The 72,089-nt window shown below is 36.1% G+C and overlaps 5 protein-coding genes across 5 annotated transcripts in view; 2 read left to right on the top strand and 3 right to left on the bottom strand.

Annotated features, from left to right (window-relative positions):
* LOC140144818 (beta-1,4-galactosyltransferase 6-like) overlaps nt 1-5,806 on the top strand; it is a 9,008-nt gene extending 3,202 nt beyond the window's left edge. The window contains exons 4-7 of the mRNA XM_072166624.1: nt 1,238-1,354; nt 1,808-1,995; nt 2,867-3,091; nt 3,803-5,806. Of these exons, the coding sequence (XP_072022725.1) occupies nt 1,238-1,354; nt 1,808-1,995; nt 2,867-3,091; nt 3,803-3,950 (678 nt within the window). The 3' untranslated portion in view covers nt 3,951-5,806. The remainder of the gene's footprint in view (nt 1-1,237; nt 1,355-1,807; nt 1,996-2,866; nt 3,092-3,802) is intronic.
* Nucleotides 5,807-7,200: 1,394 nt separating this feature from the next.
* On the top strand, nt 7,201-10,648 carry LOC140144822 (uncharacterized). Its single transcript, XM_072166629.1, has 2 exons — nt 7,201-8,902; nt 10,165-10,648. The coding sequence occupies exons 1-2, from the start codon at nt 7,217-7,219 to the stop codon at nt 10,477-10,479; spliced, it is 2,001 nt and encodes a 666-aa protein (XP_072022730.1). The 5' UTR covers nt 7,201-7,216; the 3' UTR covers nt 10,480-10,648.
* An 11,980-nt stretch (nt 10,649-22,628) lies between these two features.
* On the bottom strand, nt 22,629-23,839 carry LOC140144821 (growth hormone secretagogue receptor type 1-like). The gene is given in 2 exon segments (XM_072166628.1): nt 22,629-23,420; nt 23,423-23,839. Coding segments are annotated over 2 exon segments (1,209 nt in total).
* Nucleotides 23,840-26,877: 3,038 nt separating this feature from the next.
* LOC140144820 (growth hormone secretagogue receptor type 1-like) lies at nt 26,878-28,089 on the bottom strand. Its single transcript, XM_072166627.1, has one exon. The coding sequence runs from the start codon at nt 28,087-28,089 to the stop codon at nt 26,878-26,880; it is 1,212 nt and encodes a 403-aa protein (XP_072022728.1).
* A 7,973-nt stretch (nt 28,090-36,062) lies between these two features.
* Nucleotides 36,063-36,962, bottom strand: LOC140144819 (lactosylceramide 1,3-N-acetyl-beta-D-glucosaminyltransferase-like). The gene has a single exon (XM_072166625.1). The coding sequence runs from the start codon at nt 36,960-36,962 to the stop codon at nt 36,063-36,065; it is 900 nt and encodes a 299-aa protein (XP_072022726.1).
* Between the last annotated feature and the right edge of the window lie 35,127 nt (nt 36,963-72,089).

The raw sequence follows: 72,089 nt of genomic DNA, 5'->3' as shown, positions 1-72,089 counted from the left end.
GCTTTGAGTTGCTGAATTTTCAGTGCAGTAGTTGTATTCCTTGCCCCTATAATATACATATGTTACTTGTCACCAATGCGCTGTAATTTTTGAGAAAAATGCAAAAATAGGCACACAATTGGCCAGGGGTGTAGTACCCCTTAAGAGAATCTGTCAAAAGGTGATTCAAAGCTACCTGTAACACTCGCTGAACCGTGTAATATCGTGTGGTATAACACAGCTAAGAATCAATAAGATTGCAGGAACTCTCCCAAGTGTATTAGAATTGAAGACAAAGAAAAAGGAAAATAAGGCCAGTCCCAACGAACCGCAGGCAGTAAACATGGTAAAAGTTGCATTATTCAAATCGAAAGCCTGTGCTTATATCTTATTTTAATAATTTTGTAACAGACAAATTTATTGTTTAGAACAAATGCATATCATTAAACCATGAAACTATAACTAAGGGTCCATGTTTAAACATGTTAAAGTCATGTTTTAACACAATTATCATGATTATTATTCTAAATTCATGATTTAGCATAGATCTTATCTTCTGTTTTATGTTTTAATAAATACTTTAAACAAGATTACTTAATATTGAAAATAAGATGGAATCACTGAACTGCTCTGAGTGCTAGCCATGCGCTTCAATGGAAAAAGTTTTGAAATATTTTCTCAAAATATCAAGAGCTCTCTTAAGAACTACTGAATCAATACTAGACTTATTTGTACTCATTTTAATGCATTTTTCATGCTGATTCCAAATATGGTCATGAAAATTTACATTTCTGAAATTTTTGAATTAAAAAAAATCGTCGTCTGCAGTCGACACCCGCGTGAAGAGAGTTAACACACAGTAGGCATGTACATTTCTAAGAACGACGGCGTATTAATGCACACCCCATCTTCAAAATATTTTGATCTATTTTTATAATGACACGAATGTCACAACTAAATGTAAGCATTAGAGAATATATAAATTGATTATGTTGCCACGAATATCACCAGCAGTCATTTCTTGGCTTTAACCGTGCTAAGAAATGCTATTGTTTTTTGGGCATCACGTAAAGAAGGAATCCAACTGAGTAATCAGAAATTGTGAAAAAGTGCCAGATTTTAAGAGAATCACACAAAAAACGTTTTATTATGCACGTACAATGAAAACCTAAGGAATTTAGAGAATAGTCCTTATGTGTTCTTTGAGTTCTTGTTTAATAATAATAATCGCCACAGTTTTGCACTGATTATTCCACAGGTGGCCATCGTGTTTCCATACAGAGACCGTGCATTTCATCTACCAATCATTATCCGAGAGTTGACAACCATGTTACAACATCAGAAGCTCGAGTTTGGATTTTATGTTGCCGAACAGGTAAGTAATAATAATTATTAATACGTACAAACGTACTTGTGGATTTCTTAATATACACGGCGTGCACGTTAGCACCTTTAGCACAAAACCAACCCAAATCCAATTATAACAGGAATAGTCTTTAAAAACATGAAAAAAGACAAAGTTTTGCATTTAGGTTTTAAGCAACCTACAGAAAGCATTTTTTTACTGAACTTTATTCATGGTGTGCAGAATTCCCTACAGGTCCCTTCGTCCTTCACAATTTGTTCATTTGGACGAAAGATTGACAAAACATTATTACTTCCGTGCGTCTATCAAAGTGCCGTGAGGTCTAAATGGCACACTGGTAAAATTTATAAATGCTGGTATTTCTATGAAATTCTGCACATAATACAAGATCGCATAATCTACGTATATTCAATATATGCATTTTTATTGTTCTTTGTCCTTTTGGTGTTTTTTTTGTCACAGGCAAACGATCTTAACTTCAACCGAGCTATGCTAATGAACGTAGGTTTTCTGGAGGCACTGAATTTCTCCAAATGGGACTGTTTTATTTTTCATGACGTGGATCATGTCCCTCTCAGTGATTACAACTACTATGGCTGTAGCGGTATGCCTAGGCATTTCTTGAGCGGTGCGGATCGCTGGAATTATACGTAAGCTTTAATTATCTTAGGCACGTTGTCGTTGCTGACAAACCCATTATTTTCTTTCCCCTCCTGCTCTATCTCCCCCCCCCCTGCTTCACCCCCACTCCCGTCTCCATATTCTTCCCTCCCGGGCTCCCTTCCCTCTCCCCTCCATCTATTCTTGCTCTCTCAAACTTTACCCCCTCCTATAATACCCCACTTCCACTCCTGGACACTCTCACCTTTTGCCCCACCTCAGTGGTGTTGTCAGGATTTTTCTTTAAGGAGGGCATGGGGAGGCAACCCTCAAATGGAAATCGTTATTGACAAAAATTGTCAAAAAAGGTCTAAAACGTAAAATATCACTACTACCAGTATCCCACAAGGGAGGGTCAAGCAAGAGGAGAGAATGTCCCATGGAAGAGTTGTCCCTCTCCTTTCCTACCACCAATGCACCTCCCTCCCTGTCCACTTCCAATGCCCTCCCCTCTCCCGCCTCTCTACCACCATTGCTACGAGATATAACATATGACATGTTGTATTTAGAAACCTGTTATACTTTTACAAGAAGTATCCTATTCTGCTTGCTCCAGTAAAAACAAGCGAATTTTGCGTGAATATTATCCCCTTGCAGTTGAAGTTTTCACAAAACGCAATTTCACAAACTGTTTTTTAATGTCATGATCACACACAAAAGTATACACATAGCTTGACCTTTGAAAAAAAGAATTAACCTAATTCAATCACAAAAACATTGTTGGCATAATACCGAGGTGAGAGAATGAACAAAAATGTAATCTACAAATATTTATCACAAATATAATTACAAAATTGTGATCAGATTTTCCTTCATCAACTATTATCTTTTTTTTTTGTATGTGTGTTTTTTATGTTTTAGTATTTTGTATTCAACTTTATTTGGTGGTATGACAGGATTAACACGGAGTCAAGTATTCCAGATAAATGGTTTTCCTAATGTTTACTGGGGCTGGGGCGGTGAAGACGATGAGATTCGTAAGCGCGTTAAAGAAGCTAAACTAGACATCACACGGGCTAAAGGACCAACAGGATACTATAATTGTATTAAACATCATCATCATAGTGCTCCGCACATGCCAGAACGGTAAGATATTATTGCTGCCTTAATAGCTCATAGCCATGAGATGAATTATATATTATACACTTTTAATGACTCACTACTGACATCATACAGTTATTGTTAACTACATGTATGCACACAACACAAGGGCACTCACAATAGGCAATTGAACCCTACTGGTAGCGCTGTGTTGCAGATATACGAGATGAACTAGTTAGCGTCATATATGAAAAAGTATTAAAGCTATGATTCTAGTCATAGTCTTTAAAATTTATCATTAGCATAGTCCTTATAATAACGGTGGACCGCCTGATAAGTAAATGACAGCAAACCAGTGAAAAATACCCCAAAACTCAGTCAGTGGAGCTCGCTGTTGACGACGTGCGCTGATTCATCAGTATAATATGGTGTGATATTGTAATACGGTGTGATTCAATATTGATTATTAGTTTCTTTCCTACTTTAATTTCTTTATTTCTATCGTGTTTTCTTTCGTTATTTTCTTTCTTTCTTTCTTGTTTTCTTTCTTATTTTCATTCTTTGTTTGTTTGTTTCTTTTTTCTTTCCTTCCTTCTTTCTTGTTTTTTCTTCATTTTTCTTTCTTTCTTACTTTCTTTCTTTTGCTTCCTTCTTTCTTTTTTCTTTCTATCTTTATTTCATTTCTTTGTATTATTGATTAATTGATTTATTCATTTATCTATAATTAATCAATTAATTTATTTGTTTTTGTTATAGGGTTCACCTGTTGAAACATTTTAAAAAACGACTCCATATTGACGGTTTGAATAATCTTCAGTACCGGAAACCAACAATTACACTCAGCGTTCTCTACACAAACATTTCAGTTGATATTCAAAAACTCAAAGTTGACGTTCGTCCGTAAAAAAAGAAAAGAAATCCAGTTAAAAATAAAAAAACAACACGTGTTAAACCAGACACCACAACAAGACATAATTTCGATTGGAGCAAGAGCGACAAGAATAGCTAAAAATAGTTATACGACCGAAGTACGATTTAAAGTTATTGTTCAGAACTTAAATTTCAGGCTATGATAGAATATGGTCCATATCTTAGTTTATTCGTAAGGCGAAATGTGAACATTGCATGATGTAGGAAAATCCCCGTAGATGTAATGAGGTTTTTAAAAGTAACTGAGAGAATTAATTATGAAGCAATAGTGTTCTCGTTGCAGATTGTATTAAGAGAGTGGTGGTTTAGGCTCTCTAAATTGTTGGCAGTCTAAAAAAGGTGCATGTGAACTATTCATTTTGTATAACCAATAATGTGCCATTAATACAGCAACAACGAAGGAGATTTTGAGTACGCTAAAGTGCTCCCCTTCCTCACGGGATTGATATTCTTCTATCGACTTGCTGGGATCTGGTTTATGAAACAACACATATGACACGTTTGTAAAGGTTGTCATATGACAATACTGTGGATCAGTGTAGAAAAAGCCTGTCTCCTTGAGAAATTGAGTGATTGGTGAAAGCAGCACCATTTTTCAAATTGCCTGTGCGAGGGTTTTATACACAGAGGATGCAAAGTTCAAATATACAGTAAACTTCGCTGTACAGTGATTTTTGCAGGACATTTTTGGATCAAGATATACGAGGGTCATTCAAAAATATTACCCAGGAAACACAAAAATGTGTTAAAAACGTTTTAAAGAAGTTATATGTTGGGGTTTGGTTTAGGTAAAAACGTTTTAATAACATTAAAATATAAAGGGCAAGAAAACGTTTTAAAATGGTGAGGCATTCACACATGGAAGCAATAAATGATGGTAGAAAACACTTTTTTTTTTACATATCACCACCCCTACGGACACTCTTATCTTTAGGGGGACCAAATATGTGTAAGTGTGTAAATCTCTATGATTACAAAATGTCCGAGGCTCAGGTCCCCATAAGGCATACACTGTGACGACTTGCTCCAAAGGATGTGGGCTTCACACGGTATACCCAATAAGTCATTTTTTAAAAGCACATTAAAGCCATATTATAACATTTGCTGAGGAGAACGCCCTCATTTTTTTTAAATTCTGGTTTTACACGATTGTAATGTACTTTAGTCAATAAAGATACTCTGCAAAAATCAAGACTTTAGGTGCTGTAGTTTTGTCAAAATCCGAGATTTTGAATAAAACGATGGAACCGGCGTTTTATTATTACGATGGAAATAATAGTCGAACACGTATGCACACTACGTATACGGCGTGCGGGATACACATACACACACACACCCAGAGGATCGTACCGTATTGCAACCGCGGGAGTAACATGCATGGGCGCTAGTAGTAAATTCCAATTGCTATGCTTTACCTCACTTGTTCGGCTCAACATTAAGTATCTGACAGTAAAAGGTAACATTTTATGGAAAATAAATACTAATCTATTTTTACAGAAATGTTATAATATGGCTTTAAGCAACATTTAGAATGTAGCACCCCCTCCCCAGAAAGATAACAATAATAATAATCCTTGCTACGGGCCTAACCACGACCAAAACCTTTGGTCTTCAGCTGGGTGACCTACAATCAAGTGCAAAATTGCTGGGACACGTGCACAGTTCATGACACTCCCAGCTCCCCTTATTCAATGTTGTATAGCAATTACCAAACGCCTCAATTTTGAAATGTGTAATATGTTTGCTCCAAGGGGGTGGGGGGGGGTTGGTTCGAAATGTGTTGGAATCTATACAATTAAAATATCATGGTGAACTTCACATCCAATGGACTATTTTACTTAAAGCCATATTATAACATTTGCTGAGAAGAACGCCCTCAAAAAAAATTTAATTCTGGTTTTTGCACGATTGTAATGTACTTAATCAATAAATATACTCTGCAAAAATCAAGACTTAAGGTGCTGTTGTTTTGTCAAAATCCGAGATTTTGAATAAAACGATGGAACCGGCGTTTTATTATTACGATTTCTACACGGCGTGCGGGATATACACACACACCCCACCCGAGGATCGTACCGTATTACAACCGCAGGAGTAACATGCATGGGCGCTAGTAGTAAATTCCAATTTTCTATGCTTTACCTCACTTGTCCGGCTCAAAATTAAAAGGGGACATATCTGACAGTAAAAGCTAACATTTATGGAAAATAAATACTAATCTATTTTTACAGAAATGTTATAATATGGCTTTAAGCACGTGCGCGAATATGAACAAGTGTCCCATGAAATTGTACACTTGATTGCAGGGGTGTCTGAGATCAGTCGGCGATGCGTTTCCGTGATGACCCGATGGTCCAAAAAGAGCTTTACCCAATTTGAAAGCTTAATTTTTCGGAGTTTAGAGCAGCTATTCCCAATATTGTTACAAATTTAAATATCTTTCTTAGAATATGTTGTGAAAAATGACAGAAAACAAAAATGGCAGTAGTTTTACATCAATGGATCGAAAATCACACGTAGTTCAATGGGATGAATCGAATTATCAACAGCATTGCGTTAGGCATGCATATAGTTGGTAAACACCCTCGGCTTGTCATTCAAAAGTGATACGATTTTAATCTTCACTATATTCTTATTCACTCCGTCATTGACAAAGAATTATGAAATTAACAAAATAATCACAATTCATTTGCTTTGTCTCAAAATGTTTGATTAAGAGGATATTCAAAATATAACCAAGGAAAACGATTTGCCAAATTTGTACTTCACAATTGCAGCTATCTTTATTAAGAAATTATAATTCTAACCATTAACAATATTATGTATCGAGCAATATTTAATTTCATGATATTTTACATTGATCGATATTATCTTAAACATAGAATAAAAACATTTCTGTGTCTAAGGCAATTAAATGCACAATAGTACGCTTAGTGAGATTGCAATCAATAACGCTCATATTATAGGTGTTATAGAATAGTAGGATCGATATAACAGCTATTCGTTTGTTATATATAAAATTTGCTATTAATTGTACATACTTTGTCTACAATATTGACAAAATCACAGCTGATGGTAGCACCACCATGCTTCAGTCAAAATAGTATTAAATGAATGTATTTGATTTAGAAAAAACAATCTCTACTTGGCTCGTCAATTAATATAATTGAGTGTGCAGCTTTCTGTGTTGACGTTCGATTTCATTTATTCAGGACTGTATCTTCGTCCCTTAATGTCAACATGTTGAGAAGAAAACGATTTGCCAAAATTGTACTTATCATGATTGCAGCTATCGCCATATTAAGAATTTTCGAATTTTACATCGGGTTAATTTTGACGACAACTACATTTGGCATCAAAACTCAGCGCACGATTTCAGATCCACTGTCAAAGCGTAATAAGAGTTTCCATAGCGTGAATAAGGGTCTTTTCTCACAGACTTTAGATGAAGTAATACCGTTACCGCTGTGTACAAAAAGCACGATGGTTTTGGTGTCAGTAATTGCTTCATCACCAGAATCATTTGAATCCAGAATGGCTGTTCGTAATGCTCTAAACACTGAAGGAACTGGGCATGTGACTTCGAACGTCTGCTTAGTTTTTGTATTTGGACTACCCACTACGGAAGGTGAAAATGTCAAGACGATACAGGACATGGTACAACTTGAAAGCCAAAGATATCGGGATATCATTCAAGGAAACTTTCTTGACACTACTTTGAATTCAACTTTAAAATTCCTGATGGGTGTCACATGGTTACACTCTAAGAGCTCCCATGCAAAGTCTATTTTCTTCGGCGATGACAAACTTTTTGTGTCTTACAATCGGCTCCTTGGACTGCTTCTCGAAGAGAAACCTAAAAGCGCTGAAATGCTACAAGGGAAGCTTATCACCGTATCTTCTAACATTTCATATGGCCCACTCTGTTCGTCAGAAGCTGGGTTTGTTCTTACGAGGAAAGCAACCGAACGTATTTTCCAGGCTTCCTGGAATATGACTTTAATACCTTTCCCAGATATCTTCATTGCTATTATCGCGAAGCGTTACAATTGGACAATGATACACAGATATGGCTTTATGGGGAATGAACTTAAGGCAGACTTTTGTAGTGTACCAAATGTAATCACCTTTCGACCTAAATCAATTTTTAAAAATGCTTCGGCAATTCAATCTTGCGCCAAACATCATCCGAGTACACAGAAACTTCTTTTGAATGAGAAATACTTTCGGCAAGTCACTACACTTGTACATGATCATCCAGGCGCTTGTTACAACAGAGCTGGCCAGCCTAGGGATCTTTACTTTATAGCGCTGATACATTCAGGTACACAAAACTTTGACAGACGAGTTGCTATTCGAAACACATGGGGATCACAAAAAATAATTATGGGTGAAAAAATCAAACTTTTGTTTGTATTAGGACTAACAAAAGATATGAAAAGCCAACATAAGATAGATATTGAGAATGCAAACTATACTGATATAATTCAGGGTAGCTTTAATTTTTTTAGCGATTCTTTCAGAAATTTAACTTCAAAATTAATCACTGGCTGGAAGTGGGTTTCCGAGAACTGTCGTCATGCAAAATATTACTATAAGGGCGACGATGACGTATTTGTATTCTTCTATGAATTGATGAAACTTATAAGTGTTTTGAATGCTAAGGATAAAATGATCCAGAAGTCATGCCTAGGACAAATAACTTACGAACAACGGATAGAAAGAAATAACAAAGATAGACGTTTTAAGCGGTATTATGTGTCTGAAACAGATTTAAAAGGAAAAGTGTATCCTCCGTATCCTTCAGGAGGCAGCTATGTCCTGACGACAGACATAATTCCAGATTTATATCAGCAAGCATTGAACACTACTCTCATAGCTGTGGATGATGGATATCATAAATGGGGTAAGATAGATACGTGTTTTCTACACACTTAAAACTACGGGGTCAAAAAATGACCCAAACGGGGTCATTTTTGACCCCAGCATAGTTATCAACTAAACACCATACCACTAACGGGGTCATTTTGACCCCATTGGTCGGGGTCATTGCAATGACTACGTATTTGGGTCAAATAGTAACCCCATTGGGGTCAAAATATTACCCCATTTCGGGGTCAAATGAAATGACCCCTTCAAAAGGGTTGCCTTATTGGGTTACTTAATTACCTCATTTCGGGGTCAAATGAAATGACCCATTTGAAAGGGTTGTTTTATAGGGTTACTCAATAACCACATTTAGGGGTTGTTTGGATTTTTTAGTAGGCCTATGGTCATGCTGGTCCCACCAGGACATAAGTGTGTTTCTGCACAGAGAAAGCATTACATAAACAGCAAACTGCAAAATGCATCTGTGTATCACACTCACACACAGTCAGTCATCGCCTATGACAGTTCACGTAGGCCTATTATAAGCTTACATGATATAAGCTTATAACAACTGCAGCCAAGACACCAGCCACGACAGCATGAAATTAGAATGAATCTGCGTGCATAGACAAGGGTCTATGCATCCTTGCAGTCTCACTTTTCAACTAACTTTTCATATTCCATCATGCAGACAAGCACACACGACAATCCGCTGAGCTGCACAATCAGAACAAATATGGCGCTGATGTGACCACGTGAGCCGATGCACACCGTGTGTGCAAATAGTGCCGAAATGCAAGTCATTATAAAGTTGACAAATTGGGTAACTTCGGTCAAAAAATTAGTTTTATTTATTAATCAACAAACATTAATTGCAGCTCATGTTTAAACTCATTTATGAATTGAGATTTTCAAAGTGGAAGATTGAAACTGATATCAATGCGCGACGGTATCGGCAAAATGACCACTAAGTTTTTGACCACGTTCGTCGTGGCTAAAATGACCTCGTGAATGTGGTCAAATTAAAACAGTACAACCCCTTGAAGGGTCAAAACAACCCCAAACGTGGTCAATTAAAAATGACCACGGAAAATATAACCCCGTAGTTTTTAGTGTGTACGTGTTGGAGGCGTTTTGACAATGCATGGATTAAAAAAATTTCGTCATGTATTTGAGATGTGGAATATTTATATAAATGACACTGCATCATGTTAGGATTGATAACATAATTATAGAGTTCTACTAGGAATTTTAGTATTATTTTGGTCAAAGTTGGTTTGAGGAGTAGACGTTATTAGGGGCTGTGCAATAATTATGAGCCCCCACCGTATCCTTCAGGAGGCAGCTATGTCCTGACCACAGACATAATTCCAGATTTATATCAGCAAACATTGAACACTACTCTCATAGCTGTGGATGATGGATATCAAGGTATCGTAGGGAAAAAACTAGGCATGACATTGCTACATAATAAAGGTTTTAAACTTGATAGGGGCTTTAAACTTCGAAAATGGGGTAAGATAGATACGTGTTTTCTACGTGTTGGAGACGTTTTGACAATGCATGGATTTCAAAATTTGCGTCATGTATTTGAGATGTGGAATATTTATATAAATGACACTGCATCATGTTAGGATTGATAACATAATTATAGAGCTAATGCTCTTCTTCTTGCTCTTGAATGCAAAGTACACTGATATAATTCAGGGTAGTTTTATCGAATCTTTCCGAAATTTAACATCAAAATTAATAACTGGCTGGAGTGGGTTTCCGAGAACTGTCGTCATGCAAAATATTACTATAAGGTCGACGATGAGGTATTTGTTCTCTTCCATGAATTGATGAAAGTTATAAGTGTTTTGAACTCTTACTGATAAAATGATCCAGAAGTCATGCCTGGGACAAATGAGTTTTAAACAACCGATAGTAAGAAATATAAATAAACGCTATGTGCGGTATTTTGTGTCTGAAACAGATTTAAAAGGGAAAAGTGTATCCTCCGTATTCTTTAGGAGGCAGCTATGTCCTGACCACAGACATAATTCCAGATTTATATCAGCAAGCATTGAACACTACACTTATAGCTGTGGGTGATGGATATTAAGGTATCGTAGGGGAAAAACTAGGCGTGACATTGCTACATAATAAAGGTTTTAAACTTGATATGGGCTTTAAATTTCGAAAATGGGGTAAGATAGATACGTGTTCTCTACGTGTTGGAGGCGTTTTGACAATGCATGGATTTCAAAATTTGCGTCATGTATTTGAGATGTGGAATATTTATGTAAATGACACTGCATCATGTTAGGATTGATAACATAATTATAGAGCTAATGCTCCTGTTCAATTTGTACTAGGAATTTTAGTATTATTTTGCACCCCTCGCTCTGCCAAAAAAAAGGTTTATTCATAAATTGTAATCACAGTATTAAAAAACCGAATTGCAACAATTTTACATAGTCAACAACATCAAAATACTAAATACAAGAAATTACGACAAATATCAAAATGAGCATTGACCAGCACATATGCCCCATACATGCATACAAACACCCAAGCACCCCCACACACATCTCACCCGCACATCACCCCACGCATCCACCGCACATCTGACACGCATACACCCCCACAAACACCCCCGCTCACTCACACAAGATGCACACCCTACATTCTAATCTACTTTTAGAATTTAATTCTAGGTTTTGTGGGTGGGGCGGGGGTGTGTATTTTTAGTATTGGTTTTTTAGTTATTTTGTGGTTTGGTTTTAAATAAATAAATAGTGCTGTATTTTTCTAGAATCAGGAGATGTGGATATTTCAATGGAAATCCATGCTATATGAGAGACGAATCCAATTTCACGTATTCCTTCACCTCAATTGCATACATCCCACTTGAAATTTGAAATAATGCAGGCTTTGCGGAGATTTTAAACGTAGTCAAAAGAATGATGGAAGGTTTCAACGCAATACAATATAAGATTTTTAAGCGGCTTTTATCAACCCAACCAAGGACCGATCAAACTATGTAGGGGTATAAAGGCAGTAAGGCGGCGAAAAAAAGAACACCCTGTTCTACGGGCCCGACCGACCCAGATTTTTAAACAAATTGAGAAAAAAACAAATTTCCTGTACAAATGAATGCCGACCCAAATTTTGGTAATTTCAGGAACAAATTTTTGTTTTGTATTTTCTCAAATTGCAAATTATTTGCAGATTTTTTTATTTTTTGGGTCATTTCCAAAAAAAAAAAAGGAAAAAAAAGCCGACCAACCGACCCTACTTGAAAGGTCCGTCCGCCCGTAGAACAGGTTTTCATTTTTTCGTCGCCTAAGCAACGGACTGCAGCGTCTATACATCTATTGGTTCCGGTTTTAGCGCTGACATTTTGGAAAGCTGCTAATCAATATTCATAAGATTGTACAATCAGCATCCTGTTTACAAAATTGTTGTCTGTTTGTTTGAAATGTGACCAAAGTACTGCAATTTTTTGTGATCAATCTTCTGTCACACTGAACATTTGACATGCTCACCAAGTTTTGTGATCTTTCCATGAAATTCTGAGCATCTTTCGCCAAATTTCAGTGCCATGTGTAGCAACTGGAAAGACCAGGGAATTCATGTCGTTTAATTATGGTTTGGTGTCGTTTCAAATAAAAGGAATAAAGCTCAAGTTACCATTTCGGTTATTATTGTTGGATTATTGGAACAGAATTATTCTATTCATGATATAGCTTTGCATATTCAACTCTTCAGAATTGTTTTTTTTCAAAAGGGTTATCTATTTCTTATGATTGACTCCATTGGACAAAAATTAAGAATCTTAACACATGTTTTTAGTGACTTTTTTAATCAATACTGAATATAAACATTTAGATATCAATGCTTTATACCTTAAATTACATGTACGACAAGAATAAGTAGTTATGAAGGTGAATTTTATGTACATGTATGTGGAAAGACATAGAGGCCAACTTGATGTGTGGGAATAAGTAAAATACACACTAGAGGGGGACAAAACAGCAAATGTTGGCATTAGAAGTAAAAGTTCGATAGCCAAAATTTACCAGTTCACCATTACCCAATTTTACATGTATGTGCATTAGTCATATAATCCAATAATATAAATTGTGAATTGTGCATATGGAATGGATTTTTATTTTTGTTTTGTTTGTTTGGACATTGGCTATGGTTTGTTGGGTAATGTTATCCCAATCAACAAATGTTACAAAGCGTATTACTTACTTAGAAAGCTCTTTCTTAAATATTTTACATAGTCGTGTTAACACAAAGTAAAAGCTTTAGTCTAGGGTCCATTGTTTACACACCAATGTAAATTATAACACCATAATACGTCGGCTGTATTCCGTAGTGCCGTATAATGGGGCACCGCGAATAAACAACTTTTCGAGAAAATCAGGTTTAAAAAATGCCAATTTAAAATCGAGTTGTGTAAATCAGACATTCATTATATTTTGTAAATGATGTGAAATTTCTGTAGTAAACTAAATAGATTTTATTTTATATATTTTTCAAAAGAAATAAAGACACAATATTACTGGCAAAATGAAAACAATAAATATAAAACTATACGTCACTATGGAAAACACGCAAAACGCAATACCCTAACCAGAGAAGATGAGAAAAGTCTCATCTTCTCTGCCCTAACCTAACGTTAACCGTACGCCACCTCGATCGCCGTGTAATCCCTGTGGATCCCTTCATTCCACAGTGGCGTATAGGTCCGATACGTCACTATGGAATGTAGCAAGGTGTACACCACTATGACATTCGATGTTTTTCATTTATGCCGATATTTCCTAATTATAAAATCTGTATCAAAAGTGGCGTAAGGTCGATACGCCACTATGGAAAACAAAAAATTTCACTTTGTAAACATACGCCACATTTAATTAATTAATTACTAATTATTTAGCTAATGTTGACTGATGAGACTTAGAGAAAAAAAGAACACATTGAAGATGGCACTCGCTAGAGTTCCGAAAGCTCAACCCTCTGAAAAGGACTTCTCTAGGGAAAGATTAAATCTTACTCATGTTTACCGACTTAGAGTACCAAGTAACTTCAAATCAAAAATGAACATTATTAAAATCATATGTGCCAATTTAAAAAAATGACCTAACATCACTATACGCCACTATGGAATACAGCCGACGAATCCTGCTTTTGATAACATATCACAGGCGAGTCAATCAATGTTAAGGCTGAAATTCAGTGCGAAATAGGAGTAACAAAGATGACAATATTACAATTTTTACTCCAATGACAAGACATACAAGACATACTATTCCTATGGCAAAACCACTTTACATGTGCAACAACTTTGAAGTCTTCGATGTCAGATGGAAACAAGAACTGTCTTTAAAAAGACAACGCCGCATATAAAGATCATAATTAATAAATAATTGAATAAATTAATGTATACTATTATAAAATGATCCATTTATTGCTGCAATATATTTAACAAGTAATAAAGTATATCCCCGACCAGTGGCGTAGCCCCGCTCATAATTGCCGTTGGTTCATTGTATGCCGTTTGTAAACGTCAGGCCTTGGTTAAAAAATAGACAAGTATTTATGCTGTTTGTGCAGGGTGAAGAAACAAAGTATGGAGATCAAAATATTTCCAACTTTGGATGTGACTCTTCCATTTTTGCCTGTTTACGTTGTGATATTGAAGTACTTTTTTCCTTTTTATGTCGCGACATTTCAAAAAATGCTCTGCCACCCCACTCACCCACCCACTATTTAGATTCTAAATATTTCCATCGGTACATTTACAAGTTGCCCCCCCCCCCTGCAAAAACTTGGCTATGCCACTGTTCCTGGCGTACTCATTGGGCAGTTCTAGCCAGATATTGTTGCTTAGTGTTACCATCTCCTGTTTTACTCACGCCTCGTTTGCTGAGACGGCGAATAATCGAACAAAACGTACAATACAGACCAGGTACAGTTTGAGATCAAGAACCATGATAAATGGTGCAAACTGATAGATACTGGAAATGTCAAGATATTCACACGACACTAGAGTGCAAAGGTTTTCAATTATCGGTAAGCGATATTATTATTTTTCAGGCCAAAGACCGTACATTAGTTCAAGGTTTCCCACGCCGTAACATCGAAACATCCTATGGCGTCATACTGTCAATCACATGACGTCATCAGTGAGTGTGTGGGGTGTGGGGTGTGTGTTAGAAATATTATATTAGCACGCTTCTACTGAACAGATAGAGTACATTCACATTCAGCCATGATTGCGGCGAACTACGTCACATGCAGGGCCTCTATACATGCACCTGTTTACTTTCTACATTTATAGATACTTTTTATATTTATAGATACTTTCTACATATTAGGTTGGACTCTATTAAATTAAGCCTCTTATATCATGTATGTATTTCAATAGTCCTTAAGCTTACAAGCATACTCTTATAACATATTTACTTCTTTATCCAGAAATATTATCCTGGTAGACTTAATCCCCCGAACTTCGTGTTGTACAGTCTGGAACCCTCGCATATGTATCAGGTATACCTGAACACTCATGAGCATCTTCTTTTTGCATTTGGATAAAAGATTTCAATCTTAACACGAGTAGGGAAGATGCTGTGAGACAATAACACATATTTTAAGTGGACTCATTTATATAGAACATATACACACCTTGACAAACGATTCACTGATTGGTCTCGATCATTTACTACCATTAAATCAGTCACGTCATTTATCTGATGCGTAAGAGACATAGATGCATTAACAATTGCAACAAACTAAATATCGACACAATAGAAAGAAATGCATTTTTAAGTGGGGCTCGCAACAACATCAATTATACAAACGTCCATGTTGCAAATTTCATTTCAGAGTGATTGTTATTAAAACCAACCATCATTTCCAAGATCATTATATGAATTACTCACTAGCTTTATCCAACATTTTATTCACGGATATTTGTAAGTTGATAGACCGGTTGAAAATTGTGAAACACGTGAAGCACTTAAGTCCAAGGTCTATGGTGCTAATTCATACAATGTACGACAATTAAAGATTTCATCAATCAGACATATGATATCGTAACCTTCATGGTAAATTTTTTTGACATTGTCTCATTATATTACGATAGTTACCTATAAGCAAGCATACATTTAGTGTTTATTTAAATCCCCGGAAAGTGCCACTTAGAACTTGCCAATAATCATCGTACATTGTTGCTGCTAAATAACCAAAATATTCTTAAATAATCGCAGATATTTTACAGCTGAACTAACTGGAAATAAAGCATTCATTGTCAACTCCTTCGGTTTGTGCCGTTTGTCCATAATTATGTAATCATTGTTCCAAGGCTGAGGATGAGTCTGAGGTATGGTAATGAATACATTCGTTCTTCTGTGACAACTTAGTAATAAACACCAGATTATTTAAAAGCGTATTCTGATAGGCGCGCCACAACAGAATGGCGATGCATCTTGCTTTCTTTTTCTTGCTGCTACTGACACTCACAGGAATAGAAAAGCTTTAATAGTGCGAAAAAGTTTGAATGTTGGAGTGGTTTAAGGCGTGCATCTCATATTGTCAACATACAAGGAATGATTTTTGAATGTGTATTACTAAGCCCGAGTTTTGCTATGTTCAATACCCCTGTCATCAAAAAGGTGCAAGCAATACAACACCAAACATATATTTTCATTTCCTACAATTGAAGACCTGAGCGCAAGAAGACCGTAAGTCCACTTGGCCCCTCAACAGGTATACACTAAAGTTACGTATAGTTTTTAGGGTTTTATAATGTTTAATACATGTTCCAGGGTGAAAACATCATCAAAGATTTGTTTTGGCCCCTGAACATGTATAAAACATTACCAAACTATACGAAACTATACGCAACTTTAGTGTATACATGTTGAGGGGCCAATTGGACTTACGGTCTTCTTGCGCTCAGGTTTTCAATTGATCATTTGCCGAGTTGTGTGGTTTAGGCTTCTAGGCCGAAAAGAAATTTTATGTCCATAATATATCTGCTATGGTTTGTTCACGGAAGATACGTGAAGCGACTGAAACTACCTCCTGGTTTAACTACTAAATGAACCATACTGTTTGATAGGGTCTGTTCACGGAAGATACGTGAAGCGACTGAAACTACCTCCTGGGTTAACTACTAAATGAACCATACTGTTTGATAGGGTCTGTTCACGGAAGATACGTGAAGCGACTGAAACTACCTCCTGGGTTAACTACTAAATGAACCATACTGTTTGATAGGGTCTGAATATTGGAGTTTAACGCATAATAATGTAATTTATTGGTAGTACTTTTAACTTTGATTATTAGGGGCTGTCATTTACTTCGGAAGGGGGGGTCATGAATATACTGGGGGTCACAGAATTTTTAGACCAAATATGGGTGTTATAATTTTTGAACACCCAAAATAGGGGTTATAGAATTATTAAGGGCACAATCTTTCGATATATATAATGCAAAAAATTGCGATCAAATTTTAACGCATTCCGCACACTTTCTTCGCTCTAAAGTTTTGGTGCTCTCCTCGTGTTTGTTCCGGAAATGAATAATTTGTCTTGAGCCTGTGGAGAGGGGGAGGTGGGGGTCATAAAAATTTCGACCCAAGATAGGGGGGTCGTAAAAAATTTTGCTCGCGATTCATGGGGTCATAAAAAATTTACTCCGGTCACCGACATATTCATGATCCCTTCCCTGCCGAAGAAAATGATATCCCTCTTATATTAAAATACTAAATCCAAAACTGTTTTCTACAAATAAATATGATATCATGTCTACCGAAAATTTCTTCACATCCGTGTTGCGTTGTTGGCAGTTACCGCCGATGCGGACGTTGTCATTTCACTGACATTGCGTCTTTTTGGAGTACAACCAATGGCAGTTATAAATGCTTGTCGACATCGCGCATTGGTAGCGCTGTAAATGAATGGATTGATGGCTGAATTAAACACGGTAAAACACCGTCCAACCCATGCTATAATGTAAACATGTCTGTCATCAAGTACCTTTACATTTGTGTTTCTTACAGCCAGATAGTACACATTATAAAATTGAAAAGGCGTCAAACACAAGAAAAAGGCAATGCCATTGATAACCAACATGCGCGCCACTGCGTTACGAACCTTTTGTGCTTGATTCTGTGCTTGGTTTTCTCCCTTATTATGCGTATCATTTACTTCGCGCTGACTGAGACGTCGGACAATCAGAAAATACAGTGTTGTATTCAGAAGGAGGGCGATGATAAATGGCACAAATTGAGCAACACTGGAAATGTCAAAGAATTCTGTTTTCACTGAGTAACAGCGAGAAAAAACAGCCGGTAAGCGATGTTGCCATTTTAGAGGAGATGTGGAATATTTATATAAATGACACTGCATCATGTTAGGATTGATAATATTGAGAATTTATAGAGGAATTTTAGTATTATTTTGTTCAAAGTTGGTTTGAGGAGTAGACGTTATTAGGGGCTGTGCAATAATTATGAGCCCCCACCCCAAGTTTCCAAACGTAAACGGAAAAATGCTTCCGCCCCAGCCCTCCCTCTTGGCCTGACAAAAACGCACCACATCCGCACACCCGACCCCCCATCGCTCAGCCAGAACACGTGTTTGTTTGTTTTTTGTTTTTCAACTTCAAATCTACTTTTATTGTTGTAGTTATTTTTGTGGTTTGGTTTTAAATAAACAAATAAATGCACTTAAAAATATTAAAATTTGACTTTTATAGCCAGTTTAGGCTAAAGGATTAAAACTACACTTCATTTAACAAAACAAGATAATATTAAAATAAAATTAGTGCTGTGTTTTTCTGGAATCAGGGGTAGTTGATATTTCAACGGAAATCCATGTTTTATAATAGATCTCAATTGCAGACATCCCACCTGAAATATGAAATAATGCATGCTTCGCAGGGATTTTAAACTGCATTCCATCAACCGTGTTAAGCGTAGTCAAAAGAATGATGGAATGTTTCAACGCAATACAGTAATGCTTTTAAAGCGGCTTTTATCAACCCAACATGGCAGTCACGATACCAGTTTGGCGTCCATAAACCTGTTAATCCAACCAGGGACCGACCCAATGTAGATAGCAGTAGTAAGCAACGGACTCCAGCGTCTATTCATCTACCGTAAAACCCCGTCTACAAGCATATATAGTGTTTTTTATAAAAGCTTAATTAATTCGAAGCAAGCGTTAATATACCAATACAATAGATCGGTCTTAAAATAATACTTGTTTGTATATGCTTGGATCCGTAATTTATTTGCTCTAACTCCATAATGGCGACTGGATTAATGTAGCTTTCATCAGAAGCACACTATATGCTTGTAGACGGGGTTTTACGGCATTGCTTCCGATTTCATCAGAAGCACACTATATGCTTGTAGACGGGGTTTTACGGCATTGCTTCCGATTTTAGCGCTGACATATTGGAAAATGTTGCTAATCAATATTCATAAGATTGTACTAGTATCCTGGTTGTCAAGATTGTTGTTTGTGTGTTTGAAATGTGACCAAATTACTGCAATTTGTTGTGATCAATCTTCTGTCACACTGAACATTTGACATGCTCACCAAGTTTTGTGATCTTTCCATGAAATTCTCAGCATCTTTCGCCAAATTTCAGTGCCATGTGTAGTAACTGGAAAGACCAGGGTATTCATGTTGGTGTCGTTTCAAATAAAAGGAATAAAGCTCAAGTTACCATTTCGGTTATTATGTTGGATTATTGGAACAGATTTATTCTATTCATGATTATATCTTTGCATATTCAACTCAGAACTCAGAATTTTTTTTCCAAAAGGGTTATCTTATGATTGACTCCATTGGACAAAAATTAAGAATCTGAACAATTGTTATTTAGTGACTTTTTTAATCAATACTGAATATAAACATTTAGATAACAATGCTTTATACCTTAAGGGGGTACTACACCCCTGCCCAATTTTGTGCCTATTTTTGCATCTTTCTCAAAATGTATAGTGTACTGGTGACAAGTAAGATGTGTATGTTATAGGGGCAAGGACAACAAATACTGCACTGAAAATTCAGCAACTCAAGGTAAGTAGTTCTTGATTTATTGATCAAATATTGGTTTTCCCTCATTTTTGACTGTAACTCCACAACTGTTGTCTGTGCTGAAATAAAATTTCCAGTGCAGTAGTTGCAGTCATTGCCCCTATAATATACATATCTTACTTGTCACCAATGCGCTATAATTTTTGAGAAAATTGCAAAAATAGGCACAAAATTGGGCAGGGGTGTAGTACCCCCTTAAATTACATGTACGACAAGAATAAGTAGTTATGAAGGTGACTTTATTTATGTACATGTATGTGAAAAGACAGAGAGACGAACTTGATGTGTGGGAATAAGTAAAATACACACTAGACGGTACGAAGTGGGGACAAAGCAGCAAATGTTGGCATTAGAAGTAAAAGTTCGATAGCCAAAATTGCCAGTTCACCATTACCCAATTTTACATGTATGTGCATTAGTCATATAATCCAATAATATAAATGTTTGGATATTGGCTATGGTTTGCTGGGTAATGTTATCCCAATCAACAAATGTTACAAAGCGTATTACTTACTTAGAAAGCTCTTTCTTATATATTTTACATAGTCGTGTTAACACAAAGTAAAAGCGTTATTTTGGGGGGTCCATTGTTTACACACCAATGTAAATTATAACACCATAATCCGTCGGCTGTATTCCGTAGTGCCGTATAATGGGGCACCGCGAATAAACAACTTTTCGAGAAAATCAGGTTTAAAAAAATGCCAATTTAAAATCGAGTTGTGTAAATCAGACATTCATTATATTTTGTAAATGATGTAAAATTTCTGTAGTAAACTAAATAGATTTTATTTTTACATCTCTAAGTACAAAACAATACGTCACTATGGAAAACACGCAAAACGCAATACCCTAACCTAACGTTAACCGTACGCCACCTCGATCGCCGTGTAATCCCTGTGGATCCCTTCATTCCACAGTGGCGTATAGGTCCGATACGCCACTATGGAATGTAGCAAGGTGTACACCACTATGACATTCGATGTTTTTCATTTATGCCGATATTTCCTAATTATAAAATCTGTATCAAAAGTGGCGTAAGGTCGATACGCCACTATGGAAAACAAAAAATTTCTAATAATTGCTAATTATTTAGCTAATTTTGACTGATGAGACTTAGAAAAAAAAACATTGAAGATGGCACTCGCTAGAGTTCCGAAAGCTCAACCCTCTGAAAAGGACTTCTCTAGGGAAAGACTAAATCTTAGAGTACCAAGTAACTTCAAATCAAAAATGAACATTATTAAAATCATATGTGCCAATTTAAAAAAAAAGATCTAACATCACTATACGCCACTATGGAATACAGCCGACGAATCCTGCTTTTGATAACATATCACAGGCGAGTCAATCAATGTTAAGGCTGAAATTCAGTGCGAAATAGGAGTAACAAAGATGACAATATTACAATTTTAACTCCAATGACAAGACATACAAGACATACTATTCCTATGACAAAACCACTTTACATGTGCAACAACTTTGAAGTCTTCGATGTCAGATGGAAACAAGAACTGTCTTTAAAAAGACAACGCCGCATATAAAGATCATAATTAATAAATAATTGAATAAATTAATGTATAATATAATAAAATAATCCATTTATTGGTGCAATATATTTAACAAGTGATAAAGTATATCCCCGACCAGTGGCGTAGCCCCGCTCATAATTGCCGTTGGTTCATCGTATGCCGTTTGTAAACGACGGGCCTTGGTTAAAAAATAGACAAGTGTTTATGCTGTTTGTGCAGGGTGAAGAAACAAAGTATGTAGATCAAAATATTTCCAACTTTGGATGTGACTCTTCCATTTTTGCCTGTTTACGTTGTGATATTGAAGTACCTTTTTCCTTTTTATGTTGTGACATTTCAAAAATGCTCTGCCACCCCACTCCCCCACCCACCCACCCACTATTTAGATTCTAAATATTTCCATCGGTACATTTACAAGTTGCCCCCCCCCCCCTGCAAAAACTTGGCTATGCCACTGTTCCTGGCGTACTCCTTGGGCAGTTCTAGCCAGATATTGTTGCTTAGTGTTACCATCTCCTGTTTTACTCACGCCTCGTTTGCTGAGACGGCGAATAATCGAACAAAACGTACAATACAGACCAGGTACAGTTTGAGATCAAGAACCATGATAAATGGTGCAAACTGATAGATACTGGAAATGTCAAGATATTCACACGACACTAGAGTGCAAAAGTTTTCAATTATCGGTAAGCGATATTATTATTTTTCAGGCCAAAGACCGTACATTAGTTCAATGTTTCCCACGTCGTAACATCGAAACATCCTATGGCGTCATACTGTCAATCACATGACGTCATCAGTGAATGTGTGGGGTGTGTGTTAGAGATATTAGCACGCTTCTACTGAACAGATAGAGTACATTCACATTCAGCCATGATTGCGGCTAACTACGTCACATGCAGGGCCTCTATACATGAAACTGTTTACTTTCTACATTTATAGATACTTTCTATATTTATAGATACTTTCTACAGATTAGGTTTGACTCTATTAAATTAAGCCTCTTATATATTTGATAGTCCTTAAGCTTACAAGCATAATCTTATAACATAATTATCCAGAAATATTATCCTGGTATTTTTACATAATTGTTTTCTTATTTACATTTTTAAACAACATAACTGATATACAATCGTCTAATTACAATTTTGTATTTGTTATTGTCGTATTTCTCGCCCCTGTACTCCGTTCTGTTGACTGGCGTAGCTTTTTCGCGCTGCATCCAATAGCAGTAAAGAATGCTTGCCGGTATCGCGCGTTGCATGCGCTGTAAATAAGAGGATTAATGGCCGAATTTAAGACGTTTAAACATTTACCAACCCATTGAACTATGTACATATGTTTGTCATCCAAAGATATTTGAAAATTACGGGCCAAAACGTAGTACATTTGTATGAATTGGAATGGTATCAGACATAGAAAGAAAGCTATGCCATTGATGACCAACATACGAGCTACCGAATTACGCACCTTTTGTGCCTGAGACTGTTGGTTAGCCTTACCATCTCCTGTTTCACTCACATCTCTCATGCTCAGACGGCGAATGATCAAAGCGTATAATGCAGTGTTGAGAACAAGAGCCACGATGAATGGTGCAAACTGACAGCTACTCGCAATGTCAAGATATTCATACAAGGATGGACTGCAAAAGTTTACAATTGTCGGTAAGCGATATTGGTATTTTTCAGGCCAAATAACGCACAGCAGTTCGTGTTTTCCCGCACCTGGTGCTACAACACATCCTAATGCAAAAGCTGTAACCCACGTTACTATGACCAATTTAATCGCGCGTGATTTGTTGTTCACCATCCTGTGTTTCAATGGAAAGCAAATAGCAAGAAATCGCTCTATGCCAATTAAGGTAACCAGCAATGTGGATGCAAAGAATGGGATAGAAGGCGATGTATATGTAATTACACATTCCGTCGCACTTTTCCATGGATCACCCCGATCAAGCTCCGAGTTCCATATATATTTATAAAGATGTTGAAACCTGCGGCGATTATGAACATCAGATCGGCGCAAGCTAGGTTTGTAAGATAAAAGTTTGTCAATGTCCGCATTTCACGGACTCGAACTACGGTCAGCAGAAAAGCAAAATTTGTCAACAACCCGATGACTGTAAAAATCGGTAACACCGTGCTTATCATTACCTTATCCGTCGGCGTGTACATAAAGACACCTTCGATGATATACTCTGGCAAATCATACAGTATTACTAATGAGCTCTTTGCCGGACAGTCTGGGATGTCATAAGGGACATAAACTGACGTATTATTTTCGATGGATTCGTTGATGGAATTTTCGTAAGAGTAATTATTCATCTGTAATTCGCCGGAATTTTGATCCATTTTCAGTGTGTTTGTTCACGAAAAATGCAATGAAATTGCTTAAGGCCGAATGAATGTTATTTTACAACCACTTTAATATGTCAATTATGTATTTTGATATCCAATGTAATTGAGCCATGTTGTTGACAGTTGCGATATATATAGCAATAAACAGTAATATACATGTTGTTCATGTCATACATGTCAAATACGGTCATTAAATCGATAAAAATCGAAGTCACGTTTGATTTAATGGCATCCCCGCGAAATCAATTCCGTATCTGTGTCAGTTGTTATGCTTGTTCAATACACAGCGGTCAGTCAATATTTTATAGCGCCAAGCGTTTCTGTAGCGTCCGGATTCCAAGTAACTTTATATATAAAAATCTTGGTAACGTTGATTTCATTCAAAATATTAACACCCAATTCAATGGATCATTCTGTCGGCTGCTCTTCGCTTCGCTTTGCTTGCACTTTTGCTGAAGAAGACTTAATCCCCTGAACTTCGTGTTGTACAGTCTGCAACCCACGCATATGTATCAGGTATATACCTGAAACAATTATCCATTTGTTATCATCTTATAACAATATCGCATTTGGATAAAAGATTTCAATCTTAACATAAGTAGAGAACATGCTGTGAAAAGATTATGTATTGTGGTCTCACATATATAAGTGGACTCATTTATATAGAACATATACCACTTTCACAAACGATTCACTGATTGGTCTCGATCATTTACTACCATTAAATCAATCACGTCATTTATCTGATGCGTAAGAGACATAGATGCATTAACAATTGCAACAAACTAAATATCGACACAATAGAAAGAAATGTAATTTTAAGTGGGGCTTGCAACAACATCAATTACAAACGGCCATGTCGCAAATTTCATTTCAGAGAGATTGTTGGACCAAACTTCCGTTCAATTTCAATTTCAAGATCATTATTACTCACTAGGTTTATCCAACATTTTATTAACGGATATTGGTAAGTTGATAGACCGGTTGAAAATTGTGAAACATGTGAAGCACTAATGTCCAAGGCTATGGTGCTAATTCATACAATGTACGACAATTTAAGATTTCATCAATCAGCCATATCGTAACCTTCATGGTAAATTTGTTTAACATTGTCTCATTATATTACGATAGTTACCTATAAGCAAGCATCCATTTAGTGTTTATTCAAATCCCCGGAAAGTGCCACTTAAAACTTGCCAATAATCATCGTACATTGTTGCTGCTAAATAACCAAAATATTCTTAAATAATCGCATATATTTTACAGCTGAGCAGGCTGGAAATATAGCGTTCATTTGTGCCATTTGTCCATATGTAATCATTGTTCCAAGGCTGAGGATGGATAAGGGGTATGGTAATGAACACATTCGTCCTTCTGTGACAACTTAGTAAAAAGCTGTAAAATAAACACCGGCTTATTTAAAAGCGTATTCGCCACAACAGAATGGCGATTCATCTGGCTTTCTTTTTCTTGCTGCTACTGACACTCACATGAATAGAAAAGCTTTAATAGTGCGAAAAAGTTTGAAGGTTGGAGTGGTTTCAGCGTGCATCTCATATTTTCAACATACAAGGAATGATTTTTGAATGTGTATTACTAAGCCCGAGTTTTGCTATGTTCAATACCCCTGTCATCAAAAAGGTGCAAGCAATTCAACACCAAACATATATTTTCATTTCCTACAATTGAAGACCTGAGCGCAAGAAGACCGTAAGTCCACTTGGCCCCTCAACATGTATACACTAAAGTTACGTATAGTTTTTAGGGTTTTATAATGTTTAATACATGTTCCAGGGTGAAAACATCATCAAAGATTTGTTTTGGCCCCTGAACATGTATAAAACATTACCAAATTATACGAAACTATACGCAACTTTAGTGTATTCATGTTGAGGGGCCAAATGGACTTACGGTCTTCTTGCGCTCAGGTTTTCAATTGATCATTTGCCGAGTTGTGTGGTTTAGGCTTCTAGGCCGAAAAGAAATTTTATGTCCATAATATATCTGCTATGGTTTGTTCACGGAAGATACGTGAAGCGACTGAAACTACCTCCTGGTTTAACTACTAAATGAACCATACTGTTTGATAGGGTCTGTTCACGGAAGATACGCGAAGCGACTGAAACTACCTCCTGGGTTAACTACTAAATGAACCATACTGTTTGATTGGTCTGTTCACGGAAGATACGTGAAGCGACTGAAACTACCTCCTGGGTTAACTACTAAATGAACCATACTGTTTGATAGGGTCTGTTCACGGAAGATACGTGAAGCGACTGAAACTACCTCCTGGGTTAACTACTAAATGAACCATACTGTTTGATAGGGTCTGTTCACGGAAGATACGTGAAGCGACTGAAACTACCTCCTGGGTTAACTACTAAATGAACCATACTGTTTGATAGGGTCTGTTCACGGAAGATACGTGAAGCGACTGAAACTACCTCCTGGGTTAACTACTAAATGAACCATACTGTTTGATAGGGTCTGAATATTGGAGTTTAACGCATAATAATGTAATTTATTGGTAGTACTTTTAACTTTGATTATTAGGGCTGTCATTTACTTCGGAAGGGGGTCATGAATATACTGGGGTCACAGAATTTTTAGACCAAATATGGGGGGGGGGGTTATAATTTTTTAACACCCAAAATAGGGGGGTATAGAATTATTAAGGGCACAATCTTTCGATATATATAATGCAAAAAATTGCGATCAAATTTTAACGCATTCCGAACACTTTCTTCGCTCTAAAGTTTTGGTGCTCTCCTCGTGTTTGTTCCGGAAATGAATAATTTGTCTTGAGCCTGTGGAGAGGGGGAGGTGGGGGTCATAAAAATTTCGACCCAAGATAGGGGGGTCGTAAAAAATTTTGCTCACGATTCATGGGGTCATAAAAAATTTACTCCGGTCACCGACATATTCATGATCCCTTCCCTGCCGAAGAAAATGATATCCCTCTTATATTAAAATACTAAATCCAAAACTGTTTTCTACAAATAAATATGATATCATGTCTACCGAAAATTTCTTCACATCCGTGTTGCGTTGTTGGCAGTTACCGCCGATGCGGACGTTGTCATTTCACTGACATTGCGTCTTTTTGGAGTACAACCAATGGCAGTTATAAATGCTTGTCGATATCGCGCATTGGTAGCGCTGTAAATGAATGGATTGATGGCTGAATTAAACACGGTAAAACACCGTCCAACCCATGCTATAATGTAAACATGTCTGTCATCAAGTACCTTTACATTTGTGTTTCTTACAGCCAGATAGTATACATTATAAAATTGAAAAGGCGTCAAACACAAGAAAAAGGCAATGCCATTGATAACCAACATGCGCGCCACTGCGTTACGAACCTTTTGTGCTTGATTCTGTGCTTGGTTTTCTCCCTTATTATGCGTATCACTTACGTCGCGCTGACTGAGACGTCGGACAATCAGAAAATACAGTGTTGTATTCAGAAGGAGGGCGATGATAAATGGCACAAATTGAGCAACACTGGAAATGTCAAAGAATTCTGTTTTCACTGAGTAACAGCGAGAAAAAACAGCCGGTAAGCGATGTTGCCATTTTACAGGCCACACAATGCAGAACCTGTAGAATACGGACGATTGCGGGGCTACGATAGCTGCAAGTGCAAATGCTATCAACCATGTGACAAACACCATCTTTATAGTACGGGATTTATTGTTCATCATTCGGTGTTTTAATGGGAAACAGATAGCGAGAAAACGCTCTATACTGACCAAGGTGACCAGGCATATAGACGCAAAATATGGCACATATGTGGCAATTGCAAGTATCGCACATGACGGGGCATACTTCCAAGGAGTGCCGCTCATGAATTCTGACGACCAAATAAATCTATAGAAGTAGTTTGCTGCGGTGACAATCACAAGAAAGAGATCGGCAAAAGCTAAATTGGCCAAGTAAAAGTTTGTAAGCGTCCGCATTTGACGAACTCGAATCAGTGTCAGCAGAAAAGCAGAATTGCCCAATAAACCGATTGCGATGATGATAGGGAAAACCTTGCTGATCATGATTTTGTCGGTTGTTGAATACAAAAGAAGATCCATCTCTTGTTCTGGGTAATACAAGAGATTGACTTGTACTGCATCTGCCGGGCATTGTAGACTGTCAAATGGTGTGCCTTTTTCGCTAATAGAAGACTCATTCATATAATCCTCATACGAGTTGTTGCTGAGCATTTCCCCGAATCTTCTAATGCCATCCATATCAGTTGACTTGCTTTCACGATTTTTGTCTAATCTTGGAAGTACATTCGATATAAGAGTGATATTTATACGATATTTGTTACCTGCAACTGTAGCGACTTCATGGGAGCAAATCTTGTAGAAATTTGTAATTGATATTGAGCAAGAACCATAAATATTTACGTGTCCAGCACTTGACAGCTAAAAGCATAATATGAGTTTAATACCTATATGAAATATCTTGATCAAAAGCACCATTTACGGAAATAATCACTGATCCATGAATTGCGTGGATGTGTACACCATGGTACGACTTTTATATTGTATAAATATGAGTATCCTTATCTGCAAGTACCAATTTTATGGCATGATTTAATCAAATTGAAAATGACTCTTTGAAATCTTATCTTAAATCAATCAAATTCAATTATTCTATATATGTATTGATCTTTAAGTGGTCCAAATATTTAGATAACGTAAAAGGAGGAAGTTAATGAAACGTGATGCGAAAGGTGAATTTATACGCGATCGCTGTTGAAAAATGAATTGCATGTTCAGTGTGTGAAGGGATGTCATATTGCAAACTAAGCATGTGTGAAATTCGTTTTTCGGCAAAAGCGATCGAGTATAAATTGTGTGATCTATTTTATTATTTTAAACTTGAAGATGTCGTGACAGTAAAGTGCTAGTGGATAAGTTTGTTAAATTTGAGTTTAGTTTTTAGCCTTTTATGAAGAAATAATAAGTAAACTGAGCTCAAAAAGAAACTTATAATTTTTTACAACTTGTGAATCACAAGGTCATATCTTAAAATAAACCAAAATTACACACAGGATTATCTTAATACTCTACTCAAAACCCATGTTAGTAACCAAGCAGTTGTCCAACTGACACAACAGCAAAATGCACTGTCATGGGACAGCTTCCTGGACTTCCTTCACTTTCACAGCCCAACATTTGGCACCAAGGACAAAAAAATCTGCGAGTATGCACACAATATCCTTGCACAGATGATAAAACGGTGCTGCTTTCTGCTTTTCATACAATTTTTTCATGAAACAGGGCTGGGCTGTGAATGTGGTCCAGGAAGCTGTCCCATGTCAGTGCATTTTGCTGTTGTGTCAGTTGGATAACTGCTTGGTTACTGACATGTGTTAAGAATAGAGTATTGAAGTAAATCTGTGTGTAATTTTGGTTCAATTTGATGGACATGATTTCAAGATATGACCTTGTGAAAAATTAAAAGTTTCTTTTTGAGCTCAGTTTATAAGTGTTTTATGTTTGTCTGTCTGTTTCTTTCTTTTGTTTTATGCAAATTATATTCTACCCATGTTCACGATCACTTTCCTCAAATCTGGAAGCATATATTGCATATTATTATTGCATAATTTTAAACTGTAGATATGGACGCGTTGGAAGACGCACATTGGAATATATGACAGTCGAAATCCATAAACCCCTATAGAAGACATGAACTTAATCTGAGACGAATATTTGGTCTCATACCTTAATCTTCCACACTGTTGAAGGTTTATCACAAAACTGAGAGAACTGGCTAAAATGTCTCCAAGAGACCAATTGTATACAAAATATTGTTTTGATATTTAGTAACAAAATAATTGTACGAACGTCCATTATTTAAATCCTTAGTTTTAAATGTTCTATGCGCAGTTATGCACGCGCCATGTACATACTGTGTTACAAACATCGCGTACGCGTTCGACTAATATTTCCATCGTAATAATAAACCGTCTTGTTCAGACGGTTTATTTAAAATCTCGGATTTTGACAGGGTATCTTAGTTTACTTAAGTACATTACAAATGTTACAATATGGCTTTAATGCTCACTGGACACATAAAGCTATTCCAAACGGTCATGACTTAGAGCAATTAAAATTGCTCTATGTTCTCCATTTCCTTTACGACTCGTGGCATACAAGTATACCGATAATGCCAATTGGATTAATAATGTATTTTAAAAAAGAACCTTAAATTAGTATCGATATTATATATTTGAAAATAAGTTTAATAAAAAGTTTGTATATTTACAAACTCCATTTCATTATTAGATTAATATTGCTTGCTTTACCTTGGATATGAGCTGCGTCTCTGAAAAAGTGTTCGTAGTTGAGTCATTCCATGTCAACTCCAGGGATATGCACCGCAGCACCTCTTCAATTTTTTTCGTTTTCTGTGTGGTGGTAGATATTGATAAGAAAGTAAAATCCTGAAAATTTAAGCTTCATACTCTATTTCGTTTTCCCGTGGCATCAATTTGAAATTTAGAGGGGTCAGCATAAAAAATATGTCGCAACGCGAAAGACGATGTTTGGAGGTCCATAAATGTATAAAGAGAACCCTCTATAACTTTGAAAAGTATGTATCCTGGGGTACTTTTTTGTGTAGAATTCATATCTGGTATCAGCAAACTTTTCACTCCTTTACTTTATAGATATAGATATAGGGCCCTCAAAATGCAACTTCGTCCATCCAGGACCAACTTCGGGGTCAGAACTCCAAAAGTAAACATAATTTTACCGTTCATTTTTTGCCAGTCAGAGCCCTCTGGTAGGACATTACTCTTATCCCATATTGAGCCTATTAGAATATTACCCATGCAAAACTCCAATTGTACATTTTTTGTACATTTTGACCCCCCTGAAAACCAATGTCAGACATTTTGCCCCACCATCAACTTCAGGTATGTTGAAAATAATTATGTTCTTGGACAACATTTCTGAGAGATAGTGGCTTGGGGTCTTGATGACTTTGCTTTAAAAACATCAGTTAGGTTTGCCTACTCACATATGAGTCATTCCAGCCACATCAACAAAATGGGTTGGTTGGTCAGTGGTCATCTCCTCAAATTTTGCTGAAAATCATTTCTAGCTTTAAGTTACCTCTTTGGAGCACAATGAACACTTGGAAAAAATGAATGATCAACTCCAAGCGGTTTTGGAGATTATGGCTTGTCATATCGCACGACTCTTTAGGGTATTTGGTTAAAAAGATAGAGGGTTAAGTGCACAAAATTTAAAAAGTGACTATATCTTATTAACCAATGATCATATAGATATGCGACCACTGACTTTTTTGTTCCTTATGACCACAGGAAAAGTTCGACATATGGGCCCGACTCTCTAGGACATTTGGTTAAAAAGATAGAGGGTTAAGTGCACAAAATTAAAAAAGGGACTATATTTCATTAACCAATGATCCTACAGATATGCGACCACTGATTTTTTTGTTCCTTATGACAACAGGAAAAGTTCGACATATGGCATGACTCTCTAGGACATTTGGTTAAAAAGATAGAGGGTTAAGTGCACAAAATAAAACAAGTGACTATATCTTATTAACCAATGATCCTATAGATATGCGACCGCTGAATTTTTTGTTCCTTATGACCATAGGAAAAGTTCGACATATGGCACGACTCTCTAGAACATTTGGTTAAAAAGATAGAGGGTTAAGTGCACAAATTAAAAAAGTGACTATATTTCATTAACCAATAATCCTACAGATATGCGACCACTGACTTTTTTGTTCCTTATGACCACAGGAAAAGTTTGACATATGGCACGACTATCTAGGACATTGGTTAAGTGCACAAAGTACAACGAAATGGTTTGTGACCGAATGCAAGACATCAAGGCATCTAAATATGGAGAAAATCACGAAAAAGTTAAATTTGGCCAACTTATTTTGTACATCAATTGTACAGCGTTCGAATTGGTATGTGGGCGAATTGGTTTGGGACTAAATTGACGATACGGTTTGTCCCGATTTACATTAGAATTGATACTAGATTCTGCGCACGCGCACGGCTATGCTCCCGATACTTGTATTCAAATAGACAGTCTAGTACATGATCAGCTGTGGTCCGTTTCGTTGCTGCAAATAGTATTGATATCGATATTGACATTTTTACAGATCACGTGAACTTTCGATATGATGATTCGAATTGTCACGTGATCGTCAAACCTGTTGTAGAAGGTGTCAGTTCTGCAGGAACTGACACAAAAATGTTAATTACTTACATCGATATCTACGTCTAAATGCACACTGCGGCGGTCATGCAATCGTACTAGGTGTAAGCGCTTAGTTAAGTCAGTGATAATTTGAAAAATTATTTTTGAATCAATCTGTGCTTAGATTTTAATCTTCCATTTGATGATGTTGATGACAAACAATCAATTATATTTTTTAGAAAAATAGGTCATTTTCCACGATGCCATTTGTAATATTTTAGGTATATGAAGAGCTTTGTTTCCAAACCATGGAAACACCTGTTTCTGATTTACCTGTGCGTTATTGCAATGGATTGTGATGCTATAGGTATAGTAATTTCAGCTGGATCGTCGTTGTCGTCGACGATCTACTCATATCTGAGTATTCGTGACCTTTCTGATGAAGTTTCTCTACTTATGTCGATCTTGTGCTTTGGTGTAACAGCTGTAAATTGACTTTTTGGCTAATGAAACAATCCCATCTGTCCACCTGAGTCTCTGTCTTCCTCTGCTTCTTTTCCCCTCAACTTTTCCGAACATTATCACTTTCTCTAGATTGATTCCTTCAGCTGGATGCACCATTACAAAGCAAACAGTGGATGGATGCGCTGTAACAATACTGTGTGAGGCCTTTGTTTCCCAAATGAGAGCAATAGTCTGCATATTGTTAAACAGCATTGTTGTGGTAAATAATGGCTTGTTGCTGGTACAACTCATTGTTGCTAATGCCAAACTTGTCATAGTAATTGTGATTATATCACACAAGTAAATAAGAAACATGTGGTTGTGGACTTAACATGGTTTGGAAACAAGCTCTTCATATAATAAATAGTTGCTTTCTATGATGACATGCTATATCATCATCATCATTATCATAATAATTTATTTTTATCATAAAAATACAACAAAATAGCAAATAAACACAGCAAAAAACAGATTACAAAAGTTACTAAATAAAACACACAACCAATACCACAACCTCACATCTCACACACAACGCAAACGACCAACGCATGAAAATAGTGACCTTAAAATTACATAGATTTCCAAATATACAGATACGTGAACGTGTAGAATACACAAGTACCTGATTTATATGGCATAATACCTAATTTAAGACGATGATAAAAATTTTAGATTTGTTTTAAATTGACCCTGTGTCTTAGAAATATGAATATAGTGTGGCAAACCATTCCATACATTGGGACGCGTTGTCCATGTTGATTTCCCCTTCTGCATGGGTTTTTCAAGATCATCCTTATTTCTGGTGTTATAATTATGATTTTCCCGAAGAATTGTAAAAAATATAATTTAAAGAGAGTTGTATTTAAAATAGTGACTTACACATACCAAAAATATTGATCACGTTTAAAGGAGTGTTTCGTGATCCTAGCATCCTCTTTTTATGACATTTTTCAGTACATATCCACGAAAAAGCCTATTCCCAAAATTTCAGTTGATTCCGATTTTGCGTTTGCGAGTTATGCATGATTATGTGTATTACACTGCTCCATAGACAATGCGTTGTAATTTCGTTCTGGTGCACCAGAACGAAATTCAAATTTCACGATATCTTTGCAAAACGAATTAATCTGCAAGAAATATTTTGTACATAAACATTATGCAGCCAGAGGTTTCCAGTGATATATAAATCTCAACTTTTTTTGAGAAAAGTGGGGGGATGAGGCTGTGGATCACGAAATGCCCCTTTAAAAGGTCGAACAAAGGTTTTGATGAGCACAAGTACAAACTGTTTTTGAAATCTTTCTTAAAGCACGTTATTGAAGATTAGACAAATTCAATTTTGGTTGAACCAGTGAGCAATATAATTAAAACATTGTGTTCTTAGGTGAAAATTATTTCAGCTTGTTTAAAGCACCAATATCCTAGAACATAAATTTACATGCATTTTCAAATATGTTTTTGCATGTTAAGTTTTCGTCAATTGTGATTTCCAAGAATTTGGCTTCGGTCACACATTTGAGCTTATAACCATCTATGTATGTATCTTAATCATCTTTAATTTCATTCGTTTGCATACCTGTGCCCAAATACTTTAAGTTCGTATGTTTCGGGTCCAATGACAATTTATTTGCTTAAATCGTTTTCTGGGGTTTGACGCCGACTTGAGGTACATCGTATGTAGTTGCCGTTACCAATTAAACTAAATATCTATATACTATTACACAGTACAGAAACATTTTCACCTGAGTAACACATTGTAGTGTCATCAGAAAAAAACCTTGTAATTAGCAAATTTAATGTGTAGGAAATGTCGTTCATATAAATAATTAAGAGCAATGGTCCAATAATAGACCCCTGTGGAACTTTAAAGTTCAGTTTCAGAGTTAACCGAGTTTTACGAAACAAACTAGTTTCTATATGAAAGATAATTGATAAACCATTCTTATGATACACATGATATAACTTATGCAATAATAATATGATGAATCATATCAAAGTCTTTTGATAAATCCAAGGTATTCATGCCTTTATCAACCGCTTAGCGATATCATTAGCAAAATCCATCACAGCCATGTAAGCTGAGTGATTTGGAGTGCTGGGAAACCACATTGTTTCTTAAAAACATATTGTTTTTACACATGAAGTCAAATGATCGATTGTACACAATGCGTTCAAGAATATTTGGAAAGATACGGTAAGACAGATAAGGTTGTTGACTATGCTTCACTAACTTTGAAGTCGTCGGGTACAACTTTGGCAATTTTGAAGTCGTCGTGTACAAACCCACTGGAAAGGAACATACAAAGGAACTACCTCAAATTTAATACCACCATGGGTATGGGAGAGCGTTTGGGAGAGCGTGGCGCAATGGTTAGGGTACTTGCCTTTAGTGCATGAGATCCCGGGCTCAATTCCCGGCGGTGGCGATTTGCTGGGATATTGACTTGGAAAAAAAAAGTCTGAAATTAATTGGCAACATTTGTAGATTAAATTCAGACTTCCGCTCTCCCCATGGTTCATTTAGAATTGGGTAAATGAATCATGAAAGTACTCCGTCCTTCGGAGGGGACGTTAAGCCGTCGGTCCCGTGTGCAGAGAGCCATGCCTGTACATGTATCTCGCAGCCAGTTTCAAAAAGAGTAGGGTGTTAACCCCTGACTGTTCCCAACCCGACCCGGTGTTCAAATGGACCCCAATGGAAATAAGCTTCAATAGAGGCTTTCTTGGGTTATCCAGGGTTGTCAAAGCCCGAACAAATCAAATCAAATCAAATCAAATCAAATCAAATCAAATCAAATCAAATCATGACCAGCACTTTTCTTACCACCTAGTATGCTTATTATCTTTATTAAGATTTCATCTTCATTTGTAGGTCAAAATAAAACAACAGGTCTTTGCATCACTGACAAATCTTTGCCTGAATAATAGTTGACGCTAGCGATGCACAATGTTTGCAAAAAACCTATTTAACATGTTTAAGTTAAATATGTTTTTATACAATATACTTTCCACCGAATGCGTTTTAATAAACCATAAGATATCCACGGTGACAAAGTGTATTTTTTGATGAATGGACTCGTTTCTTTTTATTTGTCATAATTCATTTAATTTATCCAGGAACTTAGAAGATTCATTTTCATTTGCAGACAATAGCACAATCTACATTACTGACATCTATTTCTTAACACATTTCATATTTTGATATGTTAATATAAAATGCATTAAGGGCTCGGATAGCGACGTTTTCACGATATATAATGCAATTCGAAATGTCTGTGGTGTTCTCAGGTCACCTAAAAATACGTGAAAACGGTGCTATCCGAGCCCTTAAAAGCCCCAACGTTCACCCTTTTTGGACTAACGGCCCTTCGGACTAATGGGCTTTTCCCATGTACATGATAAACTTTTACTATAATGATATCTATCCCCTACATGATGCAGTGTCATTGATATAAATCTTCCAAAACTCAAACACACGATTCGTATTTGCAAATCCATGCATTGTTAAAATGTCCGCATTACGTAGAGAACACGTGTTTACTTTTACCCCGTATTTCAACTCTAAAACCAGTATTATCCAGCCAAATCATGCCGATTTTTTCACCTACAATACCTTGATATCCATCATCCACAGCTATAAGTGTAGTGTTCAATGCTTGTTGATATACATCTGGAATTATGTCTGTCGTCAGGACATAGCTGCCTCCTGAAGGATAGAAAGTTCCCTTAAAATCACTCTCAGGGACATAATACCGTGATCTCTTACGTCGCATTACCAGTTGTTTATATTGTATTCCTCCAAGACATGACTTCTGGATCATTTTATCCTTAGAATTCAACACACTTAACAGTTTTATCAATTTATAGAAGAGAACAAATACGTCGTCATCGCCCTTATAGTAATATTTAGCATGACGACAGTTATCGGAAACCCACTTCCAGCCAGTGATTAATTTTGATGTTAAATTTCTGAATGAGTCGTGAAAGCTACCCTGAATAATATCATTATACTTTGCATCTTCAGCATCTATCCTACGCTGCTCTTTAACGTCTTTTGTTAGTCCTAATACAAACAAAAGTCTAATTTTTTGACTCGTGATGACTTTTTGTGATCCCCATGTTTTTCGAATAGCAATCCGTCTATTAAAATTTCGTGCAGCTGAATGTATCAGTGCTATGAAGTAGAGATCCTTAGGCTGACCAACACTGTTGTAACAAGCGTCTGGGTGGTCGTGCAGAAATTTAGTGATTTGGCGAAAGTATTTCTCATTCAAGAGTAGTTTATGCGTACTCAGATGATGTGTGCAGATTGCTGAAGCATTTTTAAAAATTGTTCTAGGCCGAAATGTGATTACATCAGGTAAACTACAAAAGTCTGCCTTAAGCTCATCCCCCATAAAACCATCTCTGTGTATCATTGTCCAATTGTAACGCTGTGCGATAACACTAATATTCCATGAAGCTTGGACAATTCTTTCAGTTGTTTTCCTTGTAAGTACAAGTCCAGCGTCCGACGAACAGAGTGGGCGATATGAACTTTTGCAAAATACGGTGACAAGCTTCCCTTGTAGCATTTCAACGTTTTCGGATTTCACTTCGAGAAGCAGGCTGTAGAGTCGTTCGTATGACACAAAAAGTTTGTCATCACCGAAGAAAATAAACTTTGCACATGCTGATGGGCGTAACATGGGTGCACTCTAAAGGCTCTCGTGATCAGGAGTTTCAAATTTGAATTCAAATTAGTGTCCATAAATTGTCCTTGAATTATATCCCGATATCTTTGGCTCTCCCGTACTACCATGTCTTGAATCTTACTTGCATTTTTGCCTTTCGTAGCAGGTATTCCCATAACAAACACCAAGCAAACATTCGATGTCAAAACCTCGGTGATTCTCCCTTCAGCAATAAGAGCTTTCCGAACAGCCATTCTGGATTCAAAAGATTCTGGTGATGAAGAAATTATTGACACCAAGAACCCATTTTGTCTTTATGACACAACGGTATTAATGATATAGCTGTATCTAAGGTGTGCGAGATAGGGGTATCATTCACGGTTTGAAGACTCTTAATAGCCTTTTGAAGTGGATATGAAATCGTGCGCTGGGGTATGACACCGACTTGAGGTACATCGCATGTAGTTGCCATTAGAATCAACCTGCTGTAAAACTCAAAAGTTCTTAATAAGGTAATTACTGATATCGTGATTAGTACAATTTTTGTACAGTATCGTTTTCTTCCAAACACAGGGGTCAAAGGTATATTGCAGAAGTAATAAATGAATTCGCAAACGCATAGAGCTGTACAGCTGAATACTTGACAAGCAAGTACAGGCTGTGTTTGTAAATTCATCAAATAATTGCACAATTAAAACACATAGGATATGTGTCTAAAAATCTTTCTAGAGTGATCAATAATACCATCAGCTGTGATTGTATCAATATTGTGGGATAATATCCAATTGTTCTATTACATCGATATCACTATCTTTTAACATTAACACCTCTGAAGGCCCAATGGGGTGGTCATGGAATCGTACTAGGTGTAAGCATTTGGTGAACGTATTCCATTATTGACAGAGTAGTGATAAATTTGCAAAATCATGAATTAAATGTTGTGAAATCCGTGCTTAGATTTTAAAAAAGATTGATCGTTTTCCGCAATGCCATATGTTATCTCAGGTACATATGTGACGTGTCATGTCAAAAGGAGACACTTTTGGGCAGGATCATAAATGGAGAAATAGCCAAAAATCTGCCCGTGGGTGATTTTTTCACAATTTGGATTTTTGCAAATTTGTGATGTTATTAATGTTAAAAATATTGTCAGATAGTTTTAGACCGGAATATAACTGGCATCTTGTATTTTTTGACACTTTTTTGCAGGTAATTCCTACTCTCAACATTGTCAATAATATTTTTAAAGGCCGATATCTCAGTTTTCAATTTCATAATACCATAATTTATGAACTCAATATCTTCACTTAGGAATGTCCGATTTCATTGGAAAAAACGGCGATGTGGAGCAAAATATCTCTTTATTTAAGATATGTAGAAACCTCAAAATTGATAACCTGCCCAAAAGTGTCTCCTTTTGACATGACACGTCACATATATAATAAATAGTTGCATTCTATGATGACATGTTATATCGTCATCATCACTATCACCATATTCATTTATTTTCATCATAGAAACACAACAATGCAGTAAAATGCCATGATCAATCGTGTCAAAGGCTTTTGATAAATCAAAATAATTAAATGTATTCATGCATTTATCAATCGCTTTACCGATATCATTAACAAAATCCATCACAGCCATGTATTAAAGTTGAGTGATTTGCTGGGAAACCATATTGTTTCTTAAAAAGTATACTGTTTTTTCCTAAGAAGTCATATGATCGATGTACACAATACGTTCAAGAATTTTTGAAAGACATGGTAAGTCAGATACGGTTGTGGACTATCCTTTGGTAACTTTGAAGTCGTAGGATGCAACTTTGGCAATTTTGGAGTCGAATCGAAACCCACTGGAAATGAATATTATTGAATATCAACAACAATGGATAAGCTAATTCATCCACAGCTGTTTAACTTACCTCAGAGTTAATACCGTCATAACAAGCAATTGACTTGGCACCATTATCTTTAAGATTTCATTTTCATTTGTAGGTAAAACAAACAAGGTCTTTGCATTACTACTTTACAAGTATGAAAAACAATATTTGTCTGAATGAAGAATAGTGGACTGTTTGCAAAATACTTATTAAATTCTGCAGCAACTTGTAAAGGTTGCATTTTCCCAAACAATGTTGTATATACTTTTTATACAGTATATTTTAATAAACCATAAGATGTCCACGGTGACGTGTGTGTATTTTATGATGAATGGACTCGTTCCTTTTTCTTGGAGATACGTTTGTCATAATTCATAAATTAATCCAGAAACTTACAACAATATTCGTTTACATTGTTCGAGTTGCAGACAGTATCCCAATCTACATCACTCAGCTCTCTCTTTGTCCCTGTTAGAAAGAAGGGATTTCCTGTATTAAAGCTTTTCAACTGGCTCATGAATTGGCTATTCCAGTAAAAATACATACACCCTGTATTGATCTGTTAACTGTCGTACTTCAATGTCATTTCTGTTCATGAGTGTTTGTCCTATACACATTAACCCCCTGAGCACTACCTGCAGATCTAACATTGCCTCTGATTGGTCAATTACATTATATCTTCACTTTAATCACCAATCAGAATGGAGAATTGCAAATAATTCACCCCTATTTTTTTGCGTAGTGAAATTAGTCTAACAATATTGCTGGTTGGTCCAATTAATAATTGGTCCAATTGGCTGGTAGTTCTCACGGGGTTTAAGATTGTAGTTACGAATATCGGCAAATAATCACTTAAGTTTTTCATCACAATACGGAAGATTGCAGTGCTTTATATATAATATGTAAAAAATATTATCTATAAGGGTAGCTGATTTTGGTGATGCTGAGCGACAACATTGGCTTTCAGAGTTATGTCACTGCCACTCAGCAGCGTGCTGAAACCAGGTGGTGAACACCGTGCATTCTCTAAATTCAGTAAATTTCCTTTGTCAGCCGTGTAATTGAATGGGATTATTTTGAAATTTAAAAACGCTTAAAATATCACAAACAAGTAGGCCTATGTTAATAAATAATATTAATACAAGCTAAAACCGTTGGGGTTCGATAATGAACCCCACAAAACGAACCTTCAAATTAAATACAGTAAAATTTGATTATTACTGGGTGAGAGTCGCTGTGACGATTTTAAATTCGCCGTGTTGGTTAGGCTCCGACCACTCAGTGTGCAGATTGAATGGCGCGTACCAGTGATCACGGCAGCTGCGAAATTCAGTCCTGATTTACTTCCGTGTTCCGATTGTTTGGAAAGTGCCATACGGCTGAGCAGTTTTGCCGTCTCTCTCTATCATGTCATCCGCCGCTTGTATGAAAGTATAAAACCAGCATAATCCACACCATTTTCTATGTAACCTGGTTTAGTGGTTTCAACAGTTTTTTGCGTCTCACGTAAAATGACAAAATCGTTAATTGTTGTGTAACTGGGCCCGCTGGAGGGTTTTGTATTAGAGACTATTAAAACGATAGGAATAAACTACACAACTATTCAAAACTAGTTAAACATAGAAGTACGAGGGGTCATAAATAAAAATGTACGTCTATACGCCCTAAACGACTTACTCTAATTGTAGATCCATCCTTTGCGCTCATTTAAGTGATACAAGTTTTACCCCATTATCTTACTTAGGGGCAGGACCGACCATCAAAAATGATCAGGGAGGGCTGGTTTCGAGGCCCACCATAGGTTTGTGTTTCAATTTGCTTTTGTAAAACTACTCCTATTCCAAGAGATATTGACTTTTTACTTCGTTATTTTGAAATGACAGGCTTAGAAACCCAAATAAAGCGAGTAAATGGGGGAGCAGGTTGGCGCAGCCGTAGTTCCTCGCCTTGCACCACTGAGGTCAAGGGTTCAAGCCCCGGCGCGGCCCAAGGACTCATGTGCACCTGGTTTATCCCGATTTCGTGCTCGCTCTCGCAGGTTTTCTGCGCTTTTTAAGCTAAAATGATCATAAGTAAATAAATCATCAAAACTAAACTCAAATAAGACAAAGACAACAATTCTTGGATGTTTTATATTCACCGTTTATTTTACTGTATCAATTCCCTTCCACAATTTATTATATATTATTGAAACAAGAACTTTAAATTTCCAGTATATGTATGTATAAGCAAATTTTTAGTTATCCCTTTTTTCATCCTTTTTTTGATCAACCTATGAATATCTTATTTCTTGCAAAAAAAATACAAATATTGCGGTAGTTTAAGAACCACTACATGCATATATTGTGATTGTGTGTTCAAAACGGTAGCTTTTGATGGTGAATTTTATCATTAGACAAATTTTAACACTTTCTAACTCGATAACAACAAAATCCTAATATTAATGTTACGGACAACAAATGAAAGTCTGATCCTGTGGCTAAATTAAGTTTTGAGTACATTAAGTTGTATGCTAAGACCAAGCAAAAATGAAAAAAAAAAGATAAATAAAACAAGTCTTTATTTTTAAATAATTTAAATTGCAATTTAACCTTGAAACAGTTACAGTTCAATGCACTTTATACTAGGCGCGAATTCTACATGTAATTTAAATGGCTTGTTTGCTTTTTGGCTGAAAATGGTTTTGTGTGTGCATGTGTTTTGCATGGTCTTGCCTATCTTAAACTATGTACACATTTCAAAAATGGATCGGGCTCTCATTTCGAAACTTGTTGTAGGGTTTTGTTTTTTGAGTTACAAAGTGTTAAAATATAGTTATTTTGGACCAGATAATACAATTAAATGCCATCATTTTCAAAATAATACTATGATGCATGTAGTGGTCCTTAAAGCCATATTATAACATTTGCTGAGGAGAACGCCCTCAAAAAATTTAAATTCTGGTTTTTACACGATTGTAATGTACTTAAGTCAATAAAGATACTCTGCAAAAATCAAGACTCCATGTGCTGTTTGTGTCAAAATCCGAGATTTTGAATAAACCGATGGAACCGGCGTTTTATTATTACGATGGAAATATTAGTCGAACACGTATGCAAAGTGCGGGATACACATACACACACGCCCCTGTCTGTGTTTGCCTCCAAACGTGGACATTGTGTTTTGCTATCTAACCGAGGACGTGTGTATGATGTTTTCATCGCCTAACCGTGGACTAAAATGGCGGATTTTTTTGTGTATAAGGGTACATGCCACAAAATAGCTTTCCATAGACTTTACGTGCAAAATAGGGGTCACGTTTTAGGCTATAAGTCGAGTTACGTCTTACTTTGAAATATATATTTGATATCATCTTAATCAGAACAAAATTCTGCATAACATATCTAAAAATGACACCTATTTTAAGTCTACTTTTTGAGAAAAATAGCGCTATATAAGAAGGTCCGATTTTCCCGTGTTTACGTCCGACTGCTAACCGCGTTTTGACCTCGTGTGTTCATGCGCTCATCATCGTAAACATCACTCAAATTTTCGCGTTTTCTGTTCAAATTAGTAGAGATCACATTCACAAGTTCTAGCAAAACACGATTTGCAACACTAAAATTGTTAATATTGTACCGATTTTGCACAATTTTTATGCAAAGTTGGGACTATAGTCGTGATAAACTTTTACCGGAAACCGCTTCACAGGCGGATTTAGTGGTATGAACCCTTGAAGAGGCTAAAACATCGTTTTTAGGCCTTGAAAATGATTTTGTTATCTTTTTTCACTATATTTTAAATTAATTGTAAGAAATTTTGGGTTATTTTCTTTCATACTTTAGACAGGATGTCGATTTCAAGCACAAGCATGATAGCCGACAATTGCCATTTTTCGTCATTTTGATGCACATGAATGCACAATGGTTGCTGATTTGCTATTTTCATGAAGATATTAAATGATGTTAAGAGTAAACGTTCTTTGAACATCTTTTACAAGTGCATAACTTCCAAATTAAAACATTCTCAGTACCTGCAGAATATTTAAAAAGACAAGAAATGTCAATCAAGTAGGCCTACCCCCCCCCCCCCGCGTCACTTTTAACCCGTTTTGTACAAAAAATGTAATGAATGGCTATTTGAAATTAAATATTAATATAAATTAAACTTTGAATGTTATAACAATTTAAAATACTGGACAGTGGTATAAATAAAGCAAACTAGAAACATAAATGTCTTAAATCTAATATTTTATGTAATTTTATTAAAATTGAAGGCCAAAACTTGAGTTTAAATGACAAAAAAATTGGTTAAAAAATAACAATGAAATTGAAAAACTTCTTTGTAATTTAAACACCAATAAACAATGTTTTCAATATTTTGAAACTCTTCTTAATTCATATCAAAAGGTTTCAAACTTCTACCAAAATCGGAACTTTGATTAAATTGGAAATAAAAGCAGGCCTATTCGCGGCAAACGCACATACAGCGAAAAACCTGGCGGCGTCCATGAACGCGCTTGTTGATGTCCTCCTCATTTCTTCGCGTGCATTTTAAATAGATAAAGACGCGAGAAAAACGCATGGAATTGCTCCTTAAGAGGCTAAAACATCATTTTTAGGCCTTGAAAATGATTTTGTTATCTTTTTCACTATATTTTAAATTAATTGTAAGAAATTTTGGGTTATTTTCTTTCATACTTTAGACAGGATGTCGATTTCAAGCACAAGCATGATAGCCGACAATTGCCATTTTTCGTCATTTTGATGCACATGAATGCACAATGGTTGCTGATTTGCTATTTTCATGAAGATATTAAATGATGTTAAGAGGAAACGTTCTTTGAACATCTTTTACAAGTGCATAACTTCAAAATTAAAACATTCTCAGTACCTGCAGAATATTTAAAAAGACAAGAAATGTCAATCAAGTAGGCCTACCCCCCCCGCGTCACTTTTAACCCGTTTTGTACAAATGTAATGAATGGCTATTTGAAATTAAATATTAATATAAATTAAACTTTGAATGTTATAACAATTTAAAATACTGGACAGTGGTATAAATAAAGCAAACTAGAAACATAAATGTCTTAAATCTAATATTTTATGTAATTTATTAAAATTGAAGGCCAAAACTTGAGTTTAAATGACAAAAAAATTGGTTAAAAAATAACGATGAAATTGAAAAACTTCTTTGTAATTTAAACACCAATAAACAATGTTTTCAATATTTTGAAACTCTTCTTAATTCATATCAAAAGGTTTCAAACGAAAAACCTGACGGCGTCCATGAACGCGCTTGTTGATGTCCCTCCTCTTTTCTTCGCGTGCATTTTAAATAGATAAAGACGCGCGGAAAACGCATGGAATTACTCCTTAAGAGGCTAAAACATCGTTTTTAGGCCTTGAAAATGATTTTGTTATCTTTTTCACTATATTTTAAATTAATTGTAAGAAATGTTGGGTTATTTTCTTTCATACTTTTGACAGGATGTCGATTTCAAGCACAAGCATGATAGCCGACAATTGCCATTTTTCGTCATTTTGATGCACATGAATGCACAATGGTTGCTGATTTGCTATTTTCATGAAGATATTAAATGATGTTAAGAGTAAACGTTCTTTGAACATCTTTTACAAGTGCATAACTTCAAAATTAAAACATTCTCAGTACCTGCAGAATATTTAAAAAGACAAGAAATGTCAATCAAGTAGGCCTACCCCCCCCCCCCCAGCGTCACTTTTAACCCGTTTTGTCCAAAAACAAATGTAATGAATGGCTATTTGAAATTAAATATTAATATAAATTAAACTTTGAATATTATAACAATTTAAAATACTGGACAGTGGTATAAATAAAGCAAACTAGAAACATAAATATCTTAAATCTAATATTTTATGTAATTTTATTAAAATTGAAGGCCAAAACTTGAGTTTAAATAACAAAAAAATTGGTTAAAAAATAACAATGAAATTGAAAAACTTCTTTGTAATTTAAACACCAATAAACAATGTTTTCAATATTTTGAAACTCTTCTTAATTCATATCAAAAGGTTTCAAACGAAAAACCTGGCGGCGTCCATGAACGCGCTTGTTGATGTCCCTCCTCTTTTCTTCGCGTGCATTTTAAATAGATAAAGACGCGCGGAAAACGCATGGAATTGCTCCTTAAGGGTACATGCCACAAAATAGCTTTCCATAGACTTTACGTGCAAAATAGGGGTCACGTTTAGGCTATAAGTCGAGTTACGTCTTACTTTGAAATATATATTTGATATCATCTTAATCAGAACAAAATTCTGCATAACATATCTGAAAATGACACCATATTTTAGGTCTACTTTTTGAGAAAAATAGCGCTATATAAAAAGGCCCGATTTTCCCATGTTTACGTCCGACTGCTAACCGCGTTTTGACCTCGTGTGTTCATGCGCTCATCATCGTAAACATCACTCAAATTTTCGCGTTTTCTGTTCAAATTAGTAGAGATCACATTCACAAGTTCTAGCAAAACACGATTTGCAACACTAAAATTGTTAATATTGTACCGATTTTGCACAATTTTTATGCAAAGTTGGGACTTTAGTCGTGATAAACTTTTACCGGAAACCGCTTCACAGGCGGATTTAGTGGTATGAACCCATAATACGAAACGGAATTTTAGCCATCACCCTGCGGACGGTAGTTTTTACACGTGTGGTCCTCGGTTTCAGGCAAATAGCGTTTACAGCATCTAGCATGCATTTGAGGTCTTTTGCAGCAGTTTGAGACCGAGGACAGTCCTCGGTTGGAAGTAGGTCCACAGTTTAGGGTGAAAAATCTTGTGTGTGTCCTCGTTTGTCGGCAAACACGTACGCACCCCGAGGATCGTACCGTATTACAACCGCGGGAGTAACATGCATGGGCGATAGTAGTAAATTCCAATTTTCTATGCTTTACCTCACTTGTTCGGCTCAAAATTAAAAGGGGACATATCTGACAGTAAAAGCTAACATTTTATGGAAAAAAACTACTAATCTATTTTTACAGAAATGTTATAATATGGCTTTAAGCTAATAAAATATCGGGTTTTTTTTCAACCAATTTGATAACTGTAACCTTTTTTTCGCCAATGACCTAAGAACGGAGCTATCTGAATTTGATCTTTCATTACATGTATCATAATTATTTATGTTAATTGCCAACTTCACCGAAATCACAAAACAATAACATTGTGTCACCTTACCACCAGCTTTACTGCATCAACAGAAACTACTATAATACATACATACAATTCTAATTTTATTATTATGTACAGGGTGTAACAATAACATTTGTAAAGTTTTGGAAATAGAATGACACAAGTATGCCGCTTATTGTTTGGTTTGATATTTAAATGTCTATCAAGATCATTTCTCTAGCCAGCAGATAAGCTTTATTCCAATAAAATCGATGGTATACAAGTGAAGATATGGCCGATTATGTAACCTAGTCTCAAAACCGCTTAGGCCACTTTTGTCTAAGTGTTACAAAAGTAACTGAATAGAGTTGAACCATGGACCAGTTGGACAGTGCTCTTATGATATAGGTAGTTTTAAATAATGGGGTATTTGAAGTGGAAGAAATGATTACATAATAGAACATCTCCTTGAGTTTTTGAAAGTCGCAACTAAACACTGACATAACAACCTAGAAATCGTGGCTGCAGCTCAACAACTTCAACCCCAATTCACATTGGAAGAGCGTATTTTTATGGTTGTGACATTCGGTAGCACATGGAGTCAAGCAGAAACCATACGATTGTTTATAGTTCATTTTTCAAACTCACATCTTCCACGAAGGCAAACGATTACATATAACTATGAGAAGTATGTAGAATTTGTTAACAGAAATTCTGGCCCCAGCTGAACTTAATTTCAAAATTTTATTGTTTTGTACTTATGGATGCAAAAACTGTTCTCAGTTTTACCAATGATATCTCAGAGATATGAGAAATTACTTCATTTATAAGGTTATTTGAAAGAAATTTCATGACTTCATTTATAAATTTTAAAGAAATATCACATTATTATTAAGTTCATGTTAATTACATGAAGAAACACCACATAATTCTTTTGTGTCAGTTCTTTGATGTTTAATGCACGACGCGGTTCAAACTTAATATGCGCAAACATGGCAAAAGTGGCCCAACATGTTTTCTGGACGATTTAATTAATCGGACATAACTTTTTAACCCAATCTAGTAAAGAAACCAACTAAACGTCTTTTTTTAGCCAAGATATTACTAATTGTATTGCATATAACATTTGTGCCATAACTCTTTTAGTTTTTTCTTGAGACGTCAAAATGCAATCGTACAAATTGTATTGGTACACCCTGTATTTTAAGAGTATAACATGCTGCTTTGGATTTTTAATCCATAAAAAAAATAATAACCAGTTATTGAAATATTCATAATCTGAGTATATAATGAAATCACTATTATTATAAATAGCTGTCATGGTCTTGATGTGTGTTACACACGATATTTTGCATCACTTTTACATTCCTAGTTTTTTTGTCACTTATGTTACTTGTAGATCATTAAACATAAACTATTATGTAAGCATGATAATTTTGAATTCATGTTTAGTGTTATTCCGTGGTTATGCCACGTGTGACACGTGTTTACACGTCGCATCCACATTCAAATTTTATAGCTATATCATAAGGTTTAATAACTCTGTCTACTTTTAAGTGTTACATTAAAATGTTACACATGATTTGTTTTGCATTCAAAATTTAACCAAATATACGGGGTAATAAAATAATGACTGTACAATAAACCACAGCAGGTTTGGAGTAAGTAGTTCAAAATTATGTATTATATTGGTGATATGTTTAACGTAAGTAATAATAATAATAATCTTTCTTTATTGAGGGTAATTCCACTTCAGTGTCAAGCACTGCTTTCCAAGCAGGCCCTCATACAATTATAAATAATGTAAAGTACATAAATTGATAAACGGTAAATACACATGATAAATCAAAAGCATAATATTGGTTACATATATGGCAAAGATTATATAAAATACAAACTAAAGTTAAGATGTTCTTATAAAAGTACAATTTATAAGGGAATAGAAATACAAGTTATTTAGCAGAAATATTTGTTTGCACTTTAAACTGATACAAAGACATATTATTTAATTCTTTGCGGATTTGAGGTGCAATTCCATTCCAAGTATTAGCAGCTCTGACATGGAATGTACGCTTGCCTGAATTTGAATTACATTTTGGTACAACCAAAGTGTTTGATGTATGATTCCTGGTAATATGCATATGACTATCATGAACAAATTCAAATTGAGATGATAGATAAGATGGCCCTATATTTCTTAAACACTTAAAAACTAAAATGAGAAGTTGATTTTGCCATCTATCATTTAGTTTTAACCACTTTAGTGCACTCATTAAGTTACTTATTGGTGTTCTAATATCTGCAGATAAAATTGTCCTGGCTAGCTGATTTTGTAACACTTGCAGCCTTGTTTGAAATTCACTAGAAAAATTACTCCATACAGAACTTCCATAATCAAATTGAGGCATAACAAGTGCATTTGATAACATAACAATGGTTTGACGAGGCAGGAAGTATTTAACACGCCTAATGACACCAATTTTTTTAGAAACATTTTTACATAAATAATCTACATGAGCTGACCAAGAAAGTTTGGAATCAAGTTTTACTCCAAGATATTTAAACTCATGAACTCGTTCAATAATAAAACTACCCTCATATGTTAGATTTATATCATTAAACTTTTCAAGCATGTGGTTGGTACCAAAGATCATAAACTTGGTCTTATCAACATTTAAAGTAAGTTTGTTTGCGTGAAACCAATTTGCTACACTGTGAAGACTTGACTCTAGTTTAGCTTGCATTTCCAAAACATTCTTTCCTTTACACATTAAACTTGTATCATCTGCATACATAATGGTTTTACAGTTAACAGCATTAGGCATACAATTTACAAAAATAATAAATAACAAAGGACCCAAGATTGATCCTTGCGGAATTCCAATATTTACATTTTCAAAATCAGATAAAGAAGAATTTACACTAACTGTTTGAGATCTTTCATACAAATATGATTTAAACCACAGAAGCTCTCTGCCTTGAACACCATATTTTTCAAGTTTTTTAAGAAGTATTTCATGGTTGACCGTGTCAAAAGCTTTCTTTAAATCAATAAATATAACACCAGTAGCAAATCCACTATCCATGTTCTTAAGAATAAAATCTTCTACATTAAGTAAAGTTGTGGTAGTTGAATGGTTGGCACGGAAACCAGATTGATCTTCAGAGAGAAGACCTGCATTAGTCATAAACATATACAATTGATCATGAATGGCCCTCTCAATAATTTTGGAAACAATTGGAAGAACAGAAATGGGCCTATAATTTCCAACATCAGTTTTGTCACCTGATTTATAGATTGGTGTTACTTTTGCTTTTTTCCATATATCAGGGAAAATAGACTTACTTAAAGATATATTACAAATATATGCAAGACAATTTGAAATGTAAGGTCCAGCTAATTTGAGCAGCTTGACATTAAATTCATCTAGACCAGTTGATTTATCAATCTTCCTATTGCGTATCTGATCAAAAACAAACTCAGGACTAATTTCCTGGAATTTAAATGTAGATGATGAATTACATTGTTGAGAGCAAATAGAATTACATGTACAATTTACATTTGCATTTGTATCAAATTTGTTTCCAAGTTCATTACCAATTGATGTAAAATACTTGTTAAATGTGTCTGCTGTATACTTAGCATTTGGAACATCATTATTAGAATTAATGTTAGGCACAGTGGATGATTTACTGTTTGGAATAATTTTCTTAATATTTTTCCACAGTTTTTTACTATCATTCATGTTATTAACAACAGCTTCATTACAATAATTCTTTTTAAGATAATATCTCATATTGTTAACTTTATTCCTTAAAGTTTTTGCCATATCCCAATCAGCTGGATTGTTTGTTTTGTGTGCTTTATCAAAATAGAAGTCTCTATCTTTACTTAATCTTAGAAAATCACTATTGATCCATTCAGGAAGGTATCCTTTAATCCTGTTTTCTCTAAAAGGTGCATGCTTATCACATGCTTCAATAAAAGTGATTGCCATGTGCTAAGTGCAATGTTTACATCATCAATATCTTCAATTTGATTCCAATCAATATTTTGAATAGTATTAATAAAATCAGCATCATTAAATTGTTTAAAACATCTAGTCTTAACATTTCTTGGAGGATGTTTTATTTGTTTATGCTTACGAACTACATATATCAATGAATGGTCACTCAGACCTAAACTGTGAACTCCTGATGAAATTACATTTTCTGGCTTAGATACAAATATCAGGTCAATTTTTGTTTTACTTGTGGGTGTTACCCTTGTATATTCATTAATTAACTGCTTCATATTTGAATCATTTGCCAGAGTAGATACCTTTTAGAATAAAAAGTCTTAGCTATATCTAAGTTAAAATCTCCTAGGATATACACTTCATCATATAAGTTGTTACATTTCTGGAAAGTTTCATTAAGTTCATCTAGATAATCAATAGTAGCAGTTGGTGTTCTATACACAGCCTCATTTCAAATATATAGTTTTAGTTTTGGTTTTGGTTTTCGTCACGTGGTTTCCTATTGTCCTGCCTAAACACTTGAATCACAAGATATCGAACTCTTTGTTTCTACCTTTTGTTTAAAACTAAACATTTGTGACAGGTAGTTTCGGTTTTGGTTCAGTTTCTTATAAGTGGTGTGACGAATAAAATTACAGGATTTTCGAGTTACCTGATCTAAGTATACAAAAGAAATGTTTAAATTTCGCAGTGCAATATTCACGAGCAGAGAAGTCGAACAAAACAGTCTACATTTGAAAGCATTGATTTAGATTGAAAGCATTGGCTTGAGACTACGAAATAGCCTAAGCTGATTTCACTGTGAAAATATATAGACCATCGAAATATTTGCATTCGACATTACAAAAGGGCCACTACTGTAATTGTATAGGTGCTATAAACAAAATCGATTCATGTCCTTAATCCCATGTACCAGAATCGATGGAAGGCCATTATATGACCTCTAATAACCTAATGACTTTTACTGAAGCAATTTTACTGCAAAAGTAGAAGATAGAGGGAGAAGATCGGGGGGTGTGTGTGTGGGGGGGGTTGGAGGGCAAGGGGATATGGGCCGGAGAGAGAGAAACATATGAGAGAGAGCATTGGAAGTGAAAGAGAAGGGGAGGAGAGCTCGAGATGAAGATATCGAATGTAGGGGAGGAGGAGGGGAAAGGGGTAATTTAGGAAAGAGGTGGTTATATAGGGAGGGGGCCCCCTCTTAAAAGAGGTATGGGTTGTGCTTCCGGGGATAATAAACTAATTCATAATCAAATCATCTCCATGCATCGTTTGTGTCTCATACAAACAAACAAATTCCCCCACCCCACTCCAGTATACGCGCATGTATATGATTTCTAGGCCAGAACTCGTGAGTGTAATATGCCACCTACCTTCGACAGAGAGCATCAACTGTCGTCCGCGGGATAGATTTCCGATATCAATCATGATAATAATTATGTTAGCACAATAGGTTATTGTATACTTCTGGTTATATACCCTATACTGTGTCCTCCCAGCATAATAGTGTTATGATTGCAGATCAGATCAGCTCTACTTTTTAATCCCTTGATTTTTGGTTTCTGAACAAAAGAGAAACCAAAACTATATATTTGAAATGAGGGAGTGTACTTATCAGAATAGGTTTAGTACTAGGTAAATTGATTTCTATGAAAAGAGCTTCAATGTCATTGTTATGGAGATCATTATTCTGTTTACATGACAAGCTGTCCTTAAAGGCCCATTCAGTGATTTGCTCATCCGGACGATCGTAAAAATCATCAAAATTCAGATTTTGGTACCTTTGTAATTGGCATAGATGTGCTAACATAGCCTGCTAGTGGTTCGGTCGAAAGCCGTGTATTTTAGACACAATAAAGCATTTGCATGATTCTGGACTTTTGATACTGACAGTACAAAAGTCCGACTCGAGATCGAAAGAAGCTCACTCTCCACGTACCAACACGCGTTGCGTATTGTTTCTACTACTTCCCAGCAAACACAAAACGTTTTCAAAACGTTTTAAATTGGTTTTAGTTTGGTTTCGGTTTTGTGAAACGTTTATAAAACGTTTTAAAAACGCTGCCATGTGACATGATGTAACAGTTCAATTCTTGATTGCTGAATGTTTGCACCAAAACGTTTTAATAACGAAATAATAACGTATACAACGGCTCTTAAGACAATCATGATGGAACGCAATCATAGCGTTTATAAAACGTTCTAATATAACCAATTAGTATAAAGCATAATTTGTCATCATTAAATCGTGTGTCGTCTTCTTTAACATCATCATCTTCATATCAACATCATCATCATCATGCATCATTATCAGCATCATCATTCCATCATATCAAAGAACACATTTTCATAACATGTTTTATAAAAGTTCGGGGAAATGGTTCATGTTAAAATTAATTTCTGATGATATTTTTGGTAATTTGTAAAAATGTACAATTGAAAGTTATTTCCTCAACCACTATTTTTTAATGTTGCGTAAATATTTACATCACATGTAGGCCTATCTTGAAAAGACTTTCTTTTTAGCTCTTTTTATTAGGAAAACATACTGCATTATATTGTACTCCATGCAAAATGAACTTTTGAACCTTTGGCGTAAACGAACATAAATTCAAAATATTCAGCCTCATACCATGCTGCTTTGACCTCTGCCTATGACTGCGCAGTGCAAGGTGATACTATAGTATGCAGACAGTTAGCGTACTGGAAATGAGACTGCGTACTTGACCTGTGGTATGCCAGGGCAGTTATTATTTTAACGGTCATTATACATCATGTACATGTTTTTGCCGAGCCGGACAATGTTGATTTTAGTATCAATACATGAATATAGCATTTTTAAAATCAACAAGCCACCAATCCAATGCAGGTATATGGAGAAATGACTATGCAGACCTACACCATGGGACCTACACATCGGCCAAGTATATCGTTTTGGAATATAATTTATGTATATACTCTCATGACTGTAGGATAGCTGTTGGGATATTACTTCAATATTTTCCAAAAGGTGACATTTGCGGTTGAGTTTTCTTCCATCGGTAATTTGCTATAGGATTATATTGAACGGTGTCTTTACAAAATGCGAGTGTATGGATATGGATGGTATTCTATGCGGTCGCATAATCCAAACAGGTAGGCCTAGATGTTTGATACTGCAGCCAGTAAGAAGAAACATGGAAACTAACACAACGGCTAAAAGCTATATTTTGGTTGATCCGAATCATTCCTGCCGGCAAGAAGAACTGTCAAGAGCATGAAGCATGGAAGCCTTTGAGATATGCATTATCTCATGATGTGAGCTTAATCAATCATAGTTAATGTATCTCTTTATCGGCCATGTCTTGTACTACACAAGAGATCGAGAAGTTTTAACGTCATAATGATTCTATGGAAACGTTATTAAAACGGTTACGAAACGGTTTATGAAGGTGAGAAAACGTTATGATAACGTTTTAAAACGTTTCATGCAAACGTTATTTAAGCGTAATCAAAACTCCACACAATTGCGGTTTTTAAACGTAATAGTGAAACGTTTTTAAAACAAAACTGAAACGTATTATTAACGTTAAAAAAACGTGAAATGGCTAGCTGGGTTATTACATCAGTAGCTACTATTTTAAACAAAATACACAATTTTAACTGTTTTTCATATTTGAATTGACCGTTAGTTTGCCTCGGTGACCTTTAATTGCTTATTTTGTTTTCTACTACAAAAATTAAGCGTCTGTTTTAAATCAATTTTAGACTCTACTTCCCCCGTGTTAGAAACACTGGACTAGGAAGTTGTTCCAGTCGATTGGTGGCGCACTGTACGAAAATCTCGATTTTCTCGAGTCGATCTGAGTTGAAGTAGAAAACCTTTCTAAAACTTCTGTTTTTGACTAATTTGTCGATGTATTCAGGGGAAAAGTGGTTTAATGAAATTCTGTAGACTTATTCTTTATTTCTAAGCAACTCTGACAAATTTCCATTTTTTTTAGTGTTCCTGTGAAATCACTGAAAGGGCCTTTAACATAACAAAGAATTCCACCATGAGATATTCCATTTTGCCTATCTAACCTAAAAGTAGTATAACCATTAATATTAATGTCTGAATCATCAATTTCATCATTTAACCATGTTTCTGTAAGACACAAAACATCAATCTTATTATTATACATAAGTAGGTTAACATAGTCAATTTTGTTTATAAAACTCTGGATGTTGATATGAGCAATTTTGAGCCCTTTTTTGTAATTTGCATTGAAGATCAACAAAATTTTCTTTGAATGGAAGTTCCTCATTACATATTTTGTAGAAACAAGATTTGCAAAACCAATTATTTGATTTCTCAAATTCATGAGAGTCGATGCATGTAATATGATAATCAAGAGTACAATTTTTACAAGTTACATAAATATCATGTCTAACAATTTTGGTTGTACATTGCGCACTTCTTAGTTTACTAATATTTTCATTACATGTAGAGACCTTTGAGTTTACGGATTCAGTTCTGCTGTTCTCATATCCCATAAAAAAGATATATAGTTCTTTGCTAGTTGTATAATTCCTTTTCTATTAAGATGTAAAAAGTCTGTTTTGGTGAGATGAGATAATGATATATTTGAGTTATTAACATAAGCATGATTAAGTTCTTTGCAGATTTTTAACAATCTAGCATTGAATTCGTTGATCCAAATGCAACGTCCCTGGTTTCCTTGAGTTGTTAATGATGATATACCAATGCTGATGTCGCTCTTCACATTTGTGATCGCTTTAATAAGTTCTTGCATAAGTTCAATGCATCGATCGACTAGACAGTACTTCAGGTTATTAGTTCCACAATGTAAAATTACAGATGATGCATCATACTCTTTTACCAAAATCGGTGCAAGTTTGATCCAATAATGGAAGTTGGTTCCACTGACACATAAGTTGATGACATTGAAGCGTCGTGACATTCTGTTGCCATCGAGGTGTTTGGGGATAGAGTCTCCTAATATTAAAACAGTTTTACAATTCATCCTTCGTCGCGGGGGAGTTGATTTGCTTGTGATGTTGCTGTTGGTACATGTTCATTAATATGTCCATTAATAATAGTTGGAATCCGTGAGATAGATGTAGGCCTGCATGGTGTTGCGAGGGGCATGCTGTTTTGATCACATGCCGTGATTCCTTTTCTGGTGACAGGGGTGGCGCAGATGGTTGGAGGGCAGGAGTCCTTGACAGAGGTGGCGCAGATGGTTGGAGGGGCGGAGTCCTTGACAGAGGTGGCGCAGATGGTTGGAGGGGCGGAGTCCTTGGAGTGGGAGGGCGAGCAGATAACTTGATTGGGTTGAGGTGCATGGTTCTAACGGTTCTTCAACATGTAAGATATCAAATCTGTTGAAAGTAGGTACACTTGCAGTCATGCACGTTGTAACAGGAGGAACTGATGGCGTAGTTGATTTGTTTTCAGGTGGGGATATGGACTTGGGTACTTGCACAGTATGTGTACTGGCACTAGCAGTAGTGGTAATGGTCTGCTTTTCAGTTTGTGTTTCCTGGGTTGAGGTGATGCATAGTTCAGTTTGTGTAGAGATTTCTCTAGTTGACTTTGGTAATGGTGGGAAATCATGGTCATAATTCAAAGAAAAGTTAATAACAGATGACGCTGTTGATGATGATGATGAAGATGACGAAAGAATTTCATTTGCAACAGCAACTATAGTTGATATAATATCTGGGAATATAGTTTCAACCCAATCTACATGTGGGTTACCTTGAACTGATATTGTTTTATTTGCATAGCAGGTGATTGTGATGGACTGTAGAGTTGTAGGCATTACACCTCTGTATATGAGGCCATGTCTTTTCTTGATCTGCGGGCTTCCATATTTGTACCGTAATTCCTTGTTTATGTGGTCAAAGATGGTTTGGTTTATTACAGTAATAGTTGTTGACTTTGACTTGTGTTCAATATTCCACATTGAGTTGTTGTATATGTCCATAGCAGGAAAGTCATAAAAGGTTCCATTGTTGGATTGGCACAGTTGGGTGTCCTCACCCATTGTATTGCCACTCAAGACCATTGTCAATGGGAGGATGTTCAATCAATCAATAATCAATATATGTTGTACACTATATAGCAGCAATAGTCAGGTATAACAGCAAATTTTAAACACAAATTCATTAATTTCCACAAAATGGTAACATAATTCAGCAAAATAAAGTACATCAGTAGCATCCATGCATAAAACTGAGAATATCCATATAAAATTTATATCACAAATCCATGTAGAAACTTCATATTATCAAGGTTTTGTTGGAGCTACTAGAGAGTGTTGCATCCTGCTGCTGCTGCTGATGAATGCGCTTTTAACAAAGAAACATTAATAAACAATCATGCACAATAACCATTGTGACGCACTACTACTGCTTCCACATCCCTGCTCCAACATATGCTGTATTTTGCTGTCAGAGTTTCGAATCGTGTGCGTTAAAATGAATTGCAAAGGGCGTACCGTACATGCACACGGACGATTTTTGAATTGCCAGTTCGCTTACCGTGCAACCGCGAAAGAGCATTGACGTCACTACCAAACTTGAGGTGAATCACAAGCTAGCTTATTCTCAGGTATAATTTATATTTCACATGCTTATACAACTTCAACTAACCATATCCTTGATCTTCTTACAATAGAAGGATTTTTCAATAATCCAAAGTATTATATAAATGTTTACAATAATCTTAATACTAATTATAGAGAGTTTGTCCGTCTGTCCGCGCGCTATCGCGTGCTCGCAGAGCGCGTACGCGGAGTATCAACGGGCGTGTGCGCGGAGTACCGACGGGCGCAGTGCGGGTATCGGAAAGCATTACAGTGTGCATGTTACTAATTTACAGGTGAGGTGCATCTCATCGGACCAGAACCAGGTAAGGCCTATAGCCCATTATATTGATCATTAAGAGACGCAGGCCTATATCATAGTAGTTTAAAAGGTCAGGGCGGGTATATGGGTAACGGGTGTTTGGTAATTAGAGATAGGCCTATAACGAGAACCACCCAACCCGAGAACCGCGAAATCTAGTAGTATATAATATTGTACATTGTGTTAGGCATTAAATGGATATACAGTCATTTGCAAGGGAGATAGATTTCAATTTTGACCTCCTTATTAGGTGTGGTGAAAAAAACTTTTATTTTTCTCAGATCAACTTGGAACTCTTGGCGAATTTTACTAGTGTACATACTACTATTGTGCTGAAATATCAGTAAGATCTATATAGAGTTATACGAGGGCCAGTCAGTATGTAATGAGAGTTGACCTTTGACCCCATATATTGAATATTTGGATGGAATTTCTTTATGATTGCATATGTGTAAATGATACCATGTACTTGATTACGTAGCAGCATTAGCATAAAATCAGTAGACCAGGGACACTGTCAAATGACGCAAAAAGACGGGCCTTTTAAAATATAGTAATGGCATGGACAGCAAAATTACATGGTGGATATGGGTAGTTTTGGGCAAGAATAAACACTAGGCCCAGGGTCTGCCTCTCGTAATATCTGAGGCTTGCCATTAAACTTAATAGGTGGAAAGGGGACGTCTTTGAACTTCAACAACTTTAGGACTTGAAGGGAAGCAACATTTTTCTGCAAAAATGGCGAAAATGAAAAAACAGTTATTACAAATGACATTAGAAATGAAACAGAACAAAATATACTGAGTTGTTAGATGTGAGAGGCATGCGTAGGTGGGTTGTCCGATACAACTGCTGGAAATGTATGAAAATTGCATAATTTCATGTAGGCCTAAATAGGGCTCAAAATATTATAAAATGCTAGGTAAATAGAACTTTTATAATTCATGTGATTTTTTATTGATGATCTCAACCTCAAATTAACACAATTTTGTTTAAAATCAATTTCTCACGCAAACGATGATATCTCTCTCTCTCTCTCTCTCTCTCTCTCTCTCTCTCTCTCTCTCTCTCTCTCTCTCTCCCTCTCTCTCTCTCTCTCTCTCTTGTACCACTACTTTTAAATGTAACAACAGTAGAATAACAGTGATATTTTAATCACGGTTTCAATTTTTATTTAGAGAGTCTTCCGTTTTAATGTTTGGAGATTAGTCAACTAGTAGTCAAACTAGCAAAAGAAATTAAATTTCCACGTTTGTTATTGTTGGCAATATCAAAATGTTTATAGAAAGAAAAGCCTTGTTTTTGTTAAAAAATGGCACATGTTTTACCACACATTATAAGGGAGTGTTCAGAAATACTCTGGTGGGGGGCTGGTAAATATGTAGGGGGTCATAGAATTTTAGGAGTTCTGTAGGTGTATGAACAGGGGGGTTAAAAAGTTTTTCGGCACGTAGGGGAGGGGTGTAAAAAATTTTCACGAGCTGCGCGCGCAAATGTTCCCATATTATACCAGAACAAAAGTACATTTGATCCAGTGTTAAAAATTGTCGTCTATAACTTAATTTTGAGGTTTTTTCAGTTCTTTCTGGTCAGCTCTTTAAATCACTAAAAGCTGTAATATCTTTGCTCTTCTTTAGTGTTGAAAATTTTTACAATAATGTTTCATGTAGTACAGATTATTAATTAATTATCACTGATATATACAACTAAATCATGTTGCATTACAATTATAGGCGGAGGAAGCTTGGAGAACCGGGGTACACGCCGCCCCCCCCCCAATTTTTTCCATGGGGGACATCCCTTAAAAATCCTAATAGAAGGAAAAAAAATTGCCATGTGCAACTTTTTTTAGCACATCGAAAAGCACCATGTTTTGGGCACAAATAGGGTAAAATTGCACAATTTTGCGCTTCGCGATCACACGAACTGGCCCATCAATTTAATAGCAAAACACACCATTTCGGCAGTAGTGTAGACAGGGGATGAAAGGGCCCCTGACAAAAAATGAAAGAGAAAAGTGCCCCTCTGACAAAAAATGAAAGAGAAAATCTGGAGGGCAAAGAAAAGGAGCAAGGAGCCCCTTTTCCATATAAATTCAACCCGATTATGGGCCAAAAATGTTTGCACGCTGTGTGCGCACATTGTCACAATAAAGGCATTTTCATCCCATCATGGGCGAAATACACAATTTTTGCATGCGTTTTGTCCCAATAAAACCTTTTTTTAAAGCTCAAATACATGCACAGTCTCTCTAAAAAACAAAATAGGTATATGTATTTGCAACTGCAATTTCTTTTTTCGTCTGTGCCCCCAAAATTTTATTCACCCCCGACGAAGAAAACTGGCTACGCCCCTGTATTTTGGGCTAAAATAGTCTTGTCTTTGTGCGCTTCGCCGCAACAAAAAGTCCCAGTAAACATAGGCGTAGATCCCGGGGAGATGGCCCATACAATCATCCCCACAATGTTGACACCTGTATGTGTGTTTCTGACCAAATTAAGCTCATATTTGGCCATTTTAGCCACCAAAGTGCAAATTTGTGCGCGCTTCGCGCGCATTTAATCAACGTTTGCATCAATTTTCATTCGTTTAGCTTCCAAATGGCAAAAATTTTAGCGCGCTTCGCACACATTTGTACCATTCACTTATTTTGTCGTCAAATGGTACTGGTTTCATTATACTTTTTCCCCCCCCCCCCCCCCCCCCATGCCAAAAAGAAATCTACGCCACTGCCAGTAAAACCAGAACAAAATATACTCATCCCCGACCCCCCTAAATTGATTCCAATCATAAAATGTATGGTTTATTAATAGTGGGTTGCATAAACATACTTATACTTCTTAAAACAATTCCACATTATTTTATATCAATGACATGGGTACAATTTCATTGTTCATGAATACAAGTCTTCGTATCATTAATATGTTTCCTCTGCCATTTGTTGTAGAATGGTACATTATGATGTGGGGGGGGTTCAAAATAGTTTTGAACCTATATGAGGGGGGTCAAAAAAGTTTTAGGTCCATTAAGAGGGGGGGGTCAAAAAAGTTTTGGGTTCGCGAAGAGGGGGGGTTAAAAAAATGTTCGACATTAAACAACAATTTTCCAGCCCAACCCCCCCCCCAAACCAAAGTATTTCTGAACACTCCCTAAATAAACTAAAACCTTTCCAGCCCGACAAAGATTGTTTTATGACCTAGAAGTTTGTGTTCTACTACTATTCGAAAAGGCAGCACTCTCCACACTTTAATTCTCGGGAAAATGTAGAATATACAACAATACCTCATTTCAGCCTCTTATTTCCCTTAACAAAAACGAGTAATTTTCAGCCAGTGACTTGTAGACCATTAATGTTATGCTAATGCTGTTACGTAATCAAGTGTGTGGTGTAATGTTTACATGTGTTGTATGAAAGACAAAGGTACAGTGTTTATGTGATCATGGAGAAATGCCATGAAAATAATCCATAAATGGGGTTACAGGTCAATTCTCATATGTACAAAATGTATGTAAGATTGTAACCTAAATATCAAAGAACATCAAAAGGCGAAGTACGGACACACGTCTTTTACCCAATATTGGACGTTATTATTACAGAAATGGATCGAAGATTTTCCGTAGATAGCTTTGCATTAATGTCAGGAATCAAGTCACTGTGTCCGGAAAGTGATACATTTCTTGACTTAGCGTCCGTGGCGATCTTTGGAAAGATATTTGACGCAAACATAAAGGATTTTAGTGACTAGGTTCCTCAGGCAAAACGTCTCACAGAGCGTAAATTCACGAACGCCAGAGAAGAATCACCAAAAACCCTGTTGCAGTTTACTTCCATTTTAGATCAGGAATCAAGTCACTGTGTCCGGAAAGTGACACATTTCTTGACTTAGCATCCGTGGAAATCTTTGGAAAGATATTTGACGCAAACATAGAGGATTTTAGTCACTAGGTTCCTCAGGCAAAACGTCTCATAGAGCGCAAATTCACGAACGCCAGAGAAGAATCACCAAAAACCCTGTGGCAGTTTACTTCCTTTTTAAGATACTAGGAAGTATTCAGTGCACTATTTTGTCTCTGCAAAATCGCTGTTGCTTTTCCAGTATCCACTGCGGTATGTGAACGTAGTTTCTCAACTTTGAAGAATAAATCAAAACGTACTTGAGAAATTCAAAGTTGGATAGCCGTTCAAGTGATCATGGGGTATTGCACATTGAACGGGAAATCACAAATTCGTTAGACCTAGATGATTTCATTGAGGATTTTTCAGAACAGCACAGAAACCTGAAGACAACCTCTTTTAAAACGTATTTGAGACAATGATGAACGAAGGTGTTGAAACCAATAAACTGGGACTATTTACCTTTACTATTTACCTTTTCCATGTATCCCATAATATAATACACTGTTTCAGGGTACAATATGTCCTCATAGTCCCATGTGAAAGACAGTAAATTTTGACCAGGAAATGATGTTTCTTGTGACATTCAGAGCTAAAGATGACGTTACACACCGTCGACATCCCTATATCTTCGTGTTAAAAATTGCCGTGGTAGTACGATAAATCCTCACGTTTTTCAACAACTACGCATGGTGATTTTGAGCTATTTTGTTTGAGATAGGCCGTGCGACTCAGGCTATGCATACAATTTGAGATTTTGAGAGCCGGCCACACTGTTTCTATTCTATGTTTTACGATTTTCGCATGATCAGTATATGGCTGGCCGTAACCGCCACAACGTGGAGCTGCTACGCGTAGCTTACTTTTCGCTTCGCGGAGCTAAATTGACCAATCATGTTAGATCTTTTCATTACGCGGAGCCAGTTGATGCATCATCGTTCCAGAGAGAGAAAACTCTTGCCAAAATTAATGTTTACTATGTGGATTTTAAATGAATCGAATGTAAATAAACCACAAACAGTTGTACAGGATCAATACCATTGTTTGATTAGTGTATAGTCAATGTTACCTTGCATGCATGTGCCATGTGTGTGGCGTGTTTGTTTGTTTGTCTACTGTGTCAGGCCAGGATCACTGACACCCACGGTACTGATACTGTCATACTATCACGGTGATCATATTGTTGAATGTTGTTGACTTTAAAATAATCATGATGCAGTCATGTCTACAGTAGAATTCACCACGACCTTTGAAGGACTTAAACCCCATTAAAAGCTATTAAACCAAGATAACACTCAATGAAAACAGCTCAACTATGTTACATCAGATCTTCTCTGGTTAAATACACACTGCACTTGTGTCTGTTTTACCTGTGCAATGAACAATGAACTGGTATTATAGTTTCAGTTGGGTGAATGATTATAAAGCGAACGCAAGGTAACAATACTGTCTGGGCTTTTGTTTACGAAATGAGACAATAGTCTGCTTATTGTTAACCAGCGTTCTTGAAAATGAGGAGCACAATGGTTTGCAGACTTAACACGGTTTAGAAATAATTTGTTCATATTTTTTGGTGTTATCTGTCGTTTACATATCCTTCCTAAAACACAAAAGTACCAATATTTCCAAACACCTAAATTAGCTAAAAATTTAGGACATGTTACAAAACTATATTTTCTAGAATTTCAGAGAATACTTTAAATATTGACTGGTTATTTTTTACACAGTGACGTCATATAGGCAATGGCATAATACTTCTAACATACACTAGGTCACGCGTCAATGGTGAGCGCACTGAGTATTGTGTATAGGAAAACGGGCAGTACCGTAACTACAGTAAGTATGGCCTACTACTAGTATATAAAGTAAATCCGAACTGGTTTGCTGAAGGTCGAATTCCGCAGGCCACGCCGCGCAAGATGTACAAATCAGCCTGAATTGTGTGCATGGTTTACCACCACTCTGCCTAGCTATATAGTTGTGTACAATACTGTATGAGTTTCTTGTGAGTGCATGTCCATCTTAATAATAAGTCGGTTCGTACTTTTCATAAATTACTTTTTGAATCATAACTATCGTGACCGAGGATATCTTGCAACTACGTGAAGCTCGTCTGGCAAATTCTTAATGACTAAATTCGCTTCACGTAATGAGTAAGTCGTACTTGATTGGTCAGTTTTACCTCCGAGTAATGAAAACTCTAACATGATTGGTCAATTTGGCTCCACGGAACAAAAAAGTCAGCTACGCGTAGCAGCTCCACGTTGTGGCGGTTGCGGCCTACCATATCAGTATCCCATATGATATTTCTATTGTAAGAAAATTTTATTTGTTGTCACGTAAATCACAGGTTTCGTTTAAATGTACTAACTGGAAATTAAATGTACTAATTAGTGAGGACCGGTATTTTGCTGTGGATATGTTTAACTGCAATTTGCGGGTAAAAAATTTGAAATCCTGGGTAAAAATTTTGATAATATTCAACTCTTTGAGAAAATTATTTTATAAAGGAATGCTGGTAAAGCCAGGTGCAATACAATGTACATTATTGACACACTATCACGCTCTTTATCTTCGTCAATAATAGAATAATCGATTTCAATCGAATTGAATGCACTGAGTTTGTAGTTGACTACTGAGCGACCTAAGCGATCGATTGCTAGCCAATCAGATAGAACTCCTTTTCTTGCGTTCAGTGAAATACCACTCGCCTGTCGCTCACTACCACTCGCCCGTCGCTCACCAACGGAGTATTAAATTTATATTTATCGTATAGGACGTCGACGGTGTGCGTTAGTCACCCGAATCCTTAAGATTCATGCTTCCAAAAATAATTTTTCTCTCATTACACTTGTTGGTGATTTTAATATTCATATGGATTGGGTGGATGGTGAACCATCTAACATAAAAGGAGCGTCTGGGGCGGACATTTTAAAAATCAATTTAGAAGAGCAGCAACGACATCACTTGCATTACATTCCAGATGTTAAATCTACATCATATGCAAAATTTGAGGAAATTTGTACGATGCCGTTTTATTTTAGGGCCATTTGTCTATAACTGGTCTTTACATGTAACCCTATGGAGATAGTGCCCGTTGAGGGCGCTATAACCCCTATTTTAGGAACAAAAATGTGATTTAATAAAAAACGGACTCGTGCGAATTTTCTAAACTTTTCAGAGTATGTAGTATGAACATATAGAAATATAATCAAGTAGTTGCCTTACCTGCTCTTCTCCTAAAAAAATAAAAAGTCCTATACCTCAATGATAATGAAACCTAGGTGGGAGCCCTTCCTAATGTTCTTATTGATTGTATGAATTCTTGTTGGTTTACTCAAGTGCTTAATGAGGCTTCTTATATCACTCGTAATGGTAATCTGATCCATTCCGTCCTTTCATCTTTTCTGTTTCGGTTTCCGGTTTCGGTTTCGGATCTCATTGTTATTTTGAAGTGTTAGCATGGTACGTGTGAACAATCCTTTTATTCTAGTCTTTTGTTGACTACAGAAAAGTTGAACGAAGATAACTTCTGTTTCGGTTTCGGGAGTTATGTTAATTTCTGACATGAAAAAAGTGAGATGAGAGGGTTGATGCTAATCTAGACAAAAGAAGTGTCTACATTACAAAGTGATCCTGGAGAAAACCAAGAGTTATATATTACAATAGAGTTGTGAGCATCACTGCCTTTGGTGAATAGGCCTATTAGTAGAATGTTTGAAACTCGCGCGTATTGGTATATACAACAGGAAATGAGATAAAAATGAAAAAATGAACAAAATCCATGTGCTACCCCCCGCAAGTTTTGAGCATTCTAGAAAATAGATTCTGGTCAAGGAATTTCTGTGGAAAAATATCTGCGTTTTATTAGTAGGCCTATAATATTCATGTTGCAAAACACCCCCCCCTTCTTGCTTTAAGTAGAAATTTTGAAAATTAGTACATTTGCTTAATTTTTCAGCCAATAGGCCGATGCGTTTAAGATCAGTTTTTTTGATGCTATCATTAGGAAATCATATTGGAAAAAGCCAAAGAGTTAAAGTCATTCACCCGCTCTGCCCCCCCCATGAAATTTGCTTTAAAAAAAAAAGAAAATCACACCAGAACAGAAAAAGTTAAAATCGTGTCAGACACTGTCTGATTTCGTATCAACATAATCAAGTCACATGGAGGCAAATCACTTCCAACGGACCGGAAGTGCAACGTCACTAAAGGTCTCTAAAACCCTAAAAATGAGCATAATATGCTTGCATTTCCAGACAAATATTTGTATTACATCATTTTAGGGTAATATATAAAAGTTGAACAATCCTAAGGCAGTCGGACATGATATATAAACTTGGCGCATTGTTTTCAAGAAATGTCATTTTATACGCCTCGCGGCGGCGTCTTGTTCCATACACCCCCCATTTTAAAAAAAAAGAGGGACTTTAAATTGCCTTTGTTTTGTATTTTGTTTGCTTAAAATGGATTTAGTTTGATTTCTGTTGTTAATCATGCAAATAAAACACAGATGAGAGATATAAATTCGTTTTATAAACAATTTCGACTTCTTGTTCATTAAGTTTGTCTTTTTACCTCAGATATATGTCTTGCCTGCGTGGCGCAATCGGTTAGCGCGCTGTACCGTAATTTTTATATCAGGCGTATATTACATGCGTCACTTAATCTAGGTTCGAACCCCACCCAAGCTTTCTCTCCGGAATTTTTTTTTCTTCTTCTTCTATTCTACATTTTCTCAGTTGTGTTTTTGAATCACATTGAAGTGGTCAAAAACCCGTATTTCATACAAAAAAAATGGTTTTTTTTCTCTTGATTTAATTGGAGAATACTGCCAACTGATACCTGGGGGTGGGGTAGATTCTGCAATTATGGAAACTATATCCATGCTAGATACGGCTGGTTTAGCTGAGTGCCATTAGATCTCTACCCACGAACTTCTACTGGAAATGACAATAACTTTATGTCCTCTTAAGCTTCAGCGACGAAGCGTTATACGACCCCCCTTGAAAATTTCCTTGAAAATATTGATTCGGACTCTGAACAAAAAACGTTATAAAATATATCTTTTGGTGTTAAGTTCGGATCTTTTCTTGCTTGGGTGGGATCGAGTACATGGGACTCCACACCCCCCCCCCCCCCACCATTCAATAACCACCACCAATTTTTTTTTTTGCTGAATAGGCCTATACTTACTTTAACGTTTACAACTGAGTAGTCTTTTGGTGACATGCGTTTGCCGAATTTGTCTGATAATATCTCCTATTGAACATGCTTGGGGTTCAAAGCAAATAAGCTAATCTATGTCTTTATGCTGCGAGAACTAGTGGCTAGGTGCTCGCTCATTAGATATAATTAATTCGAGGTTTTTTCCAATATGCCTTTCTAATGAAATTTTACGGTCGTAAATTCGCGATAAATTGTACGGCTTCAATTGACTTGCGTTGGTGTATAGGTACTCCAGCCTAAGCGGGAGTAGATTGTGAAAATAGCCCAGCGTAGAAATATACATTAACATGATTAATATAAATTAATCAATAATAATCAGTGTTGCCAAGAATTACGTATACTTGTTCGTGCAATTATATGGCTGCCTAGTGCTGTTATATGCTTAGATTCTATAATAATAATTATTATTTTCTTTATTCATTCCTTTCTTTTCCTTTCTCTGCACTTATTCTTTCTTATGCACACACTTAAGCAGTGGCGTAGATTTCTTTTTGACATGGAGGGGGGGGTAAGTACCCAGTACAGTGAACCTTATGGTACGAATACAAATGCGCGGACAATTTTAGTATAGGCCTATTGAAACTAAACTGGTGAAATATGGGACAAAAAGTGGAATTAATTCGCTCGAAGCGCAAAAAAATGGCATTTTGTGGCTAAAATGGCCAAATGGTTCATTTGGACAGAAACCAATACACAGGCGTCAATATTGGGGGTGGGGTGGGGGGGGGTAATTATATCGACCATCCCCCTGGCAAAATATTGAGGGGATTTATCCCCAACTCCCCCCCTCCCCCGATCTACGCCTATGTAATTTAGAGCCCTGTGACTGCATCGCTCTCCTTCTACCTCTCTCTCCTTCTCCCCCTCTTCCTTTCATTTTTTTGTCTTCCTCCCCTCCCCTACAATCTCGATCACCCATCCACTTCTCCTCTTTTCACTTCTCGACCCTCCTTCACTACCTCAATTGGACCTGAAGAAATTCATTTGATTTTATTGAACAGGCCTATAACCATGATAACAACATAATAGCTGCGAAGTAGTTAATTGTAGAAAGTGACACAGATAGACCTATATACATGGCAGCAAGGACACGTGTTACGGGCAATCGATCAGCAACTCTATTGAATTTATTTAAATGAGGCGCCTAAATTAAGATGGGCGGTCAATAATTCTATGTCGACGGTAAAGTGTGTTTTTGTGTGTATGCGACAACTCGAGCACACCCTTGTGTGGTATTATAACAAAAGGTACCTCTCGTCCATGTAGACGCTTTTACGTGACTTTCATTTGATCACTTGATGACAGTTGCCTGCCTATATAGCGTTAATACGCTGTCAGGTCAGTTACCGATTTAATGGCGGAAGCCCTTTGTCCCAAACAAAAGGTACCTCTCGATGAATAGCTTGGCGGAAACTCTAATAGGCACAAATGAACAACATGTGTTACGTAATCTATTTCCTCTCCTTTCTATATCTAACCTCCTTGGTGTTGACACTGTGCAGCACCTATTATTACCTCTTCAAATGAGAAGCATGATGCCCCAAACGTAACAATGAAGTCAACTTACACACTAGTGCCGTACTATTACGCTTACTTTCGTATTCGGCGAGGAGGACGATTTCGACCTCCTGGTTTGTTTACAAACAGAGAGGTAGACAAAAGACCGTTCCGCATGTCCAAACACTCAAGTATCAGAAGGATGGTCCACAATAGCGTGATTCACGTAACATGAATAGGGATTAAAAAGCTCTCACGTAGAACCATGTGCTTCTATTGTCCAATTTGCCATCAAGATTTCATATGGAAACAGTTCAGACCCAGAACAGGATCATGTCAGAAATTAATATTTTGTTCTGGGTCTGATTATTCGGACTACTTACACACCATCCTACTTAATCCCTTCCGTTTTCGTTTCTGAACAATAGAGCTCCCGAAACAGAAAAGATGAAACGAGGGATTGTATGTTAAGTCATGTGTAACTTCTTTCAATGTAAATGATAAGTGTGATCATAAAGCTATTGTATTGAATCTTAATTTGCATACATTGAAAAGTAAGGCTGTTTATAAACCTGTTTTCTGTTTGAATAGGGCTAATTTTGTAGCCCATGGAATGTTTGTAATATGATCATGATGATTGATGATATAAGTAACAAATGGGATTTCATTGAGCATAATATTAATGCTGCTGTTGATAAAACTGTTCCTAAGAAATTTGTTAAAAAGGGTAAGTCGGTTCCTTGGATGACAAAGGACATTAGGAAGTTATGTACAAGAAAGAAGCTTATGTACAGGAGGTTTAAGAAATCTGGTAGTCATGTTGCTGAGCAACAATTTAAAGAGTGTAGTAAATAGTAAGAATTTGAAAAAAGCTATTCGGACTAGTCATTGTAATTATTCTCTTGGTATTTCCAAACTAGCTAGGAGTAATCCTAAGAAATTTACTGATAGTGGTGATTTGACTGACCCCGATGATATTGCTTGCGCTTTTAATAAGCATTTCTCAAGTAACTTTGGGACATCCTCTACCATTGATGTGAATTGTCTTCCTGACTCTCCCCCCTCTCATGGTGCAGCTTGTCTCTCCTTTGACATGTTTTCTGTTGATGAAGTTGTTGATATTCTTAAGGGTCTTGATACCAACAAGTCTCCCGGTCCTGATAGTATTCTTCCTGTTTTCTTAAAATCATGTGCAAGTGAATTAGCTCCTGTTTGTGCACCTTTTTTAATGAATGTATTTCAAAGGGTGAAATTCCGTCTGCTTGGAAGTGTGCAAATGTTGTGCCTATTTACAAAGGCTCTGGTAAGCCTAAGAATGCTATTTCGAGTTACAGGCCAGTTTCCTTAACAGCAATCCTCTGTAAGGTCATGGAAAGATTGGTTTGCAAACGTCTTCTTGGTTATCTTGATGAGCATGACATTCTTTCAGATAATCAATTTGGTTTTCGACATGGTAGGAATTGTGAGCAGATGTTGGCTAAATTTTATCATTTTCTCAGTGGTAACCTTGATAACAGCAAATATTGTAATTTGGTGGATGGGATTTTTCTTGACTTTAGTGCTGCTTTTGATAGAGTAGATCATACAATTTTGTTACAAAAGCTTCATTACTATGGTATCAGGAATAATGTGCTTAACTGGATTCAAAGTTTTCTTACTGGTAGAAAACAGAGAGTAATCTTTGGCGGAGCTAAATCTGATTGGGCTTCAGTCACATCGGGTGTTCCTCAAGGTTCTGTTTTGGGGCCCATCTTGTTTCTGTTATTTGTAAATGACATTAATGACAATCAATTGAAGATCTGAGACCTCAATTATTTCTTTCCTCCTGCGCTTTGATATGTGAAATTTTAAATCGGATTGAGTATGATACACAAATTCCACATAAGAATAATATCATCAGATTGAAGCCAATACTTATTTATTGTCTGCATCCTTCTCTTTCTTGATTCTTACGTATCTGTCAGTGGCAAGTACTCTATGTGGTGCTTTAGTCTGTGGATGATCGTTTCCGTAAACCTGAAATGAAAGTATAAAGAAAGTAATTTACTGCTACAGCGAGAGTAATTTGATATTATTTTATATTTATTAATAATTTAAAATGTATACATAAGCATCAAAGGGCTATAGTTTTAAGTGTTTCAAATATTTTGGGTGGAAAATTCAATTCTTAACTTTTTTTTCAAAAAGAGGTCGTTTGTTTCAAATTCAGGACACTAGACTCGCTTGCCAGTCCTATACAGGTAACACAACTTCTAAGTTCCCCCTAATACTTTTGAAAATAAATCGAAAAATATTTTACGAAATGTAAAAATGTAAAAAGATATGTATAGCCCTGTTTGTTTTACCCATGTGGACCAATTTATAGCGTCACATATCATTGCGTTCAGTCACAATGGTCAATTATGTAAGAAAAGAGGCCGTTTTAAAAGTTGCACCTGAGCCCATAGCAGTCAGGTTTTTCGTATTTAGGGATTCAATCATGACTTGTGTCACCGTTGTTCATCACCGATTAACAACGATGTGTCTGCATCGTTTGCGTGGTTTACTTTGCGAGGACAGCTTTAGCTTTAGCTGCCCTTGCGAAATAAACCACGCAGACTACGCAGACACATCGTTGTTACTCGATGATGAACAACGGCGGAACATGATCGAATCCCTTTCAACAACGAAAACAAGCTAACGGTCGTCTAATTCACACGATTATTTCATGAGGAATGACCAGTTTAGTCATTGTCACTAAACACAAGAAGATCTTTTGATGCTTTTTGATGATATCAAAAGAACTACAGAATAAAAGAGCAGTATTTAGCCGCTTCCTGAAAATAATGAAAACATCATGTAGCGCACACAAGTTCCAAGTATGGCAAATTTCTGACGCGTATCGCGTATACGCGCTTCCATTAACTTGCGTTCGCGTATTCGCTACTAGCAAATTGTGGATTCATCACAGATTAACAACGATTGGCGCCTGTAAAAAGGTATAGGACAATTGTTGAACAAACACATGAATAGGCCTGGCCTGCTGAATTGTTTGAGAGTTGACACCTATGGACTCAAATGCAACTTTTAACACAGTTTTTTTACATAATGAACCATTGTGACTGAACGCAATGACGTGTGACGCTATAATTTGTTCCAGAGGAGTAAAACACAAAAGGCTACACATGTCTTTTTACAAGTTTGCATTTTGTCAAATATTTTTCGATTTATTTAAAAAAAGTATTTAGGGGGAACTTACAACTTGTGCTATGGGCTCAGGTGCAACTTTTAAAACGGCCTCTTTTCTTACATAATTTACCATTGTGACTGAACGCAATGATGTGTGACGCTATAAATTGGTCCACATGGGTAAAACAAACAGGGCTATACATATCTTTTTAAAATTTTACTTTTTATAAAATATTTGTCGACTTATTATAAAAAGTATTAGGGGGAACTTAGAAGTTGTGTTGCCTGTATACGCCGTACCTATGTATATTTAGGACTGGCTTACGCTATTTTGGATGTCAATGGGAAATACAAACTTAACGATTTTCGCAGGTCAGAAAAAGGAAAAAAAATCTTTAAAATTTCATCAATGTATATAAAAGTGGTACCAACCTTATTGTGCTTGGTAATTAAAGACTAGGTTGAAACAAAATTAAGGATCGAATGCATTTTAGTGTCCAAAAAGGCAAAATTATCTTCAAACCTCTGCCGAATTCTGCACCCTTGCGAAGGGTTCAGAATTCGAATCGGGAATAAAAATATCCGATCTTTCCGATCAAAAACACAAAATTACAACTTTAAACATACTATTGGCAAAAGACATTATTGCCAAACAATATAGAATAGAAAATTCGACGTCAACTTCTCAAAATATTGGAGAAATATGCTCACTAAACATTGAGAAACTACGCAATCCGATCCCATTCACACGCGTAGGAAACTGAAAGTGCTAATCCCCACTAGGAGAGACAGTTAAATTCATTTCGTTGTTTCCTTTTTTAAAGTACAATTGTCATGTTTGCATTTGTTATTTTCAAAGATATGGTGAAAATATGTTTTGAAATCCAGCTATTCTTAGCCCTCTTTTAACTCAGCAATTTTTGTAACATGTCCAACGAAGATGGGTTAGGAACGTCCTGAACCACATAAGACTTTGCCCCCATTCAAAATTTCTGGCAAATTTCCATTGTGTAGACCTAAAACGGGGAAATGCACAATTTTAGGCATATTTTTTGGATTACCCTCTTGAAATGTAGATCCCTCCCATATTTCCACCAGAAAAGAAAATCCTGAAAAATGAGAGGTTAAGTGTCGGCTAAATTTAAATTTT

This window comes from Amphiura filiformis, unplaced genomic scaffold (assembly GCF_039555335.1).
Source record: "Amphiura filiformis unplaced genomic scaffold, Afil_fr2py scaffold_84, whole genome shotgun sequence".
Lineage (NCBI taxonomy): Eukaryota > Metazoa > Echinodermata > Ophiuroidea > Amphilepidida > Amphiuridae > Amphiura > Amphiura filiformis.
The sequence above is the reverse complement of the archived record's forward strand: the minus strand, read 5'-3'. Positions and strand labels throughout refer to the sequence as shown.

Excerpts from the sequence above, each read along its gene's own strand:
- LOC140144822 (XM_072166629.1), top strand. The coding sequence starts at position 7,217 with ATGTTGAGAAGAAAACGATTTGCCAAAATTGTACTTATCATGATTGCA. Across the intron at positions 8,903-10,164 it reads GTAAGATAGATACGTGTTTT|CCCCCACCGTATCCTTCAGG; the intron begins CTACACACTTAA and ends AATAATTATGAG.
- LOC140144820 (XM_072166627.1), bottom strand. The coding sequence starts at position 28,089 with ATGGATGGCATTAGAAGATTCGGGGAAATGCTCAGCAACAACTCGTAT.
- LOC140144819 (XM_072166625.1), bottom strand. The coding sequence starts at position 36,962 with ATGATACACAGAGATGGTTTTATGGGGGATGAGCTTAAGGCAGACTTT.